This window comes from Carcharodon carcharias, chromosome 6 (genome assembly GCF_017639515.1).
Source record: "Carcharodon carcharias isolate sCarCar2 chromosome 6, sCarCar2.pri, whole genome shotgun sequence".
Taxonomy (NCBI): domain Eukaryota; kingdom Metazoa; phylum Chordata; class Chondrichthyes; order Lamniformes; family Lamnidae; genus Carcharodon; species Carcharodon carcharias.
This window is the reverse complement of record NC_054472.1, coordinates 171126918-171199006: the sequence shown is the minus strand read 5'-3', so window position 1 is coordinate 171199006 and position 72089 is coordinate 171126918.

The following is a 72089-nucleotide window of genomic DNA, read 5'->3' as shown; positions in this document are numbered from 1 at the left end:
GAATGTGTTCTAAACAATTGGAGAGATCCTCTCAGATGATCTGAAGTACTTATGGATTTTTTCACCAGGAGCAGGATTTCCTCCAACTTACCTGGAAAAACTCAGCAGGTCTGGCAGCATTGGCGGAGAAGAAAAGAGTTGACGTTTCGAGTCCTCATAAGAAACGTCAACTCTTTTCTTCTCCGCCGATGCTGCCAGACCTGCTGAGTTTTTCCAGGTAATTCTGTCTTTGTTTTGGATTTCCAGCATCCGCAGTTTTTTGTTTTTTTCCTCCAACTTGTTTGCCTTATGATCACAGATAAACAATGTTGTGGAGAATTGTAACCAAAACTTGAGAAGCAAGTCTTTAGTCTGTAAAAAGAGGCTGCAGCCTCTGGCACTGCAAGTAACCTCATAGACCCAAAGGGGAGAATTTTCTCTCTGTCGGGTGGGGGGGATTGTGCAGGAGCAGGCACGGGCGTGTGCGCAGCCGGAAGTGCTGAGCGCTCCCTGTGCGAGCAGGAGGGTGGGGGGGTTGCCTGAGTCACGTGTGTGTGAAAGAGTGCAGAAATCTCCCTGAGGCACAAAGCTGCATCAGGGAGATTAGTTTAAGTTTAAAAAATTTTAATAAAGGGATAAAAGGACATGTCCCCTCATGTGAAACTGTCACATGAGCTGGGACATGTCTATGAATTTTATTAAAATTTATTTCAAACCTTTAAAATCGCCTGTGCATGAGATTCCATGAAAAATGCGAAGGCCGCCTGGGCTCTTCGCCTGCCTGCCAACCTTAAGATTGGACGGGCAGCTCAGTTTATTGTTTTAATTGATAGTTAACTGGCCTTAATAGGCCTTTGACAGTTCAGTGGGCACACAGCTCACTCGGGTGGGCGCCCACTGAACTGAAAATCTGAATGACACGCCGTGACATTGGGGTGCACGCCTTGGCCTTGGCGAACAGGCCCCGCCACTGCTCGCCGAGCCGAAGGTTCTGCCCATAGACTCATAGATGTTTACAGCACAGAAGGAGGCCATTCAGCCCATTGTGTCTGAGCTGGTCAACAACGATCTGACTACACTAACCCCATTTTCCAGCGCTTGGCCTATAGCTCTGGAGGCTATGGCAATGCAAGTGAATATTTAAATACTTCTTAAATGTCATGAGAGTTTCTGACTTAACCACCCTTTCAGGCAGTGAGTTCCAGACTCCTACCATCTCTGGGCAAAAAGCTTTCTCCTCAACTCCCCTCTTAGCCTTCTACCTCTTACCTTAAATCTATGCCACCTGGTTATTGACTCCTCTACTAATGGAAAAGGTGCCTTCCTATCCACCCTATCTAAACGTGGAAGGTTGTCTTATCCTTGCTCCAAAACAAACATGTGGCCAAAATATCTACAAAGTGTTACAAATACACTAAGTTCTGTAGCACTCTGCATCCCAGGGTTAAAGTTACAATAGGAATGTTCAGAAGTTGGGTCAGGGTCTATACAATTGGTTTTTCCACTTAACAGTTGCAGCTTTCGCAGGGTCTTATGTCCAAGCTGAGTAAGGAAGTGTGGAACAACAGCAATCTGACTGGAAAAACAGGACCACCCACATTATGACATAGTGTGTCACATGGGAGTAGTAAAGTGTAGCAGTAAACCTGGTAGAAGTCAACATGAAGATGGCACCCACCTAAGCAGAACTGTATCCAAAATAGTTATTTGTTATTAATAAACAATTATTGTTCAACCATACAAGCCTCTAGACCTCTTCATGAGACAACATATAACTGCATAACTTCTACCAAGTCCGCATCCTCAGTGGAATCCTACACTTGGTGAGACCTGGACAACATACGCTAGGCAGGAGAAAAGGCTGAATAGCTTTTACTTCTGCTGTCTCAGACGTATTCTCAACATCTTCTGGTAGGACAAGATCACCAACCCTGAGGTCCTGGTGTTAATTCTTTCAGCATAAACCCATTTTTAAGTCAAGGACGTTTGTGTTCGCTCTGCCATGTTCATCGGATAGATGACGGCTGTACATCCAGAGACCTGTACAATGAATTGACTACTGGGTCATAACCTGCTGGACATCCATGTCTTCACTATGAGAGCACCAAACGAGATATGAAGATGGTGGACATTGACACAAATCACAGACCCTGTGGCTGTGACGTCTGGAGGCTGACTGGAGGGGCATTGGAAGAGGCGAGGTGAAACGAATAGCTCAGCTGGCCGCTGAGAGCCCAGATAAAACACCAGCAAATCCTAAATCTTCCCTGCCCACTGTCTTCATCTGCAGCAAATGCAGCAGAATCTGCCATGCCAGAGTGGGGCAGCCAGAAAAGGAGGATTTGAGAACCATACACGACCTATTTACCATAAATTGATTGGATAGGAGGTGAAAATGTTTTAATTATCTTGTGTATCAAGTAAACAACTTCATGAAGAAGGATTGATTGTGTAAAGACCCACCAATTCTATCAGGGGAAAAAGCTGTCTGTCTATGTCAGATTCCATTTTTGGCTTTGGCTCGACATAAAAGGTGGTGAAATTTGGAAATAGCAGCATACTGGAATACTCACCTTTAAAAGAAGTAAATAGCAGGAGGTAATTTCTGGGTATGTCTTTATCAGTGATATATCAAAGGAACTCAGTTATTAGCACAGTAACCTTTGAATCAGAAGGTTGTGGGATCAAGCCCAAATCCAGGAGTTGAGTGTACAATCTGCACTGGGAGATGTGCTTGCATAGTCAGAGAAGCAGAGAAGGCTGAGGGAGGACTTAATTGAGGTGTACAAAATTATGAGGGGCATAGATAGGTGGAGTAATTATGGTTTTGTTAAATGTTGGACTATATCTTTAACAGTAGTCCTTTGATGTAAGATCACATACCAAGAACTGACAATGTTACTTGTTTCACAGATTCACAGATGATCATTCACATGATCTGTGTAAACCATTGTGTTAGCAGCACAGGCTACCTCCACAGTCAGTGTAGTGATAGAGATGGAGTTGAAAGCACATGTGTAGTTGCTGCTGGCTGTATTGTAAATAAACCTAATGTTTCCACTTAGAAAGTTGTCTGCAGGTCAACTCTATTACAAATAGGCGACAAGGTCACACTACAACAATAGGGTAGATAGGAAGAAGCTTTTCCCCTTATCGAGGGGTCAATAACCAGGGGGCATAGGTTTAAGGTAAGAGGCAGGAGGTTTAGAGGGGATTTGAGGAAAAAAAATTCACCCAGAGGGTGAGGGGTATCTGGAACCCACTGCCTGAAAGGGTGATAGAGGTGGGAACCCTCACAACATTTAAGAAGTATTGAGATGAACGCTTGAAATGCCATAGCATTCAGGGCCACAGGCCAAGGGCTGGAAAATGGGATTAGAGTAGGTAGGTGCTTGATGACTGGTGCAAACACAATGGGCCGAAGGGCCTTTTTCTGTGCTGTAAAATTCTATGACTCTATGAATCGTGGAGTACTACAGCACAGAAGAAGCCCATTCAGCTGCCTGTTCCAGCTTTGTTGGTAGAGCTATCCACGTAATCTCGCTCCCCTGTTCTTCCCCACAGTCCTGCAGATTTTTCCTTTTAAGTATTTTCAATTCATTTTTAACGAGATATTCAAGCTGCTCTACCACCTTTCTAGGCAGTGTATTCCAGATCACAATAACTTGCTGTGTAAAAAGAAATGTTGCCTCATGTTACCCCTGTTTCTCTAACCAATTTTCCTAAAAACAGGTCCTTTGGTTACTGACCCTTCTGCCACTGAAAACAGTTTATCCTTATGCGTCAAATCAAAACCCTTCATGATTTTGAATCTTCCTTTAAGTATAAACAAAGAGTTACGTTAAAGGCCAAGAAAAATTATTTTCAAAGAATTAGCAGCCTCTGGAACATAAATGGAACTGAGGTCAAAGATCAGTCATGACCTTATTGAATGGTGAAGCAGGCTTGAGGGGTGATATGGCCTACTCCTGCTGCTGTTTCTGATGTTCTTATATCAGTGCTCCGCAAACCTTTTCCCATTGTGACCCCATTTTACTGGCTCAACCTCTCATGAGATTTCTGTGCATGGGGGATGGGCGAGTGGTGGGTAGAGAGTGTTGAGCAGGGTGGGGGTGGTGGGTAGCCTTCGGTTGTTCAGTAGGGTGGGGCCCTAAATAAAGGAAAACAGCAGGATAGTAACCTTCAATATTTAATTATTAATGTTCATGCATTAAACTTTAAGTATATGAAAACCTGTGTTTTAAATTCAAACTATTTAGTGAAAATGTTATCTGCATAAAAATTTGTCCATGGTGTGAGCTGCAAGTTGCTGCTAATGATCAAAATGACTCTCAGCCTGTTCCACCATGCCAATGAGGAATTTGGGAACTTTCTGCACACAAGAGGCCACTCCCTGGCTGGCCCCACCCCTCACCCCAACCCTCCAGTTACTGTGACCTCCCTCCCCCACTACCATTTTTTATTTATTAATGGGATGTGGGCATTGCTGGCTAGGCCAGCATTTATTGCCCATCCTTAACTGCCCTTGTTCAGAGGGCATTTAAGAGTCAACCATATTGCTGTGGCTCTGGAGTCACATGCAGACCAGATACGGACAACAGATTTCCTTCCCTAAAGGATTTTAGTAAACCAGGTGGGTTTTTACAACACTGGTTTCATCAGACTTTTAATTCCAGATTTTTACTGAATTCAAATTTCACTATATGGCATGTTGGGATTCAAACCCTGGGTCTCTGGAATACCAGTCCAGAGGCAATACCACTATGCCACTGCCTCCCCCCGATTTTCCAATTTGGGATTCACATTGATTGATGTGACCCTGTCATGCATGGGGTCACTTGAAAGTTCACTCCCCTCCCCTCCCAGCGAACCACAAGTCAGACAAAAAAAAATTGGGCACGCTCACGGCAGACACTGAAGCTTCCTGTGTGAGCTCATTCACTCCCCGCCCCTCCCCTCCCCTCCCAGAAAACTGCGAGCCAGAGAAAAAAAAGTTGGGCGTGTGTATCACTGGGGCCTTTGAGCTGATCCCAGGACTTTCCCGACAGACTCTCCACTCCATGGCCACTATTACGACCCTGGAGCTCACGGGTCACGACCCACAGTTTGGGAACTCCTGACATACATGGTGAGCAAGTGGCCACTGAGTCCTTTAAAAGGAAATTTGACACACATCTTTTCAGCTCCAGAGAGTTCTTTTTATTCAGGATGCAGGTGATAAGTCCGCTATTTATTGTCCAACCCTAGTTGACCTCAGAAAGTGGTGGTGAGCCACCTTCTTAAACCACTGCAGTCTGTATGGTGGAGGTGAAAGTCAGTAATTAATACAGCTGAGTGGCTTGCAGTCCTCTCCAGAGGACAGTTAAGGGTCAATTACGCTAGTGTTAGACTGGAGTCACATATTGCCCAGATTGGGTAAGGAAGATGGGTTTCCTTCCCTAAAGAATATTAATTGGGTTTTTACAACAATGCAGAGGTTTCATGGTCACTTTTTTATATGTTTCCAATTTTGAATAATTGAATTCACATTGTTAAAATGCCGTCAAGAAAATTAAATCACATTCTCTGGATTATTAGCTAGCTGTGATGATGGGGAAGTATGAAGTAGAATTGGAAAAGAATTATGGCACAGAAGATGGCCATTCAGCCTATTGAGTCTATGCCGGCTCTCTAAAGTGCAATCCAATTAGTCTCTATCCCTGTAGGTCTACAAGTTTATTTCCTTCAAGAACCCATCCAATTTCCTTTTGAAATTTATCATGTCCGTTTCCACCTCCTTGTAGGCAATATGTTGTCTGAATTTTCCAGATTTCCCTCTCTGTATTGCAAATATCTACAATAGTTTATGGTTCATGTTAATATTTTAGAGGTAATGTTTAGTTCCTTGAGGATTATTGTTGCAAAAGTAAGGTAATTAAAATGCTGGACTTTAGTGATTACCTGAACACCTAAGAAATGGCAGTTCAGAAGGTTACCCATGTTTGCTTAATAGGTGCAGAATAGAAGAGGTGGAGCTCTAAAATAGCAGGTGGGCTTACTTAGCTGGAGAAATTGTAAATTAGAGATAATTAGCTTATTGGTCAATTTGAGGATAGCCCAGAGCAGGCTATGTTGTCATGGAGATGAATGGAGCTTAGGGAGCCTCCCGGTTTCAATTTAGCTGGGTGTTTGCTGGGAGAGGTTGTTTGGACCTCATGTGGTTTGCAGCACACTGAGAGAAGTTAACCAAAATATATTAAAGTTAGACAGACATACACTGTAAGCCAAGTAAAACACTAATTTCACCATTGACCATGTGGAGGGTAGGTAAAGCTTACTCTCACTTTCAATCTTGTGTGGAACAGAAGCTGGAAGATTATCATTTGAAGCTAGTGGGAGAATCTATAGTGTCTCATTGCAAAAGAAAATAACCAGCAGATTAGCTTGGAAGTATTTGAAAGTAACAAGGACAAGGGACTGAGAGAGAGGGCAAGAGAGGGTAAATGAATTTTTTCGCAAAAATTTACTTTATTCATAAAATATCTAAAAGGGCATTACAAAACATTTCAAAAGGGTTTTTACAGAAAGTGCAATAACATTCAACTTTTTTCCATAGAACATGTTGCACTTTCAGGTGCCTCAATACAATTGCATTTATGTGTACATTCAAGAACAAGCTTACAACATGAGGCGTTCTACACGGTTACCAGCCCCTCGGTGTACCATGGCTGAAAGGTCCTATACACTGGCCTTTCCTCATTATGCCTTTACGGCTCCTTCCCCAAGCTTTAGCCCATCACTCAGCATGTAGTGCTGGATCTTGGAATGTGCCAGTCTACTTGGTTGCGGACAACTCTTTGCACTGGAAGACCAGCAGGATTCAGGCAGATAAAGAGCGTCTTTCACCGAGTTGATGATCCTCCAGCTGCAGTTGATGTTTGTCTCGGTGTTCATCCCTGAGAACAGCCCGTAGAGCACAGAGTTTCGAGTCATGAAGCTGCTCGGGATGAACCTCGGCAAAAACCACGGCATCTCTTTCCAGACCTTCCTTGCAAAGGCACATTCCACTAGGAGGTGTGTGACTGTCTCTTCCCCACCGCAGTCGCCTTGAGGGCAGTATACAGTGGCGAAGAGACTTTGGGTGGGATTTTCCGCACCCATCCACCACCAGGATCGTCTGGTCCTGCTACAAGTCAATGGACTTCTAGCTGGGGCGCCGCCTCGCCCGCAGCGGGTCCCACCTGCGACAGGGCTGGAAAATCCCGGCCTTTGGGTGTGCATGAAGGATCTGATGGAGACTGGCCTTCTCACCACCAGCCAAGCTACATCTTGGTGCTTGTTTGAAAGTTTTGGCATTACCTCTGAGAATAGCTGGAGCTGAGGAGAATTCTCCAGCGGACCGTGGCATACTTATGGGTGGTCCCTACAGAAGTTAATAACTTTTAAATTTTTATTTGCCTTACAAGACAATTCTTGGGGGCAAGTAAGAAGTAAACCTGAGCATAATATATGAGGTTATAAAGAACCAAAAACAAAAAAATGCTGGAAAAACTCAGCAGGCCTGACAGCATCTGTGGAGAGAAGGAGAGAGTTAACGTTCCAAGTCCGTAGCGTTTTTATTTCAGATTTCCAGCATCTGCAGTATTTTGCCCTTATCTTAGAGGTCATAAAGAATATTATTAAGTTAATGATGCTTGTTTTGTTTAATTTTTTCTGAGTACAATAAAGTTTTTGATTTGCTTTTTTAAAAAAGTAAAATCTTGTGGCATAGTAAGATTGGTTAAAATGGGGCATTCAGAATTCTTTTGAAATGTTAATCATCTCCAACTGGCTCTTAACAGAGGAATTCACTTGGTTAGAGGATGGGTGAATGAGGTTACAGTGTTGGGTTGATGAACTTGATGGTATTCCATGCTCCTGTCCGTGTGGTAAAAGAACCAAGGCTGTAGTCACTTTTACTGGAGAAAAGGAAGTGAAATGGGCCATGGTCCAAATCTTAAAACAAAAATTTGGAAATGTGCATGATGCAGGTAAGTAGACTGTTTATCTTGAGCTGTTAGCAGAGAGTGAGAGAACCCAGACACACAATTAACAACTTTTAAGTGGGAGCAGAGATTAAATTCTGTTCCCTTGCACAATTTGGGTTTGGGATTCTCAACAAAAAAGCAGATGATGGTGTGCTAACTAATTTATACATCCAGGCAAAGTAGAGGAAGGCAGGTAGTACAGGAGACCCTGTGGCCGGCCCCCTCTCTAACAGATATACCGTTTCGGATACTGTTGGGGGAGACAACTTCTAGGGGAAAGCAGCAGAAGCCAAGTTCATAGCACCAAGGGTGGCTCTGCTGCACAAGAGGGGAGGAAGAAGAGTGGTAGGGCTATAGTAATAGGGGATTCAAATAAGGGGAACAGACAGGGGTTTCTGCGGCTGCAAAAGACACTCCAGGATGGTATGTTGCCTCCCCAGGGCCAAGGATGTCTCAGAGAGGCTGCAGGGCATTCTGAAGGGGGAGGGCGAACAGCCAGTGGTCATGGTACATATTGGTACCAACGATATAGGTAAAAAAAAAGAATGAGGCCCTACAAGCTGAATATAGTGAGTTAGGAAGTAAATTAAAAGGTAGGACCTCAAAGGTTGTAATCTCAGGATTCCTACCAGTGCCATGTGCTAGCGAGAGTAGAAATAACAGGATATATCAGAAGAATATGTGGCTGAAGAAATGGTGTAGGGGAGAGCGATTCAGATTCCTGGGACATTGGGCCCTGTTCTGGGGAACATGGGACCAGTACAAACAGGGCTGGTTGCATCTGGGCAGGACCGGGACCAATATATTCAAGGGGGTGTTTGCTAGTGCGGTTGGGGAGGGTTTAAACTAGAATGGCAGGGAGATGGGAACCTGAGCAGGGAGGCAGAGGAGGGGGAACAAGGACACAAATAAAAGACAGAAAAGTAAGAAGCAAAAGTGGAAGGCAGAAAAAATAAGGGTGAAAAACAAATAAGGTCATAGTGCAAAATAAAGCTAACATGACTAACAAGGTTAGAAAGACAAGCCTTGTATCTTAATACGCAGAGAATTTGTAATAAGGTAGATGAATTAACAGCGCAAATAGATATAAATGGTTATGAAATAGTTGCAATTATGGCGACATGGTTACAGGGTGATCAAGGATGGGAACTGAACATCCTGGGGTATTCAATATTTAGGAAGGATGGATAAATAGGGAAAGGAGATGGGGTAGCACTTTAGTAAAGGAAGAAATCAATGCGATAGTGAGGAAGGATATTGGCTTGAAAAATCATGATGTGGAAACTGTAATCATGGGTAACTTTAATCTACATTTGATTGGACAAACCAAACTATCAATAATACTGTGGAGGAGGATTTCCTGGAGTGTGTGTGTGATGGTTTTTTAGACTAATACGTTGAGGAACCAACTAGAGAGCAGGCTATCCTAGACTGGGTATTGTGCAATGAGAGTATTAATTAACAATCTTGATGTGCCTTCCTTGGGGAAGAGCAACCATAAAATGATAGAATTGATCATTCGGGTGGAGAATGAAGAAGCTGAATCTGAAACTAGGGTCCTGATTCTAAATAAAGGGATCTACGAGGGTATGAAGCTCGAGTTAGCAATGATGGGTTGGGGAGCCTCACACTAAAAATGTTGAGAGTCGATAGGCAATGGCTAATATTTAACAACAATTATTCATTCCTGTCTGGTGCAAAAATAAAATAGGAATGGTGACTCAACCTTGGCTTACAAAAGAAATTAGGGATAGTATTAGATCCAAAGAGGAGACATATACAACTGCCAGAAAAAACAGCAAGCTTGAGGATTGGGAGCAGTTTAGAATTCAGCAAAAGTGGACAAAAAAATTGATCAAGAAGGGGAAAATGGAGTATGAGAGTAAACTTGCAAGAAACATAAAAACTGACTGTAAAAGTTTCTGGTAATATGTGAAGAGATAAAGATTAGCAAAGACAAATATAGGTCCCTTACAGTCAGAAATGGGGGAAATTATAATGGGGAACAAAGAAATGGGAGAAGAATTGAACAAATATTTTGGTTCTGTCTTCACAAAAGAGGACACAAATAATTTCCCAGAAATGTTAGGGAACCAAGGGGAGGAATTGAAGAAAATCAGTATTAGTAAAAAAATGGTGCTAGAGAAATTAATGGGGTTAAAGGTTGAAAACTTCCCAGGGCCTGATAATCTACACCCCAGAGTACTAAAAGAAGTGGCCCTGGAAATACTGGATGCATTGGTGGTCATCTTCCAAAATTCTATAGACTCTGGAGCAGTTCCTACATATTGGAGTGTGGCAAATATAACCCCACTATTTAAAAAAGGAGGGAGAGAAAAAAAACAGAGAATTAAATATCAGTTAGCCTAACATCACTGGCGGGGAAAATGCTAGAGTCAATTATAAAAGGCATGGTAACAGAATACTTGGAAAGCATTAACAGGATTAGACAGTCTAATTATAAAAGGGAAATCATGCTTAACTAATCAACTGGAGATTTTTTGAGGATGTAACTAGTAAAATAGATAAGGGAGAACCAGTGGATGTGGTGTCTTTGGATTTCAAGAAGGCTTTTGATAAGGTCCCACATAAGAGGCTAGTGGTCAAAATTAAAGCACATGGGATTGGAGGTAATATACTGGCATGGATTGCGAATTGGTTGACACACTAGAAACATAGAGTGGGAATAAATGGGTCTTTTTCTGAGTGGCAAGTGGTGATTAATAGTGCACTGCAGGGATCAATGCTTGGGCCTCAGCTATTCACGATATATATAAATGACTTGGATGAGGAAACTAAATGCAATATTTCCAAGTTTGCTGATAACACAAAACTGGGTGGGGTTGTCAGTTGTAAGGAGGATGCAAGGAGGCTTCAGGGCAATTTAGACAAGTTGTGTGTGTGGGCAAACACATGGCAGATGCCGTATAGCGTGGATACATGTGAAGTTATACGCTTCAGTGTGAAAAACAGGCAGGGTATTATTTAAATGGTGATATATTGAGTAAGGTGGATGTACATTAAAGGGATCTGGGTGTCCTTGTACACCAGTCAATGAAAGTAAATAGGCAGGCGCAGCAAGCAATTAGGAAGGCAAATGGTATGTTGGCCTTCATTGCAAAAGGATTTGAGTTCAGAAGTAGGGAAATCTTACTGCTGTTATACAGGGCCTTGGTGAGACCACACCTAGAGTACTGCATGCAGTTTTGGTCTCCCTACCAAGAAAGGATATGCTTGCCATAGATGGAGTGCAGCGAAGGTTCACTAGGCTGATACCAGGGATGGCAGGACTGTCATATGAAGAGAGATTGATTCAGCTGGTCCTGTATTCACTCGAGTTTAGAAGAATGAGAGGGGATTGGATTGAAACATATAAAATTTCAACAGGGCTAGACGAACTGGATGCAGGAAGGATATTTCCCCTGGTTGGGGAGTCTAGAACCAGGGGCCACAGTCTCAGAATATGGGGCAGGCCAGTTAGGACTGAGATGAGGAAAAATTTCTTCACTCCGAGGGTGGTCAACTTGTGGAATTCTCTACCACAGAACGCTGTGGGGGCCGGGTCACTGAGTATATTCAAGAAAGAAGTTACATTTTTGGATATTAGGGGTATCAAGGGATATGGAGAGAAAGCGGGAATATGGTGTTGAGATATAGGATCAGCCATGATCATGTTGAATGGCGGAGCAGGCTTGAAGGGCCGAATGGCCTCCTCCTCCTAATTTCTATGTTTCGCAATGAGATTTGTCACATGATTAAGATGATCATGGCCAGGAATTTCTCCCACTCCATCACCATATCCTCATTGGAAGATTGGCAGAAATCCTGTTCAGACCGAAATGCTTTGGGCAAGATTACAATGGCAGAGCAGGGACAGCTCTGAAGAGGCTCCCTGCTGAAGTGTTCCACAGATTATGTTGGTTCTTATGTGGCTGGAGCATGGTCTCTGTAGAGCAATAAGCCAGGGTTGAATCGTAAGAATAACTTGAAAGACTTGCATTTATATGAGGCTTTTCGTGACTACCAGATGACTCAAAGCGCATTATAGTCAATGAAGTACTTTTGAAGTGAAGTCACTGCTGTAATGTCAGAAACGTGGAAGCCATTTGCACAAGCAAGCTCCTACAAATAGCAATGTGATAATGACCAGATAACTTGTTTATTGTGATGTTGATTGAGGGATAAATATTGGCCAGGACACTGGGTTAATTCCCCTGCTTTTCTTCAATATAGTGGCATGGGATCTTTTAAATCCATCTAAGCAGGCAGATAGGGCATGGGAGTAACGTCTCATCCTGAGTACTGTCCTGGAGTGTCAGCCTTGATTTTTGTGCTCAAGCTTGAGTGTGTCTTGAACCCAGGATCTTGTAACTCAGAGTGCTACCATAGCTGACACATGGTTGGAGTTACGAGTATGAAGACTCTGGAATTCACTTTGTTACTTCTTTTACTATGTACAGGTGGCAAGATTTTTATATGAGAAAAACCTGGATTCAGCATGAATATGAATGCACAAATATAATTAAACTGCCATGGTGGATTTTAAATCACATGCTCTTTTATGACGAGTGGTCTGCATCTTCCAGGCACCAATCATCTAGAATTCTCACCTCTTGGAAGAATTTGGTAAACGTCAGACTGGTGCAAGGTGTGAGAGTCACAGAGATTCCTGTAGAAGCAGATATTAACACACACACTTCGAACTTGGTGGTCCCGTACCATCTGGACAATTTAGGCATGAAAGGCCTTTCAATTTACTTGTGCCCTGCAGGTCGTCATGGTGCATAAGTCGCAACACAGGTACAATGGGGGATTACCAGAATTTGATGGAATATCACCAGCTGGTCCAAAGCCCACAGTCTTTTGGATAGCAACTTATACTCCCTGCCAGGGGAAAGTTGGTGCTCTTTTGGGAATGGCCAAACTGTACATTGGTTTCCTAAGAGCTCATCATTGTAATGCTGACTTTTGTGGCTTGGGTGCTGTCAGCTAAATAAAAAATAATGACTGTTGTGTTCTTATGTTGCAATAAAGACACCAAAAGCAAAACCAAGACTGGATCATATGACACACTTCCTTTCTAGTGATGTCATGCTGCAATCCCTTAAAGGCATAATACAACAACGACAGCCATTATGTTGCCTGGCATTAGCAAGGGCATCGCTGACTGAAAACTGCCCCTGGAATTGATTGTTCCAGAGATGACAGAAATTGGTAACCTTCGTCATTAGCCTTTGCACTCAGACAAAACTCTGCCATTCAGAGCTGTTTATGTCCTAGCCCCATGATTGCAAGGAATTTCACAGAATTTACAACAGAGAACGAGGCCATTTAGCCTAACTGGTCCATACTGGTATTTATGTTACACACGAGAACCCCTCCCAGCCTCACAAACTAATCCCATTAACGTTCTTCTATTACTTTCTCCCTCGTATTTATCTAGCTTCCCCATAAATGCATATATGTTCAATGTCTCAATTACTCCTTATAGTTAGTTGGTATGAGTGGCCATTTTCAAAACCATTGCTTGCTATGCACTACACAAATCACACCTGACCAGCCCCAAGTGAATTTCAGAGCCAGTCTGATTTGAAATGTTGGCTGAGTCCCTGTCCAGTCATGAGAAAACATGTCTCATTGACAGCTCACTCACTGTGGGATGGACGCCCCTGTGCCTTACTGCAGGATTTAAAATCTGGCTGAAGCTTTAAAAGAGACCGGAAACCATTTTTTTTCCCGAAAATTGAAAAGCAGGAAGCTTCAGAACATTAAAACCCGACATGGAATGGGGGTTAGTTTCTGACCCAGTTCTCCAATAGGACTCTAGAAAATCTCCTCCAATCACAAGGAGACACTGCACCGAACCTCCTAATTTATGTTAACATACTCAAACGCTGTCACCCTCAGCTCCGACACAATCATCGTTTATTTTGTGACACATTTAAAGAATTTTACTCTGACATTGCTTTTTTTTTCTCTCTGCACATGACCCGTCTCCCATCCTGCTCACAGCTTGCTGTTTCTCCTTCTCGGCATGCAGATTGTATGAAGCTGCTCTACACTTCTCCACAGCCCTGACCAGGAACCACAAACTTCCCGCCCTCCCCCCATCCCCAGCTTTCTTGCAGGAGAAGCTGGTTCGTAACAATCGAAAGAAAACCAGAGCTGGGGGATGAGTGCAGGCGAAAGGGTTGATTAATGAGTTAGTCAAACGTGTCTCAGATAGTTAAAACTACTGGTTTCTATCAGTAACACTCTCATATGAACAAAGGCAGACAAATGAGCGTGGTCAGTGTTAAATGCTGATCATTGATAGATATGAATGTCAAATGGATGAAAAACAGTCTTCCTTATATCAAATGCTGTGATGCATGTATTACAGCAGTGTTGTATATATTAAAAACAGTCGCACATATTACAAGTATTGCATGTATTATAAGTGTTGCTGCATAGATAAAAACAGTGGTGTCTATATTAAAAACAAGCATTGCGAGGCAGCACTGTGATGTGGGCATTAGCTAGCCGCCTCGGGCAGAAAGAGGAACCTTTCACGCTGTTGTCACTTGTGCTCCATTAATTGTCTCTGCCCCAGCTATCGGTAGCTGTGAACTGTACTGAGTTTCTCTCTCTCCCCTTCCCCCTTTGATGGATGGAGCAGCTGACCGGAAACTCCACTGTAACTTAATTCTCCGAGATTTGTATAAATTCTGGTGATCCCCGAAGATTCTGGTAATTGTTGTCTTTGGAAAGTTGAAAGCTCTTGATAGAGGAATGCTGCTGCTGCTACTCTAACTGGGTGCGAACAATTCAGTCCCAGCTTCAGCCGGGAGAGTCCCACTCTCCTTGGATCCTCACAAACCGTGCCTGCTTCAAGTGGACCTCTATGCTTATTCTTTGCACAAATTAAAAAGGATCAGAATAAGGCCCTGGCCTTTATCAGATTAATAGATGCCAGATGAATAGTCCATTTAAAATGTTTTCAACACTTACACTGATGCCTTTAAGTGAAGAGTGAATTGCAATTTAAGCACAAATTGGGTTGAGCTGACAACATTAACAAATGCTGCTAATATTAATTAAGCCAGTGCTATGTTAGCCTGCGGGAGAACAGCTGTACATCATTGCTGTTATCCGGACTTACCTTGACGTCATGTTGCAAGATCTGACAAGCAAACAAAATGGGCAAGCAAAAATTAAAGCCAAGAACCAATGTATTCATTCATCACACAGTTTATTTATGGGGTAGTTTACAAGATCATACTTTTACATTTTTAATTAATACTCATTTGCTTAGCCCAGAAGTTCCCAAACCTTACTTATTGTGTACCCCTTCCAGATCTACCAGCTGACTGTGGACTCTTACCAGCAAATTGTTTAATATTTTAACCTCTTTAAAGCCCAGGTATTGTACAAAATCAACAAACTACAATATGCATATTTAACTTTAGCACTACTTGTCACTAATGTGACAGTTGAGGTTATTTGTTTGGGGTAATAGGAAAATCCCATTTTGATGTACTTTTTAAAATCATATTTAGATCCGTTTGACATAAATCCTTTTTTATGTCTCGTGTCAGCGTTTTGCTTTGCAGGCTGAGATTTGCATGATATGTCAGTAGTCATTGTCTCATTAGTGATTTAAGCAAGTTTACTGATACTGGCAAGATAAATCTCATTACTTTGACTCTCATTACTTTGTGTTCTTCTTAATGCTATCTGTCTTTGGCCAGCTGCCCATTTTTCACCGTTACCTCCCTGCAGATAAAGTTATAGTACAGCATACATAGCCAAATAAAGAATCCAACTTAATTCTGAGCTCAGTTAGACTGAACAATTGCTGGGTAACTGGAACCACACTGTATTCCACCATGAGACAAATTCACCTGTGTGGCCCTCCAAGGATGTGGAGTTAACCCTATGTTTTTATTAGGCTTTTCCAAGGTAAGGGATATTATCATTGGGGAATACTACTTTCTCATTTCAGGGACCCACCGTCAGCATTAAGCACTCAGGTATAGCGCCATCACTGAATGCCCCACCATTAACATTCTGGGAGTTACCATTGACCGGGAACAGAACTGGACCAGCCATATAAATACTGTGGCTACAAGAGCAAGTTGGAGGCTGCAAGTTTGGTGACGAGTAACTCACCACCTGACTCCCCAAAGCCTGTCCACCACCTACAAGACACAAGTCAGGAGTGTGATGGAATACTCCCCGCTTGCCTGGATGAGTGCAGCTCCCATAACACTCAAGAAGCTGGACACTTTCGAGGAAAAAGCAGCTTGTACAATCGGCATCCAGGCCACCACCTTAAAAATTCACTCCCTGCACCATCACTGAAGCACTGCAGCAACTTGCCAAAGCTCCTTCGACAGCGCCTTCCAAATCTGCAACCTCTACCACCTAGAATGACAAGGGCAGCTGGCTCATTGGAACACTGCCACCTACATGTTCCTCTCCAAAACACATACCATCCTGACTTGGAACTACATCCTTTGCTGCTGGATCAAAAATCCTGTAACTCCCTTCCTAACAGCACCAGATGGACTGCAGAGGTTCAAAAAGGCAGCTCATTACCACCTTCTCAAGGACAGTTAGGGATGAGCAAGGAATGCTGGCCTTGCCAGCAACACTCACATCCCATGAAAGAATTATAAAAACACACTGGATCCTTCTACAGTGTCGCAACATCATGTCCCATCCCCAGCCTCAGAGAACATTCTCCTGCAGTAAAACCTTTTCCATTTCACACACCAGCCATCCTGCAGCTTCCTTAATGGAGCTTATCATTTGGGCAGAGTTGTATGATGTGGATTGGCATGAGAGTGCTTAAATACTTTACAAAATCCTCTTATCAGAATTATACTCAGGTCCCAGAAAATGAAAAACTATAATCATTGCATCATCCATCCCCAAGACCAATGTCCTTTAACAAATGATTCACCAAAACAATGTCTAAAATGTGTTTGGTGAAACCGACCTGATGTGTGGATTAGTTTTCTTATGGCAGTGATTTGAAAGAAATGTCATTTCCCCGCTGTTTTCACCTTTACTCTATGATTTTACAGGTGTTCTAAGCTGCCCTGTGTTCAAATTTACAAAATTGAATCAGGGATTAAGTTCTTCCTTTTCAAATTTGGAAACTGGTAGAAATAAAAACTGTCCTCTTTGTTATTATAATTTGAAATTCGGTAAAAGGGTTGGAGAAAGGCAAGTTGGAGTATCTATCTATTTATTGTAGTTTCTTGAGACAGAGTCCAAGCTGGCAGAGCCTGTTTACTTACCAAACACTTGAGCTATGATCTTGTTCATTCGGTGCTCAAAGGTGATGTTTATATACAGAACACACCTGAATCTATTTATAAATACTAATTTTCTGACGTCACTGATGCCATCTTTATATTTACAAAAATTTAAAAAAGGATCTTAATGTACCAAAGTATTTTTGAGTGAGTGAGTCCTTTTTGTTAAGGTCCCTTTTCTTGAGATTCCCCCACCCCGCACCCCCTCCTATTCCACTGCTGATTGAGCAACCTCAGCCCACCGATGCCACTCTGATTGATACCAGGTACTTGGGGTGTATACAGGGGACTTGGGTTTACTTTCCACCAAACACCTCTGTCAGGAACACATCAGTGTCTAGCAGCAGTAAACACATGGATGGTTCCGGCCATGAATCTACATCCTGCCGCTCAACAGGGCAACACATCGTGGTTCCAACAGACTGCGTCATCATCTTTCTAAGATGCTTGAAATTTGTCCAAAAAAACAAAAAGCTGTCCAGACCTAGTCAAAATCAAGGCATCTAACCAGGGGTAGGCTGTCGTGTTACCAGCGTTGAAATACAGAATGGTAATTTGCCAAAGTCTCTTTGCCGGAGATTGCATCAATTTGCCGCATACACTTAGCAAGGCCTCTTATACATTAATGCATTACAGTTCTGAAAGGAATGAGGCATTTCAACTAATTTTGAATTTGTGCTAACGAACAAATTATAAACAGCCCTCCCATTGTTGGATTGTCAAAACTGTGTTAGGGACCACAATGCAATTTGAATTAATAAGTATTCCAGCGCAGAAGAAGAGAAGCCCACTTCTCCTCCATTAAACAGAAAACTAGAAATCTTCTCACCTTCTGCTGCATTTAAGTGGCTCTTTGTCACTGTAACAGGGTTGGAAAAGAGATGTAAAATGAATTGATTTTATCACAGATCACAACTACATTAAAAATGATTGAACGTGTACTTTTAATAAGCTTCCACACAAACTGTATCCTGCTTAGTATCTCTGAAATGTAAGATGAATAATTACACTTATTCAGATCAATGAATGAACATTTAATGCATTTATCCAACATCCCTATGTCTACTCTGTCAATGCAAATGCCAGTCCAATTGTTTTAACTGGAAACTCCCAAAAAAGCATCATGATGCTTCTCTAGGAGGTATTCACTGTCCGCCTTCCATTTCCTTTATTCTGCAGCCAGGCAGTAGAAGGATCTGGAATGTTGCCAATAATAATTCTACAGTCCGCTGCTGATCGCTGGTCCAGGAGAATGCATCCTGCTCTGCAGATAAGTTTGTCTGCATTTACTGTTTCCCCTGTAAACTAGAATGAGCATGTCTAGAATTGGAACCTCTCCAATTTACGCTGACTTCACTGAGGGGTCAAATGTGGCCCAGTCCCTCAGGCAGTGCTAATTTACTGATGTAGATTAGGTTTCCTGGTTGTATCCTGAAAGACTTGACACTGCAGGTGGACTTTTAAAGGAAAAATTACAAGGTTGTTCTTCCTGTGAGATTTGCTGGGTTTAAAGAAATTTCAAAAGTGTGTCCATACTAAATAATCACATGGGAAAAATTGCAAGAAGCTTTTGGATTCTGACTGACTGGGGCCAGGAAGTATATACAATAAAATAGTTGAGATGCACTTTCCCTTTGCTAATTAATCTCCAGCTGTTTAAAAAAAAATGTTTTTTATTTTTACTATTTTTGAAGGAAATACTGATTGATGGAGACAAACGACCATGGACCTAAATGTTTTGATCATGGACCTCTCCTTCTTCCATGCAAAGAAGATTTAACTCCATCTGTTTTTATTTTGTAGCCTGGAACACATTTGCACTTTGAGGAAAAATAATTGCACTTTTCTCGGAATAAATACTCCTCTCTCATCTGCTCATTTAATGGGGTTTTAATAGGGATGGGCAATAAAGGCTGGCCCATCCAGCGACACCCACAACCCGTGAATGAATAAAAAATAATCTGTACCTTCCTCACTTGTGCCAAACCGTCTTCACTGGAAACAACTCTGCAGCAGAGGTCAAGTGTGCCTTTGCGGATTGAAAGGAGGGGGAAGCTGAAGAAACAAGGAAATGGAAAAATTCCCCCACAGATTTCTAGTTGTCTGTTAATTCTATTACGGGTGTAAGTCTCAGGAGGTAAAGGAATCTTTCCATAGAAGGAAATGAAAAATAAAACAAAATACAAATGCAAAACGTGACTCTTGACCAACTGACGGGAATGGGCAGGCTCGGATCAGATAATCGCTTTGCACATCATCTGATTCTATGGGAAGAATTTTTCCCTTGTCGGGTAGGTGCGTGCCTGACCAGAACGAGAGTAAAATAGTGTGCAATGACGTCGGGCGAACGTCCCAACATCAACGTGCCCTTGCACGATATTTTGCTCAGCGAGCGCGTGCGGGTGTGGGTGCTGGTGCTGGAGCGGCGCCCACTGTTAATTAGCAGGTCACTCAATTGTCTGAGATTTTTCGTTGCCTGTGCGATTTTTCGCTTGTCATGCAGACAAAACGGGCAGGCGGCCAGCCAACATTTCCTCAAACCTCATCCAAGGGCAGGATAAAAAGTGTCAGCAAAGCATTGCCAGTGTGAGTAGGGGGGAGTTTTGGAGACAGTTTGCAGCTGGTTGTTTATTGGTATTTGGCAGCTTCATCTCTGTTTGGGGCTTCATTCTCAGCATTTCCAGGCTTCATTTCAGGACTCGTTGCTGTCTGCCAGGCCCCTGGAGGATTCAGGCAGTGTGGACCCTTCCAGGTATCAGACAGCCTTCCCTTACCCTGGCAATGGGGATTGTGGTCTCCGTTGGAGGCACCTCCTCTGAGGAGGAAGAGAGGGGCAGAAGGGAGAGGAGGCCACGTGTCCTTATGCCACTTCCAGGGGAGGGACCTGTGGAAGGAGAGGTGCAGGCACAATGGGCGCAGGGCCAACAGGTAGTCCAAGGTGGAAGGGGCCACAGATGACACTAGTATCCCACTGCCAGGGTTTACAGGCAGCGATGCAGCTACCCCAATATGTCCGAGGTGCAAAGCCAAAGGAGACTCTGCCTCTCAAGAGAGACTGTCATCACGATTTACCAGAGGATCGGCCCTAAGATCAGCTCTGACTGTGTGGATGGACACAGTGGCTCTGCAGGTCACAGCGGCCCTCAACTTCTATGCCCCTGGCTCTTTCCAGGGGTCACTGACAGATCTGTGTGGAGTCTCCCAATCAGCTGTCCATAGTTGTGTCAAGCTGGTGACAGGAGCTCTGTTCAGGTGGATACTGACCTTTACTCTTTACCGTAAGGACGAGGCCAGCCAGCCTGTGCAAGCCAGAGGCTTTGCAGCGATTGCTGGGCCCCCCTGTATCCAGAGTGCCATTCACTGCACACATGTGGCCATCAAGGCGCCAGCAGGTCAGCCGGGTGCCTTGGTCAACAGGAAGGGCTTCCACTCCATGAACGTGCAGATAGTGTGTGATCACAAGATGCAGTTTCTACAAGTCTATGCAAGGTACCCTGGCAGCTCCCATGATGCTTACATCCTGAGACATTCCCAGGTGCCAAGGCTCTTCAGTGCTCCAGCTCGACTGGATGGGTGGCTGCTGGGTGACGAGGGCTATCCGTTGAGGAAGTGGCTCATGATACCTCTCCACCACCCAAGAACATAGGCGGAACAGCGTTACGTTGCGATTCTTGGCTCCACAAGGGAGGTGATAGAGAGGACGATAGGTCTCCTCAAGATGTGCTTCCGATGCCTGGACTGTTCAGGGGGTGCACTACAATACCCCCCAGAGTGTGTGTCACTGATTGTGGTTGCATGCTGCACTCTGCACAATCTGGCACTAGCAAGGGCGGACCCACTGGAAGAAGAGGATCTTCCTTGATCCAATGCCTTGATCCAATGCTCCTTCAGCTAGGCTACCAGAGATCAGCTTCAAACGCATGCCAGGCTGCCTCCTCCATCCCGGATGTCTGAAAGGATCCTTTCATTTGAATATAATGAGCACTCATTACCTGTGCAATAAAATTCAGAGCTACTTATGTCCAGCATTACAGCATACCCAGCACCAATAAAATAAAAAGGTGAAGCATACTCAGGCTATGATGACAAAACCAGATTTATATCATTTTGACAGGTACAGGCTATTTACATCAACCTCTCATGTCTTAAGTCCCAGACCAGTATACATTAACTAAACATAAATTAATATAAAACTGCCCGAGATCTGCCCCTCTTGTTCTCATGGTGCCTTTAACTTAGCTTGTGAGTACTACATCTAGGTGCTCCCCCCTCTCTGGCACCGGCATTGGAGGCAGCCTGCTGACTCTGGTGTCTTGTTGGCCTTGATGATCTTGGTGGTCTTGATGATCTTGGTGGTCATTCTCTGGACAACAGAGCCTGTACTGGCCCCACCTGGAAGGGAGCAGCCAGTGCCATGGCTGGCATCTCCCCAGTTGCCTCAACCTCATTAGATGCAACAGTCACTGGCAGAGGGGCGAAGGAGCTGCTGCCGTCACCCAGAGCGCTCTGAGAGGAGCTCGCAGAGATGACAGGCAGCTCATGTGTCAACACAAGGTCTCTGTGGACCTCGCTAATCACCATTGATGGACGGGCACCTAGCTGGGATATTGGGTGCCTCATCCATCTCCCACACTGGCATTGACCCCCTGAGGTCAGTGCATGTGTGAGGGCTTGCAGGTCCGAGTGTAACCCCAGGAACCCTTCATTCTGCCCCTGGAGATGCCTCTCCACGTCAGTTGCCACTCTCTCAATGGAAGAGGCAGTGCACTCGGCATGAGGGTCAACACAGTGCTTATGCTCCACATGGACTCCTCCATCTCGGACCCCAAGGCAGGCATATCCTCATGGACCTCCCCAATATCCTCCCACACATCTCACTGGACATCCAGCATCTACCACCTAATGGAGATCCAGAGGCTTATCATCAGCCTTCGACTGAGCATCATCCTGGTCCCCGGCAGTCCTCCGACTGTCAGTGTCCTGGCACTCCCTACCTCCACCTGCACCTCAAGCGATTGTGAAGTGCCCTCACTAATGTGCACCAAAATACTAGCCATTGCTCTAACCACTGAGGTGCTGGTATCTGCGCTGATGCCTCCTTCAGAGAGCAAGTGTGACGCAGATGCAAATGACGCCTGGTGGTTCTCCAATGTTGGGGGTGGTCCTTTGAGGTCCAGAGATCGATTGTCTGCTGGTGAACCTAAAAGGGAGAAGGACATGTCATTAGTTTAAGTCATCACACTGTCACTGTGCATATCAGGCACCCTGGTCAGACAATGGAGATCTGCATCCAACGATCAATGGGGGCTCCAGGTTTGAGGCTCCCATCAGTGAGAATAGTGAGAACACTAGAATGGTTGCACAGTCTGATAGTCTCATGTCTGCATACTGCACTCTTACTTTCGTCTGGCACCCCCGCCTCTCCATGGGGAGCTTGCTGGCTCTCCAGCTCTGGGGCGTCCTGCACGAACCGGGAGAGCAGCAGCAGGTTGGGTGGACCTCCGCCTGTACGTGCCCTCTCTGCTTGGTTATGGCTTGTCTTCTCCTGAAAGGACAGAGGAGCATTGATTGGTCCACTCTCTACCTGCAGCGCCATTGCAGCCTGGCCAACCCCAGCTGAGGACCACCTCGCAGGGCACATCCAAGTTGTGGCCCTTGAGCTGCAAGGCAATCAGTCCAATTAGCCAGGGCTCACCCCCTTGGCCAGCTCCGGTGTCATTGACAGTTGGCACTCAGCCTCTAGCACACCCCCCTGGTCCATGGGCGTCCGCAGCACCCACCCGCTGAGGGCAAAATTCAGGCCTATGGGTGAGAATTTGGCTGGAATTTTACCCTCTCCACCCCAGGAGCAGGCTGACAGGTGTTGGTGGGAGGGGGCATAAAATTGGGTTGGTTGGCTGGACGCACTGTGCCAGCTAATGGCTATTAAATGGCCTCTTCTGAGCGCCACAGGTAAAATATCAGCAGTTGCGGTTTTTGGGAGGGTACTGATTAAAGAAGTCTTAAAGAAGTCTTCATAGTCATTAGTCGGTTAACTGTAAGTCTTTATTAACAAGTAGACTATTTACACATGTACAGTAGAGGGTACAGACTAGGACTACCTCCATGTTTAGGTCTTTACACATCTCTGTTCAACACTAGACTGACCCCTGGGTCTGGGTCACGTGCCTCCTTACATCACTGTGTGTGCGGTGCTGTATTCAGTCCTACGTTAGTCCTGTATGTGCCGGGCTGTTATACTACAGTGGTGGTTCACAGCACGTCACGAGGCTGACTGGTATGGGATGGGGACTACCTCCTATGTACCCCCTATAGACCACCCCATCTGAAAAGCTACCCCCCCCCGCCCTCCGCTTGAACCCGATTACCACCCTGTCCCCTCACCTGGTGCACCTGGTGCACCTGGTTGGTCCCAGTGAGGCCACTCCACTCCAGTTAACTTGTGTTCTGGTCTCCATCACTGCTCCTGGTCCAGGACTGACTGCAGTCCCGGGGGTGCTCACCACTCCCGGTGCTTCAAGGGACGGCGATTTTCCAGCCGGTGGGCCGGGTTGGGCCCCCATGTCCACGTTAAATCCCGGGTCCAGTAACTCTGGGTAAGCGGCTGAGTTTTAAAATGAGTTTAAATCCCATTTTGCGACTTCCAACAAGAGGAAATTCAGGCGGATTGTGAAACGCCAGCCTGTTCTGTCCCCTCCCCATTTGTGCCGGAGGGTTAGCTTCAAATTTAAGAGTGTGGAGCTGCGATTTCTTTGGAAGACTGCAAAATAAAGAATGAACTTAATTCCAGGCAGTGACTTTTCCATATCTAATACAGGCCTAATACATCTCCATGTCAGATTCCATATTAATTTTATTTGCTATCTTGTGCGTGGGTGAAACACTCTTTCAGGATAAGGCAATCTATTGGATTAAGAACATAAGAAGGAGTAGGCCATTCAGCCCTTTGAGCCGACTCTGCCATGCAGTGAGATCGTAGCGGATCTTTTCCTTTTCCTGCACTATCCACGTATCCCTTGATGTTTTTAACACGTAGAAATTCAGTCTTGAACATACTGAACCTCCACAGCTCTCTGCAGCAGAGAATTCCAAAGATTCACCACCACCCTGAGTGAAGAAATTCCTCCTCATCTCAGTCCTAAATGGCCTATCCCTTATTCTGAAACCTAGTCCCCTGGATCTTAAGACCCCCCCCAGCCAAGGGAAACACCCTTACTGCAACTATTCTGTAAAGCCCTCTTTGAAGGGTTTTGTCCTAAATATTAACCTAGCTTTATCTTGCCGGTTCCGTCCAAATCACTATTTGTTCCCAGAATTTTTTTTTTTCGTCATTTCACATAATTGGAGTTTTTTGTCCACTTGTATGGTTTACTCTCTGGGGTGCTGATTATATTTGGAAAGGACTTCAAACCTGTAAAACTCTGGGCTGACTGACATCAACTTAATGACTGTTTGGCAGTGAGCAGAAAAAGGGAACAATTGTCCAGCTCCATCTCCAAGGAATATTGGCTTTCTTGAATTCTTGCATTTTTCAAAATATTTGAAATCAGCTTTGCTTGCCAGACGTGCTGCAAAGGTATTTGATGATTTGCACTAAACTGGTTTATTCCAACAATATATTAGTAAAGTATCCTGGGCACCAGCCAATGGCCCATCTCCTTACCATTGCTGTCCTCACTATGAGATGAGAAGTTGAATCTGTATTATTTGGGAGCAATTCTTAAACTTTGATTCTTAAGACCGTGTGATCTACTTCAGAATTAGATAATGATGGTTTATGCACACTCTGGGGTCCATTAAGTTTAATGGAAGACATGAACAGGGTGTAAGTTATATTCTCGCTCCCCACATTTGTGGGTGTTGCCATGGTGAGACAGCAAAAGTTCGGCAATCTTTCAGTGAGTGCTTATCGACTAACCATAACTCCCATTTCTGGGGCTGAATTTTACACTTCCCCACTGGTGGGTTTCTATACAGGGGGACCTGTCAAATTCCCCACATGGACTTCCGTCCCACATCAGCCCCCCCCACCGCCACCCCCCGCCACCACCCCATAGCTCCAATCTATCCACAATTTTATGGTGGGACGGGCAAGGCCTAGCCAGCCTTTGCTTTACTTTGCTTTAACAATCAAATATTTTAAAAGTAACTCCTTATTTCCCAGATCCTTTCTGTGCAAAAATGATGAAAACATTGTGAAATTTGACCGTGGGCGTGATTTTCCTGTCTTCCTGCGCCCCCACCCCCCACCCCCCATCCCCCGCCAGGATCATCTGGTCCCACCGAATGTCAATGGGTTTTTGGCTGGGAAGCTGAATCTCCCGCTGCAGGTCCTCCCACAACGGGATCGGAAAATCCCGGCCTAGGTTGTTGTCCAGTCTGGGACAATAAGCCCCCCAACTCTGTGAACATAGAATAACTGAGGAAGATTGTCCATTTATCATTAGCTCAGATTGAATTTTAAAGCATTCAAGCCCATCCCTCTAAATGCGTCTAAAGACTTGTACCACCTTTCCTCTGCTGTGAAAATTGGAATGAGAGAGAGGATAATCAGTGAGACATTTTGCACACCCAAATGTAGCTGTCCACCACTGTGGGTTCAAAAGCATGGAAGGTTCTCCCAGAATCTCATCAACCAACAAGATAACAAACTGACAATGGGCTATATTCAATAGACTAACAATGATATCAACAACTTGCATTTATATAGCACCTTTAAAGTAGTAAATCATCCCAAGGAACCTCATGGGAGCATTATAAAACAAAATTTGTCACCGGCCACATAAAAGACATGAGGGCAGGTGAGTAAATGCTTGGTCAAAGGGGTAGGTTTTAAAAAGGGTCTTAATAACGGAAAGAGGAGCAGACAAGTTCAGGGACGAACTGACAGGGCTTAGGCAGCTGAAAGCACAGCCGTTAAAGATGGAGAGATGCAAGTCAGTGACACTCAAGGGGCCTGAATTAGAAAAGTGCAGAAATCTTGGTGGGTTGTAGGGCTGGAGGAGGTTACGGAGTCATGTAAGAGTGAGACCATAGAGGGTTTTGAAAACAAGACCGAGAACTTAATGTGAAAACACGGCATTGCAGGACCGGGAACCAACGTAGGTTAGTGAGCACAGAGATGGTAGCCTGAGTCAGGCTACGGGCAACAGAGTTTTCGATCATGTTAAGTTTACGGATGATGCAAGGGTGTCTGAAAGAATCAAAACAAATGGATTTGTTATTAAGAAATATCAAGATATCAAAGCCAGCATGTGAAAAGTTTCCAGAGTTTTGAGAAAGCATAATTTAGAAAAGGAGTTGTAACAATGAGGATTGATTTGAAAACAATGCGGAAGAATTTCTTTTTATCCAGAATTTTTGTTGCAAAATTTAGCTCTGGAAAATAATATGCCCTGAAAGACTTGCAAATTCTCAGTTTATTCGTTGGTTTGGGGTGAACTGTATTTGAACAAATGCTCAGTCACTTTTTGTTTCTTACTATTGCTGAGAAGACATTTTGTCGAAGCTTTTCATCTTGCACTCCTTCCAGGGCCCCACTGGGGGCCTTTGCGGGATATCCCAGTTTGCAAAGCACATGCATCCAGGAGGTGATAGATGCTCTCTTCAGAAGAGCACATGAATTTGTGAAATTCTGTTTGGATCCCAAGAGCCAGGCAGCCAGAGCATTGGGTTTTGTAGCACTCACGGGATTCCCACAAATGCATGGGATTATAGACTGAATACAGGTGGTGTTGAGCTCCCTGGGAGCAGCCAGCTGCATTCATCAACAGGAAAGTTTTTCACTCTTTGAATGCTCAGCTGATATGAAATCCTTCAGTTTGTGCACGCTACCCAAGGAGAGCTCACCATGTCTATATTCTCAACCACTCCCAAGTGCCATGGGTCTTAGACCCATCGCATCGATTACAGGGCTGGCTCATTGGAGGTGAGGGTTACTGCTAGAAGAAGACCTGGTTGATGATACCAATCAGAATCCACACACTGCCACCGAGGAGAGATACAATTCCGCTCGTGCCTCCACAAGGGCACCATTGAATAGTTGGCACAGACATACTTCTGGAAGAGTCAACCCTCCACCCTGAGGCAGCTCACAGTACTTTGCCACCACTGAAGAGGGGGTCTTTTGTGGCACCCCTTGGATCTCCCTCATCTCCAGCAGCTTTCACCTCTCCCGGTGGATCTCTATCCGGACATGCGGGCTCTCCTACTGGGTTTCAGGCTTTCCTAGCCTGTCCGCCATCCTTGTGTGCTCAAGTCTCTGGAGCAGGACTATAAACCCACAATCTTCTGACTCAGCGACAAGAATGCTACCAACTGAGCCACAGCTGACGGAGTGGTAACTGTGGTACCAAATGATAGCACATGACAAAAAGTGGAATCTGGAGCAGGTGCGTGTCTAAGTGACCTCCATTGCGAGTTAAGACATGAATTCTTTGGAGTGATTTCCTGACAGTTATTTATACTGAAAATTGGTTCATAATTCCGAAATGTATTTGGCTGTTATCAAACTCATTGCCAAACCAGCGGCATGAAGAAATAGCAAGAAGTAACTAGGGAAATCTATGTATGCATATGTCCAAATGGGAAATGAAACAGTGGGATTTTCTTTTCAAATTCCCCATGATTTCTTCCTGTGATTGCTAATTGAAGACCTCTAGACATGATGCACAAACATCTCCTGCTTTACAGTAAAATCAATATTTATATGGTGGTTATGTGAAAGCTCAGAGAATTCAATCTGACCGCTTTGGTCTGGCCTTATAGCTTTTAATGTGTTTACCTCTCAGGCTTCCATTGGTGTTTGGCATCATGTAACATACCCTCCAAAAATCTTGTACTCACTTTACTATAATTTAGGATATAGGAGTGCACTTGGCGAGAAATCACGTTTCCGATCAGTTTCCAGGAAGTCCTGTTGGTCGATTCAATTGCCTTCCCATTAATATTTTAACAGCATGTCTCCCCAGGAATTTGAAAATGTAACAGGATTAAATGCTAAAGGATTGATTGTACAAACAGCTACAAAAATAAAATCAACCCAGTGCTTCAAGCAATGTTTGTATCTTGCCTGTTACATAACAGAAAGTGACAGTTAAAAATGATCGTGACAAATAATAGTCCTTGAATTGAAGCCATTAATTAATTTTTTTCTCATTGCACTGCAGCAAAAGTATAGTCAAATAGAATTCAATATTAGGGGCACATTTTCCTGGTGAAGTTAAATAAAGGTCTCTTATAGTAACAGACCACATTGAAACAGAAAACTATTTGGTATTAGTTCAACATTTTAAGGTGTATTTTCTGCTCTTCAGAACTTCGGGTGAAAATTTTCATCTAGCTACTGTATCAACTAGTCATCTTGTGAAACTTGATTGCAAAAGACTATATGTGGTGTTGTACACTGCCAGGTGAATTTTGATCTGTCTAAGGTGCTTTCACAGTGCTCATACCCGACTGGTAGTCCCTGTAACTCAGTCTCCACTCAGTTCTTTGGTAAACAAAATTAGATATGAAATTGCTGCAATAATCATAAATACCATTCTTGTTGTATCCTTTGGAGGGAATAAATTGAAAATGTTGGCACCCTGCCTCCAAAGCATTCTTCGCCATGTGATATTTCGACTGGTACACTGCTGGCACATTTTGAGCATTCTTTAGATGATGCCCTGTTTTTGCCAGATCCCTTGTTCCCATCATACATTATGACATTTATCTTATTTAGTAGAGCTATAATTGGAATAGAATCCTGCCCTAGTGTCTCTGTAGCCAAAGAAGTGTTAAATACATTGAGGCTTGAAACATTGAACATTGCGGTACCACTGCAGGTTTTCTTTCATTTTTGTTTAAGGATGGGATGGAATTACCAGGGTTAGGTGGTTTGAAATTCCAGTTTTTGCCAATTTGAAGTCAGCCTGAGTTTAAAATAAAACAAGCAAGTCTGCAGAAAAAAATGGAGAATTGTAACCTCCATTGGATGGACAACCTGAGTAGTTAAGGGGAGTGATCCCCAAGAACACGTCTTCAGCAATGTAGAGGAGTGGCTGCAGCAAGAAACAAGTGTCAAGGATGGCCGGCTCGAGAGAGGAGGCGGAGCTATATTAGTTCCCACAGCAGGCCATGTGGGCAGAACTGAAAAACAAAAAGGAGCAATCACATAACAAAAACAAAAGCAAAAATACCTGGAAAAACTCAGCAGGTCTGGCAGCATCAGTGGAGAGAAGCACAGTTGACGTTTCGAGTCCTCGTGACCCTTCAACAGAACTAAGTAAAAATAGGAAAGGGGTGAAATATAAGCTGGTTTAAGGGGGTGGGGGGTGGGACAAGAAAAGCTGGATAGAGGGCCAGTGATAGGTGGAGATAATCAAAAGATGTCATAGACAAAAGGACAAAGAGGTGTTGAAGGTGGTGATATTATCTAAAGGGTAGAAAGCAGGACAAGCAAGGTACAGATAGCCTTTAGATATGAAATTGCTGCAATAATCATAAATACCATTCTTGTTGTATCCTTTGGAGGGAATAAATTGAAAATGTTGGCACCCTGCCTCCAAAGCATTCTTCGCCATGTGATATTTCGACTGGTACACTGCTGGCACATTTTGAGCATTCTTTAGATGATGCCCTGTTTTTGCCAGATCCCTTGTTCCCATCATACATTATGACATTTATCTTATTTAGTAGAGCTATAATTGGAATAGAATCCTGCCCTAGTGTCTCTGTAGCCAAAGAAGTGTTAAATACATTGAGGCTTGAAACATTGAACATTGCGGTACCACTGCAGGTTTTCTTTCATTTTTGTTTAAGGATGGGATGGAATTACCAGGGTTAGGTGGTTTGAAATTCCAGTTTTTGCCAATTTGAAGTCAGCCTGAGTTTAAAATAAAACAAGCAAGTCTGCAGAAAAAAAATGGAGAATTGTAATCTCCATTGGATGGACAACCTGAGTAGTTAAGGGGCCCAAGAACACGTCTTCAACAATGTAGAGGAGTGGCTGCAGCAAGAAACAAGTGTCAAAGATGGCCGGCTCGAGAGAGGAGGCGGAGCTATATTAGTTCCCACAGCAGGCCATGTGGGCAGAACTGAAAAATAAAAAAGGAGCAATCACATAACAAAAACAAAAGCAAAAATACCTGGAAAAACTCAGCAGGTCTGGCAGCATCAGTGGAGAGAAGCACAGTTGACGTTTCGAGTCCTCATGACCCTTCAACAGAACTAAGTAAAAATAGGAAAGGGGTGAAATATAAGCTGGTTTAAGGGGGTGGGGGGTGGGACAAGAAGAGCTGGATAGAGGGCCAGTGATAGGTGGAGATAATCAAAAGATGTCATGGACAAAAGGACAAAGAGGTGTTGAAGGTGGTGATATTATCTAAAGGGTAGAAAGCAGGACAAGCAAGGTACATATAGCCCTAGTGGGGTGGGGTGGGGTGAAGGAATATAAAAAGGCTAAAAGATACAGATAAAACAATGGATGGAAATACATTTAAAAATAATGGAAATAGGTAGAAAAAGAAAAATCTATATAAATTATGGGAAAAAACAAAAAGGAGGGGGGAAAAATAGAAAGGGGGTGGGGATGGAGGAGGGAGTTCATGATCTAAAATTGTTGAACTCAATATTCAGTCCGGAAGGCTGTAAAGTGCCTAGTCGGAAGATGAGGTGCTGTTCCTCCAGTTTGCGTTGAGCTTCACTGGAACAATGCAGCAGGCTAAGGACAGACATGTGGGCACGAGAGCAGGGTGGAGTGTTGAAATGGCAAGCGACAGGGAGGGCTGGGTCATGCTTGCGGACAGACCGAAGGTGTTCTGCAAAGTGGTCACCCAGTCTGCGTTTGGTCTCTCCAATGTAGAGGAAACCGCATTGGGAGCAATGAATGCAGTAGACTAAGTTAAGGGAAGTGCAAGTGAAATGCTGCTTCACTTGAAAAGAGTGTTTGGGCCCTTGGACAGTGAGGAGAGGGGAAATGAAGGGGCAGGTGTTGCATCTTCTGCGGTTGCATGGGAAGGTGCCGTGGGAGGGGGTTGAGGAATAGGGGGTGATGGAAGAGTGGACCAGGGTGTCACAGAGGGAATTATCCCTACAGAATGCCGCAGGGGGTCTGAAGGGAAGATGTGTTTGGTGGTGGCATCATACTGGAGTTGGCGAAAATGGCGGAGGATGATCCTTTGAATGCGGAGGCTGGTGGGGTGATAAGTGAGGACAAGAGGGACCCGATCATGTTTCTGGGAGGGAGGAGAAGGCTTGAGGGCGGATGCGCGGGAGATGGGCCGGACACGTTTGAGGGCACTGTCACCAACCGTGGGTGGAAAACCTCGGTTAAGGAAGAAGGAGGACATGTCAGAGGGACTGTTTTTAAAAGTGGCACCATCAGAACAGATGCGACGGAGGTGAAGGAACTGAGAGAATGGGATGGAGTCCTTACAGGAAGTAGGGTGTGAGGAGTTGTAGTCGAAGTAGCTGTGGGAGTCATTAGGCTTGTAATGGATATTGGTGGACAGTCTATCACCAGAAATTGAGACAGAGAGGTCAAGGAAGGGAAGGGAAACATGATAGGGTCCCCGATGTCCTCACTTATCACCCCACCAGCTTAACGTAGTCCAGTGCAATTGTTGCTCCCAATGAGGTTTCCTCTGCATTGGAGAGACCAAACGCAGACTGGGTGACCGCTTTGCAGAACACCTTCGGTCTGTCTGCAAGCATGACCCAGACCTCCCTGTCGCTTGCCATTTCCACACTCCACCCTGCTCTCATGCCCACCTGTCCGTCCTTGGCTTGCTGCATTGTTCCAGTGAAGCTCAACGCAAACTGGAGGAACAGCACCTCATCTTCCGACTAGGCACTTTACAGCCTTCCGGACTGAATATTGAGTTCAACAATTTTAGATCATGAACTCCCTCCTCCATCCCCACCCCCTTTCTATTTTTTTCCCCCTCCTTTTTTTTTCCAATAATTTATATAGATTTTTCTTTTCCCACCTATTTCCATTATTTTTAAATGTATTTCCATCCATTGTTTTATCTCTACCTTTTAGCCTTTTTAGATTCCTTCACCCCACCCCACCCCCACTAGGGCTATCTGTACCTTGCTTGTCCTGCTTTCTACCCTTAATTAGCACATTCCTTTAGAGAATATCACCACCTTCAACACCTCTTTGTCCTTTTGTCTATGACATCTCTTGGTTATCTCCACCTATCGCTAGCCCTCTACCTAGCTCTTCTTGTCCCTTTAAACCAGCTTATATTTCACCCCTTTCCTATTTTTACTTAGTTCTGTAGAAGGGTCATGAGGACTCGAAATGTCAACTGTGCTTCACTCCACTGAGGCTGCCAGGCCTGCTGAGTGTTTCCAGGTATTTTTGTTTTTGTTTTTATTTTGGATTTCCAGCATCCACAGTTCTTTGCTTTTATATCAGGAGCAATCACATTGCTGGGAGTGTACTATAGGCCCCCAAACAGTCAGAGAAATAGAAGAGCAGCTATGGAGGCAAATTTCAGAGAAGTCTAAAAAGAATAGGGTAGTAATAGTGGGGGATTTCAACTTCCCCAACATTAACTGGGTTAGTCATAGTGTGATCGGTTTAGAGGGAGCGGAATTCTTAAAATGCATCCAGGAGAGCTTTTTAAGCCAGTATGTAGAAGGTCCTACAAGAGAGGGGCAGTCCTGGACTTAATTTTAGGGAATTAAACTGGGCAAGTGGTAGAGGTAACAGTGGGGGAGCATTTTACAGATAGTGATCACAACTCCGTTAGATTCAAGGTTGTTATGGAAAAGGACAAGGATGGGCCAGAAAACAGTGTTCTAAATTGGGGGAAGGCTGATTTTAATAAGATCAGATATGATTTGGCCAGAGCGGACTGGGAGCAGCTACTTTTAGGTAAATCTGTGTCAGAGCAATGGGACTCATTCAAGAAGGAAATAGGGAGAGTACAGGGCCAACATATTTCAGTAAAGACAAAGGGTGGGACCAACAAACCCAGGGAACCCTGGATGTCAAGGGATATACAGAATTGGCTAAAGAGAAAAAGGGATGCTTATGGCAGATACCGAGGCTCAAAACAGCGGAAGCCCTAGAAGAGCACAGAATGTGTAGGGGGGAACTTGAAAAGGAAATTAGGAGTGCAAAAAGGGGGCGTGAAAAAAACATTGGCAGGTAAAATAAAGGAAAATCCAAAGTTATTTTACAAGTACATTAAGTGTAAGAGGATAACGAGGGAAAGAGTAGGGCCCATTAAGGACCATAATGATAATTTGTGTGTGGAGCCAGAAGACGTAGGTAAGGTTCTAAATGAATACTTTGTGTCGGTGTTCACAAGTGAGAGGGACGACGTAGGTATTTTCAATAACGTCTATAGATAAATGTTAGTGAGCAGTTATACCAACAATTAATCTGGTGTTGACTTTGAAGCTACATTAGGAAGGTGGAAATACACAAAGATGAAAGGGCTGTTTAAATAATTATTACTAATTATTCCCTGTTGAGTATTTTAAAACAACGGGTGGATTTTAATGCCTTTCCCTGAGGTGAGTTTAGAGGCGGGGGGAAATTTAATCAGGGGTAGGGAGGGGTGGAGGGTGGAGGCTGGGGCCCCACTGCCTTCCCACCCCAATTAAGTCTTGGGGAGGAAGGCTTATATTCACCCCTCCCGCATTGCCATTAATTAAGGCCCTTAAGTGGACTAATAGGCCTCATTCCAACGCTGCTGGTATTCAGCCCAGGGGCGGGCAGGGGACTCATCACACAGGAAGCCTGAAAAGCAAACCCATGTAACCTTTCAAGGAGCTGAGGGGGAGTCCTCATTCAAAGGCCTTCAGTGCCTGATCAAGGGAACTGACATCAGAAAGAGCAGAGGCCTACCGAGAGTCACCCTGCTGCCCTCGTTGCTGACCCTGCCTGCCCCATGACCACCCTCCCCTCCATGCTGCGACCTCCTCCCTCCGTGCCACGTCCATTATCCTGCCCTCATTTATCTGTGGTCTGGATCCCTCAGCGATTCTTGGCCTCTACCTGGTTGCTTTGCTCCAAGTGCTTGGTGATTTTATCCAGTACAGACCAATGGTTGAAATGATGCAACCCTTTTAGGACACTGTGGGAGTGCATTGGAAGAGTAGAGATTAAGACAGACCCTGAGGCGTTGGTGGCATGGATGGTTCTTTTAGGTGCTCCTTCCCTGTGTCAAGGGGGCACATCCTTCCAGAGTTTCCAGGCTTCCCCAGGAAATGATGTCCTTTACTCCTACCTTATGTCTCACATATATCCTTATGGTAGAGCAGAACAGGACCAGAAGGAACAGGAAACAAGTGCGGTATAGGATAAACACCAAACTCCTTACAAAATCATACATTGCTCCCTTGAAGAGGTCTGCTTAAAGATGTAACAGGTCAGTAAGGATAATAGAAGGAAGTCACTCCCCAGTTACAAACAGACTTCGAAATGTCTTCTCTAACACAAAAAAAAATGAACCAACATACACTGAAATGCTGTTCTTAATATCATTAAGTGAAATGAGTTTGATGGGCAGAAAGGCCTTTTTGTGATCTGGAACCTCTGATGTGTTATCCATTGGACTTCTGATGTGTGCAGCAAGATTGTTGTTTGCTCATTATTTGTGCTATCCCATATCTTCTGGTCCTACCTTTCAAGAAAGTTATTGGTCTTAAGAAATCACAAAATCCTTGCACTCCGCCATTCCTGCCCAATGACTTCCTTTTAAAAAATAACTTGACATTTTTCAAGTTCAGCTTAGTGTAAGTAGGAGGTGCAAAAGTAGATGACACGGAGGACTAAGTGGGAAAAATAAGACACAGTGAAGGTTTCAGCTTTCGTTTCCGAATATATGTGTGCCTGGGATTAATGAGCTTAAGACTCTTATAACAGTTGCAGCAGAGGTCGAGTTGTTGAAATGACCGGTAATATTAAAAAAAAATGTTTTGTAGCCTCAACAATCTGTAGGAAATGGGAACTTCAGACCCCAATGAGTGTGTGTAGCTTCCTACATCTTGTTCAGTAACGGTTGTGCAGTTGAAGGTTAGTTACAATGGGATATGATTTGATATCAACCATCTCCAGCCCCCTTTCCTCCTCACACTGATTGAATGTGTTTCAAGTCTCAAATTCATTCCCATCTTTCCTGCAAATCCGTTATTAGAACTTTCCAATCAGGTTTCTGCCCCTTCCATGGTATTGATATGACCCTTATCATGGTCACAAATGACATCCAATATGGCCCTGAGCTTTCTCGCTTTTAACAGCCTGTCTACAGCCTTGAAGATGTCACGGATTCTTTAGAAGGTGTTTCCCTAAAGTTGTCTGCAGGCAATGTATTTGTATGTGTGGGTGTCTTTTCTTATCTGTGGAATGAGAAATTCAATTTAAAATAACCCAGCAGCAAAGCCTTTTTACTAAAAAAAGTTTAGTTCTTTTCACTCTATTGCTCTGGAAGTCACTTAGGAAAAGATAAAATTATAAACACATGCACACAATTTACAGTTACAGATGAAGATAAAATGATACTTATAAAAATTGGATCAGTTTAGTCCATATTTGGTGCAGGCCTGATATTTTTGAATTAAATACAAAAAACTGCGGATGCTAGAAATCCAAACCCCACCCCCCCCCCCCACCCCCCCTGTATTTCCCTGGTCTGTCTCAAACCTGTAGTATCTCTGTTGTGGAACTCTTTCTGTTATGATACTTCCTTTCTGTTGGTCTCATATCCATACTCTCTCCCTGGGCTGTAGCACTGATAGGTCTTGTGCTCTGTGCCTTGGAGTTATGAGCTTATTTCTTTCCTTGTTTCTCCTCATGCTTTGTAACTCCCTCATGGTCATTCCAAGGTGATATTTGGTTCTCGTTTCTGCTGCAGAGCTGGAAGTCATGTTCTCCGCCATCATCCCATTAACAACTCTGATGGTGAGAACCCATTTTGGTTCAATAACTAAGAGAGGCTAAGTTGAGAACTCTATTCTTCCTTATCAAGTCTTTGATAGTTCGAACATCTCTCTCAGCTTCTCCACTCGCTTGAGGATATCGAAGTGAGCTCATCACATGAATGAATCCACATACCTTGGTAAAATTGTGGAATAATTCATTAACAATTTGTGGTCCATTATCTGACACTACAATGTTCGGGATTGTCATTAGTAAATGAATGACTGCTTCTGCCGTGATGCTGTGCAATCTGTTCACTTCAATCCATCTGGAGTAGCAATTAATGACAATAAGAAATACCTTGCTTTTAAAATCAAATACATCTATTCCCAGGCACTCCCATGGAAGAGTGAAGGTTCTATTTGCACTTAGCTCTTCACTGCACAGGTAAGGCAATTCATAATTAACTCTTCGAAAGAACGAGTAATGCCTGACCACCAGACTGATTAGTGGACTCTTGTTCAATATTCTGCTATCCCTAAGTGACCTTGAATTTTTTGGAGAATATGAAGGTGAAGTGTTCTCTGAATGACTAATCTGTCATCAAATATTGTGAGGTGCTTTCTTTGTTTAAAGTCCTGTCATAGTACTGGGTTGTTAGGGGTACTGCCTGGCCATCCTATCACACAATATTCCTTCATCTGGACATATTTGTCATCTTGCTGTTGTTCTTGTTTATTATATATGTTTTTCATTCATGGGATGTGGTTTTGCTGGCTAGGCCACCATTTACTGCCCATCCCTAATTGCCCTTGAGAAGGTGGTGGTGAGCTGCCTTCGTGAACAGCTGCAGTCCATGTAATGTATGTGCACCCACAGTGCTGTTAGGGAGGGAGTTCCAGAATTTTGATCCAGCGACAGTGAAGGAACAGCAGGATAGTTCCAAGTCAGGATGATGTGTGGCTTGGAGGGGAACTTCCAGGCGGTGGTCTTCCCATGTGTGTGCTGCCCTTGTCCTTCTAGATGGTAGTGGTCGTGGGTTTGGAAGGTGCTGTCTCAGGAGGCTGGTGATTTCCTGCAGTCCATCTTGTAGATGGTACACACTCTGCCTCTGTGCGTTGGGGTGAATGGAGTGAATGTTTGTGGATGGGGTGCCATCAAACAGGCTGCATTGTCCTGGTTGATGTGAAGTTTTTTGAGTGTTGTTGGGGCTGCACTCATCCAGGCAAGTGGAGAGTATTCTAACACACTCCTGACTTGTGACGTGGATGGGGACAGACTTTGGGGAGTCAGGAGGCAAATTACTCATCACAGGATTCCTAGCCTCTGACCCGCTCTTGTAGCCACAGTATTTATATGGCTAGTCCAGTTCAGTTCCTGATCAATAGTAACCCCGAGGATGTTGATAGTGGAGGATTCAGTGATGGCAATGCCCTTGACTGTCAAGGGGTGATAGTTAGATTCTCTCTTGTTGGCGATGGATTTGCCTGGCACTTGTGTGGCATAAATGTTACTTGCCACTTGTCAGCCCAAGCCTGGATATTGTTCAGGTCTTGCTGCATTTGGACATGGACTGTTTGAGTATCTGAGGAGTCACAAATGGTGCTGAACATTGTGCAATCATCAGTGAACATCCCCACTTCTGACATTATGATGGAAGGAAGGCCATTGATGAAGCAGCTGAGGATAATTGGGCCTGGCACATTACCCTGAGGAGCTCCTGCAAGTCCTTTGCAGTACCAAGTAGGTGTTTGGTAATGAATGATGTATACATTTCCACCCCCTCGGTGAAATTTAAATCCTCTATTTTGGTTCCTTCAACTAATATTCTTGATAGTGCATCTGCTGTCATCTGATACATCCCCTGACTGTGCTCAGTTACTGAATCGTACCTCATTAGTTTCAGTCTGAAGCATTGAATTGTAGGCAGCATCCTCGTAATCTCCATCATATTGAGAGAGCTGACTAATGACTTATGATTGGTTCCAATTTTAAACCACAGTCCCATCACCTAGACTGAGAACTTGTCACATGTACATGTTGCTGCCAGTGCTTCCTTCTCAATTGTCACATATCTTTTTTCTGTGTCTGTCAGTGATCTTGAGGATAAACAAATCTGCATTTATCATCTCTTTGTGCCTGGAATTAAACTACACCCAGGCCTGTAGATGATGCATCTGCTGCTCTTATGGTCGGCAGTTCTGTATCGTAGTGATCAAAAATTTAAGGAGAAATTAGAATATTTTTGATCTTCTCAAAAGCATTTTGCTGGTCCACATTCCAGCACCACTGTTGACCTTGTCCCAACTGCTCTCTCAATGGCTCATTGGTATCTGCCAAATTTGGTGAGAACTTGCCTGGCTGGTTAAACATTCCTAGGAATCTCTATGCTCTGTAATGTTCCTGGGTTGTGGAAACTCTTTAATCACCTTTGTTTTCTGTGGGTCAGCTGTTATTCCTGAGATTTGCACAATGTGCCCTAAAATTTAATCATAGGTTTTGCAAATACACTTTTCTCGTTCAATATCAAACTTGAATCCTCTAGAACTTTCAGGACTGCTCTCACCCTATGGTCGTGCTCTTCCCTTGTGGAGCCATCTACCAGTATGTTGTGCATTTGGCATTTTGATCCTTCCTTGCCTTCTAGGGACTGAGACATTGTTCCTCTGGAATATTTCTGGAGCAGATGCGATTCCAAATGGTAATCTATTAAAAGCAATAAGAACTGAATAATCTTATAAAAATGGTCAGCAGTCTGGATTCTTTGCCCAGACGCAGCTGCCAAAATCCGCTGTTTGCATCTAATTTGCTGAATAGGGTACTTTTAGCTAGTTTGGCAAGACTCTCATCCAGTGATGTCATCAGCGGGATCTCACATTCTACTGATTTGTTTAGTTTAGTCAAGCCCATGCAGATTCTAATTGAGCCATTTGACTTTCTAGAACACCACTTTGTTATTGTGGTTACTGGCTTTGGGAGGGTGTTGGTTACAGAACGGTGCCTCTTAAAGAAGTCTTCACAGTCTTCAGTGGGTCAACAGCAAGTCTTTTTTAACTACTTATAACTATATATATATATATATATATATATATACAGTAAAGGGTACAGGCAAGGAGCTATCTCCATGTCTAGGCCTGTACACGTCTCTGCTCAACACCACACTGACTCTTGAGTCTGGGTCATGTGCCTTCTTACATCACTCTGTGAGCATTACTCTACTCAGTTCAACATTAACCCTGTATGTGCCAGACCCTTATACTAGAACTGGAGAGATAACCCCCCACTATAACATGTGCTCAATTCAGTCTTGACTTTGTGCAAGAGTAGGTGAGGGACCTTCCTCGCTCTGAAGAGGCAAATTGGCTTAGCATCAGCACTTATGGCATTCGACCTTCAGTTCTTCTAAGCCTATAAATAATCTTGGAAATTCAGTCCTGAATGTGCTACTGTCCTGCTCATTAGTAACTTCATCAACTTTGTAGATTAGCTTCAATTGTAAGCATGCCTTCCTGCTTAATAACAATGATTCTTCGTTCTGTACGTTTACAGAGGTCCAATGTTTTCTCTATCCTTGTATTTTAATTTTGCCAGGTGTTGTCCTATGACTTTCAGTGTAGTCCCACCTGGACCTTGTAACTGGATGGATAATGGCTGTAGAATAATGTGTTTAAGCCACTTTAATTCATCAGATAATTCATCTGAAACACCTGTCCCATATCCAATTCAAACTCTGTGGGGTGTCCTTCCATTTCAAGTTTAATGCTCTCGTTTCATATACTTTTTCTAGGAAAGTTATTTCCTTTCTCTGTGTCTTTTTCACTCTAGTATGTGGTTTGGCCTTAATATTTTGTCTTTCTATTTGCAGGCTATCTGTGTTTTAGATCGACAGACAATTTTAAAATGCCCTAACTTCCCACAGTTATGGAACTCTGCTCCCTCTGCAGGACATTCTTCCTTATGTAGGTTTCTCCTGCACACCAAGAGCATCTCAAGATGGCAGTTGGTGTGCTTCTCCCCATTTTTGCGGGCATCTGTTTTGGTGCATTTTCCCTTTTCTGATGTACATATTGAATGGCCTCACTCATTTGTTTCCTTGGGACCTTCTTTTCCCCATGAACAAACATTCTATTTTGCTTTCTGAGCTCAGTTTGCCTCAGGATTTGCACTGCCTTAATTAGAGGTAGGTCAGCTCTCATTTGCAAAAGATCTGATAGAACTTCATTTAGGACCCCAGCTATTATGCAATCACGAATCAATTCATCTCTCCTCAGCATTTTGTAATCACAATTTTCTGACAGCTTGTATAGATCACTGATGGACAAACCCACACTTTCACCTGGTCTTTGTTTTCACTTGTTAACTTTTGCCCATTCCATCATTAAATTTTTGCAAATGCTGAAATGCAAATCAAATGACTGGAGGACTTGCTTATAAGAGCTTGAAGCCTCAATGGCCCCCTGTCTCACTACCAAGTCATCAGCAATAGCTCCAACCTCATAGAGTAAAGTACTGACCTGATATTTTTGCTCCTTTAGGTGCAAACCAGAAATGGTCCAAATCTGGAAAACCTCTTTCCCTGGTTCTCCCAGTACTGAGCATGTAGCATGCCGTCAGCGCTTCAGAAAGGCTCTAGGAGTAGCAGTGTAGGCTCCATGCTTGAATCAAGCTCTGGACCTGTTGTTGTTTCATTGAATCTGGCCTGTGTTCACTGCAATCCAGTATCTGGGTCTGTGTCTTAGCTTGCATCTGCTGCACCTGTGATGCTCCAGTTTTTTTGGTGAGTCTTTAATCTGCTCCTTTCATCCTTCTTTCAAGGATCTATATATTTGTCAGATCTGTAACCTTTCATTGGAATTTTATTGGGTCTTTTATTTTCTGTCCTCTGCCATCATGTTTCATCATGTATTTGGGGCCCAGATGGGGTTCTTTGTTTATTTTCCCTAAGTAAGCGACTCAAGACTGTAGGCTGTTAAAACCATTATTATTTATTTACAGTGCTATGTATATCTTAGGAACTCTGCATGAGGTTGGACTTCTCCTCCTTCCAGATCTCTTTACTTAGTCACGTGTCATTATGTCATAGTTATATGAACATCAGATGCTTTTGATGTTAACCCATTACAATTGGAACTAGTCCCATGATGAAGAGAGTAATGGATCCCAGACTCAGCTAAGTCTGGGATTTTTGGGCAGGGAGGGATTGGATATATTAGGGAGGAGGTGAGGAGGATGGGGGGAGTTGGGCTTTGGAGGCCTGGTGGGGAGGCACACAGGGAGGCTATCATCTGGGGGGACTGCACCCAATGTACACAGGGCACCCTTCAAAGGATGTAAGCCCGTTCCTTCCCATTTTTTTACCCTGTTCTTGCCCACTTGCCCACCACAACTGCATTATGGCATGGGCAGTGTAATATTGGAATCCATTGGTTTGTTAACAAGTTTAATTGCCCATTAATAATTTTTTTTAAAATGGAGGGTGAATTGTAAATTTAATGGGAAAATGGCAAGTTGATGTTGGGCCCACAACCGAATGTCATGGAGTTGGATTTTACACATGCGTGGGACAGCATCGGTCCCGATTTGCAGACGTAAAATCCCAGCCGTAATCTCTGTTTCCTAACCATTGGCTCGGTCCCTCTCCCTAGCCACTGTCTAAGGCTAATCTAGATTATTCAAGAAATAGGACAGATTGTCCACTCAGTCTCATGAATTTTGAAACAATATAAATAAATAAGTAGATAGATTAGAAGCATTAATCAGTATAAGTTGTATTGAGTCTTGTCCTCTTCTGATGAAATGCTAAACCAAGGCCCATCTGTCCACTCAGGTCCATGTAAAAGATCATAAGAACATAAGAATTAGGAGTTGGAGTCAGCCATTTAGCCCTCTGAACCTTCTCTAATATTCAATAAGAGCATTCCTAATCTTCTACCTTAACTCCGCATGCCTATACTATCCACATATCCCTTAATTTCTTTAGTATCCAAAAATCTGTTGATCTATGTCTTGAATGTATTCAGCAACTGAGCATTCACAGTAATCTGGGGCACAGAATTTCAAAGGTTCACAACTCTTTGAGTGAGAAAACTTCTGCTCATCTCCGTCCTAAATGATCAACCTCTTATTCTGAGACTGTGACCATGTAGCACTATCCTACAGCGCTATTTCGAAAAGGAGTAGGGGTATTACCCTGCCCCCCACCCCACTGGTGTTTTGGACAATGTTTATCCTTCAACCAACATTGCTAAATATACAAATTATCTGGTCATTATCAAGTGGCTGTTCGTGAGAACCTGCTGTGGGCAAATTGGCTGCCATGTTCCCCATATTTCAGCAATAGCTACACTTCAGAAATGTTTCCTTGGCTGTAAAGAGGTTTGGAATATCCTGAGATTCTGATAAATGCTGTATTAACATAAAGCATTCTTCTTGGGCTGTGCAATTCTTATGTTGAGCGCTTCATTCAGTTACTAGAAAATGTCTCTGTTTGAAATATCCTTCAGAGGGCCTGCACAGACATGATGGACAGAATAGCTTCATTCTGCACCGTAACCATTCTCTGATTCTATGAAATATAATTTTGATTTATTTTATTGGTTTTTTTTAACTTCATGTCCTTTGTGTACCATTCTTTAGGTAAGATCATAGCAGACCTGTCTGTTCCAGTACATTTGTAGTTGAATGAAGAGGCGTGGGACAGTTGTCGGCTCCTCCTTGTGATATTATCGCCCTTTTGAGATGAAATTCTTTGCCTGCATTTAGTGCGTCCCTCATCCTCTGTTAACAGCAGGAAATAACAGCAAGTGGAACATGAATAACCATAAAGTACCACTCCAATGTAACTATATGGCTAGCCAAAAAAAACACCAAAAGCAATTTTTTGCCCTTTAAATTACCTTACGGTCATAACTATGGCAGGTTTCTTGGTTTAATGACAAATCTATAAAGAGCAATTGGCTTTCAAAAGCAATTGGCAGACATCAGTTTGTGGGCTAGAATGAATAGTAGCAGCAGTCCTGATTAAAAGCTCGGCTGCTTTTTGAAAACCAATTGAAGTTATTCGCTTAACATCACCGTGGTAATGTACATGAATGCTTCACTGAATGCGTTGAACGTTGGGGCTTGATTGCCATTTAACAAGCTTGTTTTCCACTCAGCTCTTTATTTATGACATGCTCTCAGGCGGGTAAGGAGTTGTAGAATGAATTGGACATTTGCCACCCTCTGCGCTATCTGAGCACATCTTGAAGCCTGCAGGGGAAACACAAGGCAAAACAATGGAGACCCCAGATCAAGCTTTCCAACAACAGCAAACAGATATTGATTGAGACTTTTAAATATAGCTGGCATTTATATAATGTCTATCAAGTAATAAAATGCCCCAAGGACCTTTACAGATGGGCTATCAAACTAAATTTGTGACTGAGCCACATGAAGAGATATTAGGACAGGGGACCAAAGCCTTGGCCAAAGAGTCGCTTGGTAGTACAGAACTTGAATATTGCTGAAAGGAGAGACGTGTTGCGATTTCAAATTGATTGTTTGAAATTTGGCATTCTTGCGTTTGTCCTGAGGGGTGCAAGATGAAACGCTTTGGTAAATTGTCTCTCTTTTCAGTTTGGTCAAAGAGTTAAGTATTAAAGAGCGTCTTAAAGGAGGAAAGAGAAAAGTAGAAGGGAGAAATGTTTAGGAAGGCAACTCCAGAGCTTAGGGCCAGGTAGCTGAAAGCAACGGTGGAGCAATGAAAATTGGGGATAATTGGACAGATTTGGAGGAACGCAGAGATCTCAGAGAATTGTAGGGTTAGAGAAGGTTAACAAGGAAAGCATTTTGTTCTGGACCACTGAGGCTGCTTGTTGCTGAATCAGACAGGCTGACCTGATTTACATAGCCACAGAATTGCTCTGAACTATTTGTGGTGTTTTAAAGTTAGTTCCTGAATGATATGACATTGATGCCAGAGGGCGGTTTATGCTGTGCTTGGTTGCCCAGATTAGGAAATCTTTCAAAACATCCTGAAAACTATTCAATAAAAGAGTTGACCAAAAATGTCTGTTTGTATTCACAGAACATTTACAACTTATGGGAACTGTTCGCTAAACTAGGAAAGATATTTTGCTTGAGGCACACAATAAGATCCCATGACATTTCTCAAAAAATTGTTTGGAGCTTTCCCAATGTCCTGAACAATATCCATCCCTCAATTAACAAAAGCAACTTATATTTACATGGTGCCTTTAATGTAATAAAACATCCCAAGGTATTTCACAGCAGCATTATAAAACAAAACCAACCGCATAAGGAGATATTAGATTAGGTAACCAAATGTTTGGTCAAAAAGATAGGTTTTAAAAGTGTCTTAAAGGAGGAAAGCGAGGTAAAGAGGCAGAGAGGTGTAGGGAGGGTATTTTAGAGCTTGGGGTCTTGCTGTGTTAAATGGTTGTACTACTATTCTAACAGTGCATTTTGAAGTAGCTCATTGCATGAAAATGGCTTCGAGGTAGTTGTCATAAATATTGTATAAATGCACGTCTTTCTTGTTAGTGCTGGCTTCACGTGTACTCTAGGTATTGGAAAAATCAAATTTTAGCCATAATTAATCATTCAAATTTACTCTGGCCAGCAGAAGGAACTTTATCAAGTGGGCCCACTGACTGCTCTGCAAGAGGTATCCTACGAATGCTTAGCGCTCTGTGTTCTTGGAATGCGGACGTATGGACAATTATTACCATTTAGCTTCAGCACAGCAAAATCAATTTTCCCAAAAGGATCAAGTGCCAAAGTTGATCATAAAACAGATAACTATCAAATGGATAAAAGCAAAATACTGCGGATGCTGGAAATCTAGAACAAAAACAAAAACACCTGGAAAAACTCAGCAGGTCTGACAGCATCTGCGGAGAGGGATACAGGTGACGTTTCGAGTCCCTATGACCCTTCAACAGAACTAAGACAAAACAAATGGATTTGTTTTTACATTACACTTCTAATTTGCTGAAAAAACACAGCTATTTCTGTGAAAGCGTCTGACCTTTATCAGCCCATGTCTGCCCCCTAATTATTTTGAATCGCATCAGCGTTAAAATGAATACTGCGCGCCTAAGAAGCAGCATTTCATGGTTGAATAGTTCGGTGTTGGAATTTGACTGACGTTGCTTGTTTGCCTGGAGCTGTTTGAATCTGAGCCACTGTGCTAAATCTGTCAGGGCTGTGGGTTTATCAACCGAAAGTCATACATTGTTTTTCATTGAACTAAATTGTGCTGCGATTCTAGGTTATTTGAAATGCATTCCCTATGAAGAAAAAGGTAATTTTCCATTTCTTTATGACTGTCAGTGTTAGGATGATTGTCTACTGTTCTTTTTAATATCAAGGAAACAGCCTTGAAAATGTAAAAAATGCAGTTGCCAGCGCTTTATTTTCCCATGCCAAATGCCAATACAAATATTTTTGCAGAAAAATTGATGCACCTGACTGACTAAATCCTTCTGATCAAATGTTTCCATGTTTAAATTGGCAGTGAGTACAGTCTGACCTTTCATACGATTGAAAGGAAAAATGCTGGAAATACTCGGCATGTCTGGCAACAACTGCGGAGAGAAACAGAGTTAATACTTCAGATTGATGACCTGAGGTGTGTATTCAAACAAAAATGTATTAAACTTCTGAAGATCACCAGGACTACATGGCAGATCACCATTTGGCTTTAGATTTCAGTACACTCTCTTCCAACAGCTGTGAAACTTTAAATACACCTGATCCTTTGTCAACCTTCAGTACCTGTCTCCTTCAGGAGCACACCGTCACTGGACACAGATACTGAAGAGATGGGGGGCCAGCCCCACCTCAAAGGTGCTGAGAGTACACAGAGAGATTGAGGGAACTCTGTGACACCTGCCCACGACATTCTGGCAGCCAGGTGACCAGCACTGAGGTGCAGGAGTCACTAATGTGTCCAGTGAGTGTGAGGCTGGACCATCCCTTTGGTCTGAAGGTTACACACTGCACAGGGAAGAGGCCCTGGCCTGGGACACCTGTCTGTATCTAGTGCGGCAACCAATGTTTCACATCTGAGTGACTCGGACACTGCTTATCATAACAAGGAGCCATAAGCAAGGAGACATTCTTGGGAGTTTATTTACAATAGTGAATATTACTTACAAGTGGTTAACACCCATGCCCAGGCTGTGCAACTACATCTTCTTAACCTTCCTAACCCTGCCGCTACATCTTGGTGCTCCCCCGACATCCACAGCAGAGGTGGAGGCAGCCTGCTGACTGCTACGCCCTGTCTGTGTTGACCTTGATGGGCATCCTTGGGAGATCCGAGACCTGGAGGGCCCCGGCCTGCTTTCAGGGTCCTGCTGTGTGGCAGTGACACCCTCCTTATGGAGTTGGAGCTGCTGGGGTTACAGGGAGCGGAGATTCGGATGGGCCGGACACTCCCGGAGTCATCTGGCTGGATGGCACTGGAGTGTGCACCTGCTAATCCTTCTCCCTATGGGTGCCCAAGAGCCCCTGGCTGACTCCTTGAGGAGAAGGGGTAGCTGGAGTGAGATTGAGCTGCCCTGCACACCTCTCGTATTGACACTGTTGGAGGCCAACAATGGCGTCAGCGAAGGATACAAGCCCGATGTCCTGGACCAAGGTCTCTATGGCAGCTGCCATCCTACCAGTGTTATGCTGGTATAATGATGGCATGCTGGCGCTATCACCTCAGACTGAAGATGGATGGACTGCTCCATCATGCCTTGCAATCTGAGGAATGCAGTGGACATTCCTTCCTGATGTTCCCGGGCTTGTCTTTGCAGCTCCAGCAACTGAGGTTTGACTGAGTCCGGAGGCTCATCACCTGACTTGAACTCAGCAGATTTCTTGCCTCCAGCAGTCCTCTGAGTGCTGGAAGCCTGGGAAGTCCCTGCCGTCACCTGCTGTGGATCAGACAGTGCTATGTGCTCTTCAGGTTGTAACCCAGAAAAGCTACTCTAGAACTAGGTCCCACTGAGGTGTGTGTCTCTGTGCTGGTGGAGGGTGTGGGTGAGCGCTGTGATGGGTCTTCAATTAGGGTGTCATCAGATTCTTCTTCGAGGTGTCTTTGAGGCTTGAGTCGAGGGTCTGGGTCATGGACCCCTCGGCTGCTTTCCAAATATGCCTGCAAAAGCAAGGAGAGATAATTAGTGCATGGCAGGGGACTGCAGAACAGGAGAACTCACTCACAGCATTGTTGTCTGATGGATGTTGCACTGCTGGAGCTTCACTTGGTTGAGCACAGCCGACCTCACCATTAGCACTGGAGTGGTCCAGATCATCACCAGCCAGCTGGAAGCTCTATTTTCAAAGTCCATGAGGACCTTGATGTCAGGCATTCCTCCACTAGTCTGTGACCTCTCCCTTTTGTTGTGTGCCAGTTTGTCCTGCATGAATAGAGATGGAGTGTAAGCAGGGTGCCTGCCAGGCCAGATGAGAGGGATGCCTGGCATGTGTGGGTGGTGAGCTGTTCCATGGATGGGCTGAGGACAATGAAGGTGTGTGTGAGAGAGTGAATGGTGATGCCCCTTGAACTGGCAGTGAGTGAGATCCCTGTGGATATGTGATGGGTTTGTGAGGGTGTGAGTTGAGAGTGAGGAGAAGAGTGACTTAACTTGGCAGAACGGAGGAGACCATTCATCCTCTTTTGGCACTGGGTGGCTGTCCTCTTTTGCAGGGCGTTGGTGCTGACCATCACTGCCACTGCCTCTCATGCTGGATTTGCCACCTTGCTTGCTGGGGTAGAGGGCTTCATGGCTGACCTCCACTGCTCCCAGTAGGTGCCCAAGGGAGGTATCGCTAAATTTGGAGGCAGCATGTTTCCTCCCATTGGCAGCTATGAGTTCGCAGCAGCTTCCAATCCCTTTGAGAGTGATGACCCTGTGCAGGGGCAGCCTTTAAATATGGTGCCCGGATTACCGAAGGCCTGAGGTTACGGTGGAGCGGCGAATCAGAAGCCGCCCCGCCAGTGACCCGGCGTGTTTCCCAGGAATACATTACGAATGAGAATGGGACGATACGGCATGAAAACCGCCATAGCGGCCGGCGGGTAAAATCCCCCTTTTCCCACCCAGTACCGCACTTAGGATGGAATCTTCCCAGGTTTGCACAATATCTGACATTTGCTTTTTGGGAGACCTGCAAGTTCTAACAAAGTAATCCTTTTTAAACTATTCCTTTAGGAATACGTTTGTGGGGGGAAAATAAGTATTCTGTGTTCCTTCTACTTTTAATCTTTCACTGGCATTGTATCTAGAGATGAAATAAAGGTTATTAAGTGATGGCAGTTATTATATCACGTTCCATTTAAGGCACTTGCGGTAGATTTTTTAACTGAAAATAATAAACTTTAATGAGTGCTTTGAGACATTGTATTATATTAAAGATGCTATATAAATACAAATTCCTCAATTTTCTTGTTAGGACCAAAGGAAATTAGTTAAGGCTGTTCTGAGCTGAAAATTTGGGGGTGAATTGACTTGCATGTTAGTACATTAGCAGGGTATAAACAAAACAAAGAGAAAACAAAATTCCACCTTGCTCTCGCCCTTTAAATGTTTTCCCCAGGTTCCTTTTGTGCTTTTTGACAATAGCTTGCTCGATCGTGGTCCTCATTTGTGAGTGGCTGTTGTAGTGACTTGGGATCCTGTTTCTGGCCATCTCAAGGGGGTAAGCAGCCACCTCCTTAATGGGTACCCTTTGTCCCTCAAAAACCAACCACAACACTAGGGCCTGGGATGGAAAAGTTGTGGCAGATGTGAATGCCTCAGAATAATTTAGTCATGGCAGCTGCAGGGGAACTATGCACTAAAGAGCAGGAAGGCCTTATTATGGCCACACAACTTGCACATTGATAAGTGGAACAATTGTTTGTTCACAAATGTCTCTGGCTATTGCACAGGTGTCCATATAGTGATGTGGGTATAGCTTACCACTCCGTGGACTTGGAATCAAAGCCCGGTACCCTCTCTGTCTACAGAGCCACATCTGTGGGAAGTTGATGTGTTCTCCCAGCCATGCAAAAAGTGCATCGGTGATGGTGGTGATGCATCCTGGGTGGCTGATAGAGAGATGCCACAGAGGTCTATGGCAGACCCATGGAAGCAGCCAACTACATAGAAATTGAGGGCCATGTTAACCTTGGGTGCAACAAGCAGGACATGGGGGTCAGTTAATCATGGGGTGCGAGATCTTCCTTCGCCACTGCACAGATTTCTCTCACCCTTTCTCTTGCAGCCTTCACTTACACTGCCTCTCAGTCATGATGAGAAATCTTCTTTGGAAATGGTATGCCCTCCACTCAGGGTAACACTGATCTCCACCTCCTCCTCCTTCCTGCTGCTCTCTGTGGCGGCTCTGCCAACTCCTGGCCGGGAAGCCTGGCTCTGGCCGCACATTACTGCAGCTGTCCTTCCTCCATCATCCATATGTGGGAAGCTCCTGCAGCCATTTTTTTTCAGCTTCCTTCCTTCACTACACACCCTTCACCGAGTGAGCCTGGTGCTTTGTCCTGTCTCCCGCTTGGCTGCCCGAAGCAAGGAATAATCCTGGGTGGGGGAACACACAGATCTGGCCTTCCTCTTTCACAGGCCTCTCCCCCCTCCCCCCTTCACTTCCTCCTTTATGGCCTACCGCCAACCTCTTTCTCTGTAGTAAGGCTTCTGTGTTTCAAATGTTACTTTGCAGAGCTCTGCACAAGGGATTTTCCTGAGGCCTTCAGAAGAATTTACACCACCATAAATTTGTTACTCCCACACTGTGGGTTAAGGCACTTGGAGCTGTGAAAATTGTGCCTGTTTAAACTCACAACTATTTCCAAATGGCCCAGCAAGTTTGTGTTTCATGTCTGCGTGATTCATGCCCTTCCCCCTTTCCACTACCTGCAAAAATGGTATCGACTAGAAACAGGAGTGGGACTTCTGCATCTGCCCCCTGTTTTTAAAGGTCTCTGGAATGGTCCAGACTTGACGAAAATCTGGTCCAAGAAGTGTTTCCTGACATCAGGCCCGAATGACCTGTCTCTATGCCCCCTTGGCTTTGGACTTTCCTTCCAGAAGAAATAATCACCCTCTATCTACAATTACCCTATTGCTACAGTGTACAGGGTTTTAGTGAGAACACATCTGGAATACTCTGTGCAGTTTTAGTCTCCATGTTTAAGAACGGATATACATGCATTGAAGTTGGTACAGTGAAGTTTCACTAAATTAGTCTCTGGGATGAGGGTGTTGCCATATGATGACAGGCTGAGTAAATTGGACTTGGATTCTCTAGAGTTTACAAGAATGAGAGGCGACCTCATTGAAACTACAAAATTCTGAAGGGGTTAGATAGGGTGAATGCTGAGAGATTGTTCCCACTGGCCTGGGAGTCTAAAACATGGAGCCACAGTCTCAGGATGAGGGGCGATCATTTAAGACTGAAATGAGGAGAAATTACTTGCGAATCTTTGGAATTCTCTACCCCAGAGTGTTGTGAATGCTCCATTGTTGAATATACTTAAGACTGGGATAGACAGATTTTTGGTCTTGTAAGGAACATATCTTTTTATTTTCTGTTGGACTGTAGATTAAAATTACAATGGCTGTAGTTTGAAAGACATGTCCACTGGAACAGGATGAGAGATATATACAATGTTGCAGTCCTGGAATAGAGTGTGCCATGAAAGACAGGCTGGTGCTGGAAAGGAGTCCTGGACCAAGGGAGCTGCCTGGAAACAACATTTTAATTGGCTGCTGACTAGGTTTTTGTGTGAGGGCAGTGAAGCAGAATAGCTCCTAGCCTGAAAGGAACAAGACCTAAAGCCTCATTCACCTGTGTGTGGAAGATTCCAGTCATTCCACAAAATAGTTAGCTGGATTTCTATATGCCTCTATAAGTGCTCAACCAGTGAAATAGATACTGAAAGTGCTGGAAAAGCACCTCGTGTCATCAACAAGAACTGAAAGGAATTTGGAAGACATCGATCAAAATCAACCCATTGAATTATGTACTCCAGAATTGGTGCTATTGAATGGTTTTATCTCACCCTTAAAACCTATGTTTTTGTGTGTCGTGTGTGTGTGTGTGTGTGTGTGTGTGCGTATAGGAATCTTAGAAGGGGGAGAGTTTAAGTTATAGAGTTAGAAATTAGTAGTTCATAATTCTTTCTTTTGCCACTGGTTAACGGCAGTTTTTTCAATAAACAGTTATTTATTATTAAGTTTACAAACCTGGTACATATATTCTGTTAATCTAAGTTAAACAGTTGAGTAGAATTGGGGCAATCTGGTAGTTTGGTTAAACTTTTCACAAAAGAGAACAAAACAAAAAAGCAGAGTATTACTTAAATGGAGAACAGCTGCATAATTCTGAGGTGCAGAGGGATCTAGGTGTTCTAGTACATGAGTCACAAAAAGTTAGTATGCAGGTACTGTAAGTAATTAAGAAGGCTAATGGAATGCTATCCTTTATTATGAGAGGGATTGAACATAAAAGTAAGAATGTTATGCTTCAGTTATATAGGGCATGGGTGAGACTGTACCTCGAATACTGTGTGCAGTGTCGGCTTCTTTATTTAAGGAAGGATGTAAATGCATTTGAAGCAGTTCAGAGGAGGTTTACTAGATTGATACCTGGAATGAGCGGGTTGTCTTATGAGGAAAGATTAGGCAGACTGGGCTTGTTTCCACTGGAGTTTAGAAGAGTGAGGGGTGATTTGACTGAAGTATATAAGATCCTGAACAGTATTGACAAGGTGGATGTTGAAAGGATGTTTCCTCTTGTGGGTGAGCCCAGAACTAGGGGGCACTTTTTTAAAATTATGGGTTGCCTTTTTAGGACAGAGATGAGGAGAATTTTTTTCTCTCAGAGGTTTGTGCGACTTTGGAATTCTCTGCCTCAGAAGGTGGTGGAGGCGGAGTCATTGAATATTTTTAAGGCAGAGGTAGATAGATTCTTGTTAGGCAAGGGAAACAAAGGTTATCGGGGGTAGATGGGAATGTGGAAATCAAAACACAAGAACATCAGCCGTGATCTTATTGAATGGCAGAGCAGGCTTGAGGGGCCGAATGGTCTACTCCTGTTCCTATTTCTTATGTTCTTGTTTGTGGTGGCTCGGGGAACAGTGGGGCTTGATAATACAGCCCACTATCCCCAGTGAGTCGTGACAGTCTCTCAGGGAATTAAAGGGTATGGGGAACAGGCAGGAAAATTGAGTTGAAGCCCAAGATCAGCTATGATTATTTTGAATGGTGGAACAGGCTCAATAGGCCATGTGGTCTACTCCTGCTCCTATTTCTTGTGTTCTTGTATCTATCCTATCAGATCCTTCAGTCATCTTAAACACCTTAACTACATCACCTTAGTCTTACTCAAGGGAATACAAGCTTATTCTGTGCAACCTACCCTCATAATTTAGCCCTTTTAGCCTCATCCTGAGGAGGAACAGCATGAAGCCAAGGAGACCCACATAGTACTTTAGGTTGGAACTGGTTGGAACATGTGTGCTGCATCGGATCCATGGATGATGAAGCCAAAAATGCTCAGACAAAGTAAATTTGGAATTATTTTAGTGGGGCCCAAATGCTTATGCAGGCATAATTAATTGCTGACCCTGAAGCCTCCCACTGCCGTCATAATGCTGCCCCTGTACATACCTTGCTAATAGCTAGGGTGGCCCAATATTGGCAGCCCTTGATTGGCGAGCTGCATTGGGACACCAGTATGGTGACTCACATCTAGCTGGACCAATGTAACGGAGGCTGTGGCCTCAAAATCATGACCGCCCCTCGTGGGTGATCAGCCAGCATGCTCTATCAATCGGTTGCACCAAAAGTTAAAATTAATCCTACAGTAATAAGCCATGGGGAGGTTAATGTGAGGGATGGGAAGAAAAGTCCAACGGGGCAGCAGGGGTGCTGGATGATGGTCTGAATTTGGGTCATAGTACATTGTTAAGGAACAGTAGAAGAATAATGTTAAATCAGGCAGAATTAACAAGAAACACTTCACTCCAGGGCACAGCAGGTTAGAACATTGCAAATTAAACAATAAAATAAATAAATAATGTGCTGATAAGCCATTTTTTGGTGATTTATTTTTTATGTGCCTGATTGGTATTAGAATCGTCGATAGGGTCTGATTTGGAGAATAAACCAGCAGTGAGGTGAAGGAAAATTCACTGTAAATCCTCAACCACATCCTAGAGTAAAAGAGGCTTTTTAGCATTTCAGTCATGAACCACAGGTGACCTCTGATCTTGCACCCTCCATAAACTTCAGCTCATCCGAAACTCTCCTGCTGATTTCCAAAATCTCGCCAAGTCAGATTCACCCCTCACCTCTGCGTTGCTAACCTACATTAGTTCCTCTCATCCACGTTTACAAATATCTTGACGACCTCGCCCTTTCCAAACTCTGTAACCTCCTCCAGCCCCACAATCCTTCTAAGATCTCTTCACTCCTTCAATTCAAGCCTACTGCGTATCCTTGAGGCTTGCCAGGGCAACGTTAGAATAGTTGAGACTAGAGGCAACAAAACATGGATGAAGGTTACAGCAGCAAATGAGCTGAGGAGTGAGTCGAGGTTATGCAGGTAGAAGTAGATGATCTTCCTGATGAAGAGGATGTGAGGTCGGAAGCCCAACTCAGGGTCAAGTAGGACATCAAAGTTGAAAGCAGTCTGGTTCAGCTTCAGATAGCAGGCCTCCTCACCTTTCTCTATCTCTGTAACCTCCTCCAGCCTTACCCTCTGAGAACATGGTATTCCTTCAGTTCTGGCCTGCTGTGCACCCTCGACTTCCCTTGTCTCACCACTGACGGCTGTCTAATCCTTAAACTCTAGAAGACCCTCCCTCAACCTCTGCCTCTTTCCTCCCTTAAGACACCCCTTAAAGCTTATCCATTTGACCATGCTTTTGGGTCACCTGTCCTAATGTCTCCTAATGTGGTTTGGTGTTAAATTCTATGCCATAAAGCTCCTGTGAAGCCCCTTGGCATGTTTCACTACATTAAAGGCACTATATAAATGCAATTTGCTGTGGTTGAATTCTTTATTAGACCGGCCTTGGGGTTTGAACTGTGAGCCACAATACACTGTACATTTAGAAAGGCAGTTCCACTGTTACAGGTTCAGCCTAGAACTATGGTTATGTTATGACTGGTGAAAACAAAGGTTGGCAATGTGCAACAATGCGGTACCACAACGAGAGGCACAGCTTGCGTTCGAAACCGTGAAAGCAAAGTTCACAGAATTTACCCACTGACTTGAAGCCTAAAGGCTCCGTTTACACAGTCCCATAAATTGACCATGTTCTTCTATAATGTGCAGCCTAGAGTTTATTTGGGGTTTTCTTGCTGGTGCTTATACCTGCTCTTTCCTTCACTAACTTCCACCACTGTGTTTCACTGGACAGTTTTGACCCACATTGTGGAGAGAATAGATATTTGACAACATCATGACACTCCCCCAAGGGTGAAATGAGGACAGACATCCCAGATTCTCATTTGTCTATGCTTCTTGATGCATGATAATCTGAAATGACAACATGTGCACACATGCATGGAAATATCATGTTACAAAATACCTCAGGCAGGATTTAACAAGGAGATGATAACAAGAACTTGACTTTATATTAATGTCAGTAAATAAATAATAGATATTAATACATCAAAAATGAATGGGCCCTGGCAGTAAATAATTAGGGTTTTATTTTCAAATCTGACAGTGGATGAGAAGTAGCAGTTGGGAAGGCAGTGCTTTTGGCTCCACTGTTTAGGGAGCAGGCAAGAGATACATATCAGTCATTGCTAATGTGAAAAATGCAGCATGCAGCAGACAGCTTGGTTCAAGTTCTTGACTCCGTTACTATTTTTGGCTGAGTTGATGTATTCTGTTTCATGGAGCTGGTTGAATTATCGATTCACTACAAGCCCTGGGGATTCGGTTGTAAGCCACTGTAAACGCTACCTGCGTCTGTTCTGCTGTTTTTCCAATACCATATGTTGCAATGTAGTTCCACAGTCTTACAGTGAACTGCACACTCCTCTCACATCTCATTTTTAACAGTGCTCGGTGCGACTTTTCTTACAATGAATAAATATCAATAAACCAGCTCTAAGTGGAAAAAAAAACGTCCAAACCTTCTGGAGAAACTGCCTTTAATATTTCAATTCATTCTTTTTTTTTTCCCACAGATTTGTCCAGGACCAACCTTGTGACAGCGTGGCTCAGCTGATTCCAAGATTAGCAAACAAATCGAGGTCGACACTCCAGTGCAGTTTTGCAGGGTGTCAAGGCAGCCCAGGAGGGTGTCAATCAAGCTGATAGCGGTGCCAAGGCAGCAGAAGGGGTGCCAAAGCTGATGAGTGTGTGTCAGTCCAACTGATGGGGGGATCCAATGCAGGTGAGGGGGTGGGGGTGGTGCGGGGTGCAAAGGCAGCTGAGGGTGACTTGAAATTTAAAAGCAGCATGGGTTGATGCAATCAAATGTAAAGAATGGCAAAACTGTTTACATTATTTACCTTCAGCTGGCCCTGCCAGCCTGGAGAGATGGCTGCTAGTTCCAGAACCATTAATCTCTGTCCTGCCTGAGATGCCCAGCCCTGGTGGGACTGGAAATATCACTAAGAAATCGCCACAAATATAACAATTGACCTAGACTTGACCCAGCAGGAATTCCAACAGTTCAGAAAGCCAAGCTGGCGGGTGCCATCATTGGAACAGGGAGCAGGTCTGACCTGCTTTAGTTGTCTTCTTTAAGCTAAAGTTGTTTAGATAACTGACCAAACAGTCTCCTCTAGGTGCTTCCCCAGGAGTTCCTCAGAGATCAAGTGTAAGGCTCAGGGCCCAAATTTGACATCACCTTCCGAGCCAGTGACCGCTACCACCTAGAAGGTCAAAGCTAGTGGACGCATGGGAACACCACCGCCTGCAGGTTCCCCTCAAAGGCACACACCATCCTGAATTGGAAATATATCGCTATTCCTTCGGTGTCATTGGATCAAAATCCTGGAACCTCCTCCCTAACAGCACTGTGGGTGTACCTACACCACATGGGCTGCAGCAGTTCAAGAAGGCAGCTCACCACCACCTTCTCAAGGGCAACTAGGTCAATAAATACTGATATTGCCAGTGATGCCCACATTTCATGAATGAATAAAAAAATCCAATCTCCATTGTCTGATTCTCAAGAATGTTACGTGCCATCTTTTCATGCAAGGACCCAGGTGGCGGCAGATGCGAAGTGTTACAGACACGACTTGTGCTGGAAGGAAGCCCAGTTATGGGAGGTGAATGCTGGATGAGTCATCATACATGTGAGGCTGTGAAGGGCGATCCATGCACAGGTGACAGTTAGGAGAGTAATAATGCAAGGGCACAACATTAAAGTCCTCTATTTGAACCCATGAACAATGTGAAAAATGGACTGGCATGCACGGTAGAACAGTGCATTAGGGGTGATGGAGGGACTACGTACGAACATATGAGCAAGGAGCAGGAATAGGCCATTCAGCCCCTCGAGCCTGCTCCGCCATTTAATAAGATCATGGCTGATCTGATAGTAACCTGAAATCTGCATCCCGCCTATCCCCAATAACCTATCACTCCCTTGCTAACTAAGAATCTATCAACCTCTACCTTAAAAATATTCAATGAAAGTTCCAAAGACCCACGACCCTCTGAGAGAAATATTTTTGCCTCACCTCTGTTTTAACTGGGTGACCCCTTATTTTTAAACAGTGACCCCTAGTTCTCGATTCTCCCAGAAGAGGAAACATCCTCTCCCCATCCACCCTGTCAAGACTCCTCAGGATCTGAAAAGCTTCAATCAAATTGCTTCTTACTCCTCCAAACTCCAGCGGTACAAGCCGAGTCAGTCCCATCTATCCTCAAAAGACAACCTGCCCATTCCTGGTACTAGTCTGGTAAACCTTCTCTGAACTGCTTCCAATGCATTTACATCCTTCCTTAAATAAGGTGACCAATACTTTACACAGTTCCCCAGATGTGGTCTCACTAGTGTTCCGTATAACTGAAGCATAACCTCCCTACTTGTATATTCAATTCCCCTTGCAATAAATATTAACATTCTATTAGCTTTCCTAATTACTTGCTGTACCTGCATACCAGCCATTTGCAACTCATGTACTAAGACACCCAGGTCCCTCTGCATCTCAGGACTCTGCAACCTCTCACCATTTAGATAATATGCTTTTCTTTTATTCTTCCTGTCAAAATGGACAACTTCACATTTTCTGACATTATACTCCATGTGCAAGATCTTTGCCCACTCATTTAACCTATCTAGATCATTTTGGAGCCTCCTTATGTCTTCTTCACAATTTACTTTCCTACCTATCTTTGTGTCATCGGCAAATTTAGCTACCATCCCAACCGTCCCTTTATCCAAGTCATTTATATAAATGGTAAACAGTTGAGGTCCCAGCACTGATCCCTGTGGAACACCACTCGTGACATCTTGCCAGTCTGAAAAAGACCCATTTATGTTAGCCAGCTAATCTTCTAACCATGCCAATGTTACCCCCGATAGAGTGAGCTTTTATTTTCAGCAATAACATTTGATGTGGCATTTTATCAAACACCTTCTGGAAAACTAAGTACAGCACATCCACCGGTTCCCTTTTATCCACAGCACATGTTACTTCCTCAAAGAACTCCAATAAGTTGGTTAAGCATGATTTCCCTTTCACAAAACCATGTTGACTCTGCCTGATTACCTTGAACTTATCCAAATGCCCTACTATAGTTTCTTTAATAACAGCTTCCAACATTTTTCCCATAACAGATGTTAAGCTAACTGGTCTTTAGTTTCCTGCTTTCTGACTCCTTCCCTTGTTGTATAATGGAGTTACATTTGCTATCTTCCAATCTAATGGGACCTGCCCTGAGGAAGGTTTGGAAAATTAAAACCAATGCATCACCTATCTCACTAGCCACTTCCTTTAAGACCCTAGGATAAAGTCCATCAGGAGCCGAGCACTTGTCAACCTGCAGCTCCATCAATTTAGAAAAGTTCAAGGCAATCAGGAGGAGCCAACATGGTTTTGTAAAAGGTAAATCATGTTTAACCAATTTTTTGGAGTTCTTTGAAGGAGTCATGCTCTGTGGATAAAGGGGAACCAGTGGACATACTGTACTTGGAGGTAGAATCTTTCCTAGGGCGGGCAGGCTGTTTAGGTGCGGCCGTGGGCAGATGTGGAGCCGATCAGCACCCGTGATCAGCTGCGCGCTGCCATTTTATGCCCAGTGTAACGCGTGGCCAGTAGTGCTCAGTGTTACCTGTGTGGGAAGGGGGAGGAGGGAGAGTCAGGGCACGGAGCTGCCTCAGGGAGATTAAGTTGATAATAAAACATTTTTATGAATAAAGTAAAAAATTATTTAAACATGTCCCCAAAGTAACAGTGTCACATGAGCTGGCACATGTATGTGAATGTAGCAAAATTTGTGTAATTAATTTATAAAACTATCAGGAAACCTCATCCTGCCCGTGGATGATGTTTCCTGAAAAATGTGAAGGCCGCTTGGACTCTTTGCCTGCCCGCCAACCTTAACGTTGGACAGGCAGCATTGTTAATAAGGGGAATTACTTTTTTAATGGCCTTAATAGGCCGTTGACGGGTGTGCAGCCGCCTCCAGTGCATGTCCGCTGAATGAAATATCGAAATGACATGCCCAATGTCATCTCACGTCATTTTACACTTTGGCGTGTCAGGCCCACCCCCGCATGCCAACGGCAATTTTCTGCGCTAGGTTTCCAGAATGCATTTGATAAAGTGCCACATCAAAGGTTATTGCAGGAAATAAAAGCTCATGGTGTAGGGGTAACATATTGGCATGGATAGATGATTGGCCAGCTAACGGAAGCAGAGAGTTGGCATAAATGGGTCTTTTCTGGTTGGCAAGATGTGACGAGTGCTGTGCCACAGGGATCAATGTTGGGGCATCAGTCTTTTACAATTGATATAAATGACTTGGATGAAGGGACCTAAGGAATGGTTGCTAAATTTGCTGATGACACAAAGGTAGCTAGGAAAGTAAATTGTGAAGAGGACATAAGGAGGCTACAAAGTGACATAGATAGGCTAAGTAAGTGGACAAAGTTCTGGCAAATGGAGTATAATGTGGGAAAATGTGAAATTGTTCATTTTGGCAGGAAGAATAAAAAAGAAGCTGATTATCTAAATGTTGAGATATTGCAGAGCTCTAAGATTCAGAGGGATCTGGCTGTCCTAGTGCATGAATCACAAAAGGTTAATATGCAGGTACAGCAGGTAATTAGGAAAGCGAATAGAATGTTATCATTTACAGTGAGAGGAATTGACTACAAAAGTAGGGAGGTTATGTTTCAATTGTACAGGGCATTGGTGACACCAGATCTAGAATATTGTGTACAGTGCTGGTCTCCTTATTTAAAAAAAGATGTAAATGTGTTAGAAGCAGTTCAGAGACGATTTATTAGACTAATACCAGTAATGGGTGGGTTGCCTTATGAGGAAAGGCTGAACAGGTTAGGCTTGTATCCACTGGAATTCAGAAGAGCAAGAGGCGACTTCATTGAAACCTTTCAGATCCTGAGGGGTCTTGACAGGATGGATGTGGAGAGGATGTTTCCTCTTGTGGGAGAATCTAGAACTAGGGTCACTGTTTAAGAATAAGGAGTTGCTCATTTAAGACAGAGATGAGGATAATTTTTTTCTCTCAGAGAACTCTCTTCCTCAAAAGGCAGTGGAAGCAGAGTCTTTGAATATTTTTAAGGCAGACCTAGATAGATTCTTGATAAATGAGCGGATGAAAGGTTATCAGGGGTAGGCAGGAATGTGGGATTGAGGTTATATTAAGACCATAAAACCATAAGATGTAGGAGCAGAATTAGGCCATTCAGCCCATCGTGTCTACTCCGCCATTCAATAAGATCATGGCTGATCTGATCATCCTCAACTCCACTTTCCTGCCTTTTCTCCATAACCCTTGATGCCCTTACTGATTAAAAATCTATCCATCTCAGCCTTGAATATACTTAATGACCCAGCCTCTACAGGCCTCCGCAGTAAAGAATTCCACAGATTGACTACCCTCTGAGAGAAGAAATTCCTCCTCATCTCTGTTTTAAATGGGTGACCCCTTACTCTGAAATTGTGCCCTCTGGTCCTAGACTCTCCCACAAGGGGAAACAACATCTCAGCATCTACCCTGTCAAGCCCCCTAATAAATTTGTCAGGCATGATTTCTCCTTCATGAAGCCATGCTGACTCTGCTTGATTAGATTATGTATTTCTAAATGCTCTGCTATTACATCCTTTATAATAGACTCCAACATTTTCCCAATGACACATGTTAAGTTAACTTGCCTATAGTTACCTCTTTTTTTGTTTCTCTCCATTTTTGAATAAGTGTGTTACATTGGCCGTTCTCCAACCTTCTGGTACTTTTCCAGAATCTAAGGATTCTTGGAAGATTACTACCAGTGCATCCGTTATCTCTGCAGCTATTTCCTTTAATATTCTAGAATGTTACCCCTCAGGTCCAGGAGACTTAACGGCCTTTAGCCCCATTAGTTTCTCTAGTACTTTTCCTCATTGATAGTTATTGTATTTATTTCCTCCCTCTCTTTTGCCCCTTGATTATTTAGTATTTTTGGAATGCTATTAGTGCCTTCTACCATGAAGACTGGTGCAAAGTATTTATTCAACTCCTCTGCCATTTCCTGGTTCCCCATTATTATTTTCCCAGCCTCATTCTCTAAGGGGCCTATGTTCACTTTGGCCTCTCTCTTCCTTTTTATATATTTAAAGAAGCTCTTACTGTCCATTTTTATATTACTTGCTAGTTTATCCGTAAGGTTTATTTTCTCCCTCTTTATTATTTTTTTGTTCATCTTTTGTTGTTTTTTTAAAACTTTCCCAAGCCTCTCACTTACCACTAACCTTTGCCACGTTGTATATTTTTCTTTCAATTTGATATTAATAGTTGGTTTATCTCCTTCCTTGAATCCTTCTTCCTCACTGGGATATATCTTTGTTGTGAGTCATGAACTATCTTATTAAACATCTGCCATTGTTCACCAACTATCTTTTCTGCTAAATTCCTTTCCCAGTCCACTCCAGCCAACTCTGCCCTCATTCCTTTGTAATCACCCTTATTTAAGTTTAGCACAGTTGTTTCCGACCCAAGTTTCTCACTTTCAAACCGAATGCTATATTCTACCATATCATGGTCACTGTTTCCTCGGGGATCCTTTACTCTGAGATAATTTATTAAACCTGCCTAGTTACACATTACCAAAATAGCCGGATCCCTGATTGGATTCCCTCTATGGGCAGAATTTTCCCATTGCCGTGCGGGGGAACGTCCCGCTGTCACTGTTGGCCATCATGATATTTCATTGGGCTGGTGTGCGATGATGTCCGATGAGTGCCCACCATTAATTAATAGGCCATTAATTAACTTAAGGCCCTTGACTCACCAATCAATGCCGATTTTTCAGCGCCCGTGCAATCATCGGGTCGGTGCACAGGCACAACGGGCAGGTGGGTAGAAGAGATTTGTATAAACCTCATCCACGGGCGGGATAAGAGGGCTCTGCCCTGCGACTGTGCACTGTAAAATATTTATTTTTCAAAGTTATTGAAACTTGCCTGTGTGATCTGCAGTACTTCCAGCTGCTTTGTCTGGACTTTTAACCTTCAGGTCAGCAAATTGCAGTGAGTAATCTTTTCTGGGCCTGCAGGTTTCAGGAAGCCTTCACTTACCCTGAGAATGGGATCTGTTCTCTCCACTGGAGGCAGCTCCTCTGAGGAGGAAGGGAGGGCTAGAAGGGGGAGGAGGCCAGGAGTGCACATTCAGCCTCCAGGGGGTGCCATCTTTGGGAGGACAGGCACAGGCATAATGGGTGCAGGGCCAAGAGGTAGTCCAAGGTGGAAGGGGCCGTAGAAGACGCCGCTATCCTGCTGCCAGGGTATACAGGCAGTGAAGCAATTACCTCAATATGACTGAGGTGCAATGCCACAGGAGGCTCCGACTCTCAAGGGAGACAGTCAACTATATCTGTCAGATGATTGGGCCTGAGATCTCCCCTAACTGTGTGGGGGGAAACCCCACGCCAGTGGCTCTATAGGTCACAGCTGCCCTCAAATTGTATGCCTCTGGCTCCTTCCAGGGCTCGGTGGGTGATCTTTGCAGTGTCTCCCAATCAGCTGTCCACACTTGTGTCAGGCAGGTTGCAGATGCTCTGCTCAGCCGTGCATTGACCTTCATCCACTACCGTTGGGACCAGGCAAGCCAGACACAGTGAGCCAGAGGTTTTGCAGCTATTGCTGGTTTCCCCCACGTCCAGGGTGCAATAGAGTGCACACATGTGGCCATCAAGGCACCAGCAGGTGAGCCCAGTGCCTTTGTCAACAGGAAGGGCTTCCATTCCATGAACGTGCAGATAGTGTGTGATCACAGGATGCTGATTCTGCAAGTCTGTGCAAGGTACCCAGGCAGCTCCCATGACGCCTGCATCCTCAGACACTCCCAGGTGCCGGGGCTCCTCAGTGCTCCAGCACAGCTGGATGGATGGCTGCTGGGTGACAAGGGCTATCTCCTCAGAAGGTGGCTCATGACGCCTCTCCAACATCCAAGAATAGAAGCTGAGCAGCGCTACAATAGGAGCCACGTCTCCACAAGGGCTGTGGTGGAGAGAACCATCGGTCTTCTCGATGTGCTTCCAATTACTGGACCGCTCAGGGGGCGCACTGCAGTACCCCCCAATTGGTGTGTCGCTGATAGTGGTTGCATGGGGCGCTCTCCACAATCTGGCACTGGAAAGGGGGGATGCGGTGGACGATGAAGACGTTGACGCAATGTCTGCAGCTGCACACGATGAGTCCAGCAGTGAGTTCGAGGATGAGCACGCACAGGAAAACGCTGAGGGGGTAGACGCAGACCCGGAACTGCTCTAGGGAGGCAGGGACACCCGGGAGGCTTTAATCCAATGAACCTTCAGCTAGCACAACACAGATAGACCTCCAGGACAAGCCTGGGCTGTAGGCTCCATATTCAACACCTAAGTGTAAAATCTGCCAGGTTAGGAACAGTCACGAAGGGCCTTGTTAATAAAGTAAGCACTCATTACATTTTAGGAAACCATCCACATGCAGAAGAAAAGAGGCAGTGTCAGCCACGGTGACATATCTGAATTTAATATGTCAAGCAATGGGGGGTGGGGGGGAGGCGGGAACAGCAGGGGGGGTAAGCCGACTTGCTGAGTTACATGACCAATGCCGACATGGTAAAAGTCACTGAAGCTCTTGCGACACTGTATCCAGGTGCGCCGCACCACATCACGGGAGCTCACCGCCTCCGCCACCTCCTCCCAGGCATGTTTCATCATGTGGGGGGGCCTCCTCCTCCCGTTCTGGGGAGCCAGCACCTCCTGCCGTGCTGCCACCTCCTTGAGGAGGGCAGCAAGGTGGTCATCTGAAAAATGAGGGGCACACTAGCCCTACCCTCCGGCCTGGCCTACCCTCTGGCCTAGCCTGCCCCGATGGCCTACCCTCCGGCCTGGCCTACCCTCTGGCCTAGCCTGCCCCGATGGCCTACCCTCCGGCCTGGCCTGCCCTGATGACCTACTCTCCGGCCTGGCCTACGCTCCAGCCTGGCCTGTCCCGATGGCCTACCCTCCGGCCTGGCCTACGCTCCGGCCTGGCCTACCCTCCGGCCTGGCCTGCTCTGATGGCCTACCCTCTGGACTTGCATGAACTTCATTGCCCCTCAGCACAGCCCTTCGCCCAGCCATTGACAGCAGCCTTTCCAAGGCTGCCAGGGCCTTCCTTTATAAAGGCCGCCAGGTCGCCATTGGACCTGGTGGCCTGAGCACACCTGCCACTGCCCGCCCACTCCTGCTGTGCAAGGGAGTCGTGAAGTACGCTGGGCGAACCTTAATTGGCCCACTCGCATAAAATAGCGGAGCGGACTCAATCGCGAGCGGTGATCAGTTCCATGCCCGCCCGTGCCTGCTCTGCACCCCCCCCACCAACCAGAAAGTTCAGCCCCATGAATTCTTGCTCGTGTCTCCCTCTGCCAATTTGATTTTCCCAATCTACATGAAGATTAAAGTCACCTATGATTAATGTACTGTCTTTTTAACATATGCTCATTGTCTCCTGATTTATTCTCTGTCCTACAGTATAGCTTTTGTCAGGGGGTCTATAAACTACTCCCACCAGTGTTTTCTTCCCCTTGTTATTTCTTACCTTCTCCCATTTGGATTCTACATCTTCCGATCCAAGATCCTTTCTTGCTATTGTACTCACTCCATCTCGTACTAACAAAGCTACCCCACCACCCTTTCCTTCCTGCCTGTCCTTTCGAAAAGTCACATCCCCCTGAATATTTAGTTCCCAGCTTTGATCTCCTTGTAACCACGTCTCCGTAATGGCTGTAAGATCATACCCATTAACCTCTATTTGTGCTGTTAATTCAATTATTTTGCTCCGAATACAACGTGCATTTAAGTAAAGAGCCATTAATTTTGACTTCCTACCATTTGTTCCCCCTTTGACTCAATTTGCTGCTTTTTTTTATCTTTGTACACTCTGTCCCTTCCTGTCACACTTTGGGTATCATTACCTAAATAGCTGCCCTGCAAGGCTGCCATGTCCTTTCGCTTTGTAAGCCTACCTATCCCTTTCCAGAACCCTCCCCCGTCTGGTTAGTTTAAAGCCCTCTCAACTACCCTAGTTATTTGATTTGCCAGGATACTCACCCAGCATGGTTCGCTGGAACAGCTCCCTTCTATCCCAGTACTGGTCCCATTGCCCCATGAACTGAAACCCATTCCTCCCACATCCATCTCTGAGTCACGCATTTAACTCCTTGACTTTATTTATCCTATGCCAGTTTGCCCGTGGCTCAGGTAGCAGTTCAGATTAGCCATGATTTTATTGAACAGCGGAGCAGGCTCGAGGGGCCGAGTGGCCTACTCCTGCTCCTAATTCGCATGTTCGTATGTACTCAGTGCCAATTCTCTGTTGGTTATAATTTTTCTGAGTTCCTCCCTGCCTTCCATTTCCTGATTTACAACTGCCTCTGGTAAGTTACTTGGCTCCTCTACAGGAAAGACTGGTGCAAAATACCCATTCAATCCACCTGCCATTTCATTTTTTCTATTATCAGTTCTCCAGACTCACTTTCTATAGGGCCAACGCTACCTTTGTTAACTAGTTTCTTCTTTAAACATTTATAGAAACTCTCACTCTTTGTTTTTATATTTCTGGCTAGCTTTCTCTTGTACTGTAATCCTCCCCTCCTTATTAATCTTTAGTCATCCTTTGCTGTTCCTTATATTCTGTCCAATCTTCTGGCCTTTCACCTATCTTTGCACAATTATATACTTTTTCTTTAACTTTGAAACTATCTTTACTCTTTTTAGTTAACCACGGATGGTGTGTCCGTCCCTTGGACTTTTCCCTACTTATTGGAATGTATAAATACTGTGTATCCTGAGATTTCCCTTAAATGTTTGCCATTGCATCCCTATTGATAATTTCCTTAAATTAATTTGTCAATTCACTTTAGCCAGCTCTGCTTTCAAGCCCTCATAATTTTTTTTTCCCTTATTTAAGTTTAAAAACATAGTCTCAGACCCACTCCTCTCTCCCCCAAACTGAATGTAAAATTCAATCATATTATGGTCTCTGATACTTGGGAGTGCCTTCACTCTGAGGTCATTAATTAATCCCATCTCGTTTCACAATACCAGTTCTAGTATAGCCTGCTCTCTGGTTGGCTCCAGAATGTGCTGTTTTAAGAAACTATCCCAGAAACATTCTATGAACTCCTCATCTAGGCTACCTTTGTCCATCTGACCTTTCCAGTCTATATGTAGATTAAAATCTCCCATGATTATTGCCGTGCCTTTTTGACAAGCTCCCGTTTTTTCTTCCTTTATGCGCCATCCTACCATGTGATTTCTATTAGGAAGCCCATACAGACTCCCACAAATGACTTCTTGCCTTTCACATTTCTCATCTCTATCCAAACTGTTTCCACATCCTGGTTTCCTGAACTTAGGTCATCCCTCTCTATTGTGTTTATAACATCATTAACTAACAGAGCCACCCCTCAGCCTTCTCCTCACTTCCTGTCCTTCCTAAATATCCTGTACCCTTTAACATTCAGGTTCCAACACATGTCCTCCTGCAGCCATGTTTCTGTAATGGCGATCAAATCATATTTATTTATTTCTATGTGCGCTCTCAGTTCATCCTACTCTTCCCTTGCCTGTTTACATCAAATTATTAAACTTCTTGTGGCATTTTACTGTCATCCTGGCTTCCAATAACCACCCTTCAAAATTCTACAGACTCTGGAACATTTCCTGCAGATTGGAAGGTGGCAAATATAACTCCACTATTTAAGAAAAGAGGGAGAAAGAAAACTGGGAACTACAGACCTGTTAGCCCAATATCAACAGTAGGGAAAATGCTGGAATTGATAATAAAGCATGTGATAACTTGACACTTAGAAAATAATCGTAGAGTTGGGCAGAGTCAACATAGATATATGAAAGGGAAACTATGTTTAACAAAGCTGTTGGAGTTTTGAGGATGTAGCTAGTAGAATAGATAAGGGGGAAACAGTGGATGTGGTATATTTAGATTTTCAGAAAGCATTTAATAAAGTCCCACACAAGGGGCAGAAATTTGCCAGGGCAAGCGTCCCAAGGTCATCACACACTTGTGCGATATTTCAGTTGGTGGGTGCACGCGAGAGTTGGCAGCGTGCCTGCCGACAATTAACAGGCCTATTAAGGCCATTAAAGTTATAATTGAATAACATTTTTCGCTGCCTGTCCAGAGTCATATGAGGGGACACGGTTTTAACTTTGCTAAGTTTTTTATTTCTGATTTTTAAAAATCTTCAACTCCCTGAGGCAGCTCTGTGCCTCAGAGAGCTTTCGTTGTCTGCACTTGCGCACATGTGCAAACTTCAGCGCTTGCCCCCAACACCACCCCCCCACTCACGCCCCCCCCCCACCCCCACCCCGTCACTGGCAGCACTGAGCGCTGCAGTGCGCGTTTTATGTTGGCGTGAAATTGGCCAGCCAGTGTGAAATTGATGTCGGGGCCTGACTGTGGGCAGCGGTCAGTTTCGTGGCCGCTCCCGGGCCTGCCCGTGATGCCCGCCTGATGAGGGGAAAATCCTGCCCAAGAGGTTAGTAAACAAAATTAAAGCACATGGGATTGGGGTAATATACTGGCTTGGTCTGAGGATTGATTAACAGACAGAAAACAGAGAGTGGGAATAATTGAGTCACTTTCAGGTTGTCAGGCTGTGGCTGTGACCACAAGAATCAATGTCTGGTCCCCAGCTGTTCAAAATACATATCAATGATTTGGATGTGGGGATTAAAGGTAATTCTTCCAAATTTGCAGATGAGGTGTGAGTTGCGGTGTGAGTTGTGAGGAGGATACAAAGACACTTCAAGGAGAGACTAATCGAGCGGGCAAAAATTTGGTAGATGGAATGCAAAGTGGAGACATGTGTGGTTATCCACTTTGGTAGGAAAAACAGAAAACAGAAATGCTGGGAGGCTGGGAAGTGTTGAACTTCAAAAGGATTTGGGTGGCCTTGTTCATGAATCACTGAAAGCTAACGTCCAGGTTCAGCAAGCAATTAAGAGGACAAATGGTATTTTGGCCTTTGTTGCAAGAGGATTTGAGTGTAGGAGTAAAGGTGGCTGGTTGCAATTATATAGAGCACCTGGAGTAATGTGTGCAATTTTGGTCTTCTTACCTAAGGGAAGATATACTTGCCACAGAGGTAGCGCAGCAAAGGTTCACCAAACTAATTCCTGGGATGGTGGGATTGCCCTATGTGGGACTGGGCCTGTATTCTCTGGAGTTTTGAAGGCTGAGAGGTAATCTCATTCAAACATGTCAAATACTCGAAGGGTCATGAGGACTCGAAACGTCAACTCTTTTCTTCTCCGCCGATGTTGCCAGACCTGCTGAGTTTTTCCAGGTAATTCTGTTTTTGTTATGTAAAATACTTAAAGGGCTCGACAGGGTAGATGCAGGAAGGGTGCTTCCCCTGGCTAGGGGGCTCTAGAACCAGGGGACACGGTTTTAGAACAAGGGTCAGGCCATTTAGGACTGAAATGAGGAAAACATAAAGGGATATGGGGACTGTGGAGGAAAATAGTGTTGAAGCTGAAGATCAGCCATGATCTCATTGAATGGCAGAGCGGGCTGAAAGGGCTGAATGGCCTACTCCTGCTCCTATTTCTTAGCTTCTTATATTCTTCCACAGATATAGTTCCACTGCCACCATCACCCGCATGACTTGTGTCATAGAGGCTAATGACTTCTTCCCACACACTCCAAACATTCTCCTGTGCTCCAAGAGGACTCACTTTTTTTTTCAAAATGTATTCATTCTCAGGACGTGGGTGTCACTGGCAGGGCTGACATTTGTTGCCCTTCCCGGGTTGTCCTGAGAACTTGAACCACAGTCTGATTATTATTCTTTGCAGTAGTTTGAAACAATCGAGCAGCTCGCTAAACCACATTAGTGGGTAGTTGGTGTGGGACTGCAAGCACATGTAGGTTAAACCACATAAGGACCACAGATTTCCTTCCTTAAACAACATCAATAAACCTTGCAGTTGGAGATTTATTACATTCCAATAGCTTCACAGTCATGTTTACTGATACCAGCTTCTTAATTTCCAGATTTTTAACTAAATTCAAAATTCTCAGACTGCCATGCTGAGTTTTGAACTCATATTCATTTACTTTTTAGGTTAGATTATGACTTCAATAATACTTCGAGGCCTGCATTGAGGAAACTGTCTACCAGACACTTTGAGGGTGGTTGTCTTCCATTCCGTCTTTGACCCTGCTGTTAACCCCAAGGTGAATGGAAGATGTTGGGCCCTTAGCTGTAGTCAGTAGTGTGGCTTGATAAAGTTTGTCTGATGAATTTTTCCCTCTAGATTTGTTGGGGTTTTTAAATCCTGAAGTGGGGAAAATGATGGTGAAAATCACTGATTAAAGAATGGGAGCCATCAAGAAATCTTAGTTATCCTTCTCCCCAGTGGTAACCTCTGTGTTCCAGTCAGGAAGTTCCCCTCCAAGTCACTCACCATCCTGACTTGGAAATATGTCGCCATTCCTTCACTATCGCTGTGCCAAAATCCTGGAATGCCCTCCTTAACAGCACTGTAGATGTACCTACATCATTTGGGCTGCAGCAGTTCAAGAAGGCAGCTCATCACCACCTTCTCAAGGGCAACTAAGGATGGGCAATAAATGCTCGCCCAGCCAGCAATGTCCACATCCTATAATGAATAAAAAAAAAGCTCTTTGGCTTAGTTCAGTCCAAAGTGATGGTCAACTGCAAACTTGGTGAGGTATCCACAATATACTCGCAATCTGTTTCTCATTTCCACAATAGTTTCAAACCATTAGCAGCAGCCAGAGGGAATTTCATAAGATAATTTACAGTTGCCAACCCTGCAGGATTGCCCTTGAATAACTCAAGAGAAAAAGTGTTGGAGCTTAATGTGTACCAGAAGCTACACTTATTAATACACAGGGCCCTGTTTTTTGCAGACAGAAAGGACATGTACACACATTGTGCCTGTTTCAGCTGAACAAAATAGGTGACAGCCATTCACTGACTCATTCCCCAGGGCAATGCCTTGATTAATCAGGGTCAAGCTGCCTGGTTTAAATTTCAAACAATGCTTGGCAGTTAACTATCAGTCACCATCACTGGTGCATTTTTAATGGCAACGCCTCTACCAATCAGAGTCCACTTGCCAAATAATCCGCAGTTTCTCTTATACAGTATAAATTGTTAAATTGTTGTTTTCCCCTTATATTGGTATTCTTGCAAAGTGTCCTGATGAGTGCAAGATGAAAAGCTTCGACATGTCTTTTTTTTCAGCAATACTCAAAAAAACCCACTTTGAATAGTTTTATTCATTAGTTATAAAAATATCAAACATGCGAGTCACACTGATACTGAAGACTCATTACATTGGTTAATGAAGAGTTTATTCACTTTCCGCTTGGCAGAGGAAGGTGCTGCACTGTGATGATGGACAGGTTGGATAAGCAATGGCTGGGATTTAGGGGTGCAGCAGTTCATGTGATGAAACCTCCAGGAATATGTCCAATCAGAGTTGGCAACCCAAAATCAACTATTCTGATTCCGTTTTTTTCTGGCTTCTCTGCATCTGACACATCTGATTTTGTGAGGTTCTTTCATTTTGTCTGCAGTCCATTCTTTCAGCAGCATTGGTTTTCACTGTAGACACTGCCTGTTGGACTACTCGACATGCAATGAAGGGTTGACAGTGTGAGGATTTATTCTTTGTGAAGTCATTAAAAAAGCTTTCAGCAATAGACATTCAAAAGCAGCAGATATTTAATCTTGTCCTTTCCAGCTGTGTCCAGATCTCTCTAAGGCAATTTGCCACCAGTAGTAAATGAGAGGGAATTTTGTTAATTTTCCAAGCTTAAAATAAAAATTGAGCCAACTGACCTTGACTTACTAGCAGCAAGGAAGAGAGAATGACAAATAAATCTACGCTGCGAAGCAAGTCATAGGTCATGCAATGTGAATAACTTCTTCATTACAGAGTAAACCTGACACCAAGAGGGTTTATAAAGTATCCAACTGAAATTTAAATTTCATCACACTATCGAAATCCCTGGTGAAAAATTTGCTGAAGATACAAAGGTATAAAGATATAAAGAAATGTGAAAAACTTCAAGAGGATGGAGAGAAAGGGTTTTCGCATGACAAGCAAAGGGAAAAAGGAACTATCTAAACCACCTAAGCCACCGAAAATAGGCCTGTAACCTGTGTTGGATACAGGATGGGCCAACTCTTCCATTGTAATTATCCTGAATAACTATTAATTATTCTGATAAAATTAGCATCACAGAGAAGTGAATTCCATGCTAAAGCATTAGGCATTCTCAAGCTAATATTGGCCCATCTTAATCATAAGAGCTTGAGTCTCAGGTCCCGCTTCGGGAAAGCCAAATTGTGAGGTCACATGACCAACATATACTATCAAAATGATTATCGAATTTTTTTTTTAAATTAACAAAGTTAAAAGATATCAATTTATAGGAACAGGAGTAGGCCATTCAGTCCCTCGAGCCTGTTTGGTCATTCAACAAAATCATGGCTGATCTGCGATCTAAATTCATCTACACACAGTAGCTCCAAGGGCAGAAATTTTTGCTTGGCGGACTCAATTGAGCGTCAAATGACACATGTTGACTTCGGCTGAAGCGTGCTGAAGTCAACATGCAGTCGCGCAATAGTTTGGCCAGCGGGTGGACGCCGGAGTTGGCAGTGCACCCGCCGATAATGAAAAGGCCCATTAAGGTCATTAAGTGATCAATTAACATACATTTTTCGCTGTCCGCCCAACCTAACAGCTGTCGGGCAGGCGGAAAGGCCAAGCGGCCTTTGCATTTTTTCAGAAACCTCATCCACGGGCAGAATGAGGTTTCCAAAAGCAAATAAAAATAAAATAAAAAGTTTAATTTTTCATTAATAACATGTCCCTGCCTCATGGGACATTATTTTTAAAATTATTTTTAAAATTATCTCTTCATTTCCCTGAAGCAGCTCGGTGCCTCGGAGGGGGGGTTATGCAGCGTTCACTCGCGAGCATGTGTGAAGTTCGTGCTCGGCCTGCTCGCTCTGCTCCCCCCCTCCTGCACAGACGGCGCTCAGCGCTGCTGCTCGCGTTTCACGCTGGGCAGGCCTTAACTGGCCCGCCAGGGTGGAATCGCGGTGCGGTGCTGATCGCGGGCGGCTTCCCAACCGCCCCGCCCGCCCCCACTGAGCCCGCCTGCCAAGGGCAAAATTCTGCCCCATATCCATTATTAC